The 62547-nt window shown below is 48.7% G+C and overlaps 1 protein-coding gene across 1 annotated transcript; it reads right to left on the reverse strand.

The window, feature by feature from the left end:
- Positions 1–21871: 21871 nt before the first annotated feature.
- On the reverse strand, positions 21872–51449 carry LOC144611780 (forkhead box protein A2-A-like). Its single transcript, XM_078431030.1, has 2 exons — positions 51109–51449; positions 21872–26783 (listed from the first exon to the last, which is right to left on the reverse strand). The coding sequence occupies exons 1-2, from the start codon at positions 51178–51180 to the stop codon at positions 25629–25631; spliced, it is 1227 nt and encodes a 408-aa protein (XP_078287156.1). The 5' UTR covers positions 51181–51449; the 3' UTR covers positions 21872–25628.
- Positions 51450–62547: the final 11098 nt, after the last annotated feature.

Raw genomic sequence — 62547 nt, forward strand, 5'->3', positions numbered from 1 at the left:
ACTCCAAGGTGGAGACCATGTGGGAGCTCCAAGGTGGAGACCATGTGGGAGCTCCAAGGTGGAGACCATGTGGGAGCTCCAAGGTGGAGACCATGTGGGAGCGCCAAGGTGGAGACCATGTGGGGAGCTCCGACCGGAGACCACCAACACTTCATCCGCCAACACTTCCGTCACCTACAACGGGACCCCACCACTGGCCATATCTTCCCATCCCCTCCCCTTTCTGCGTTCCGCAGAGACCGTTCCCTCCGTAACTCCCTGGTCCACTCGTCTCTTCCTACCCAAACCACCCCAACCCCGGGCACTTTCCCCTGCAACCGCACGGGATGCAACACCTGTCCCTTTACCTCCCCCCTCAACTCCATCCAAGGACCCAAACAGTCTTTCCAGGTGAGACAGAGGTTCACCTGCACCTCCTCCAACCTCATCTATTGCATCCGCTGCTCCAGATGTCAACTTATTTACATCGGCGAAACAAAGCGCAGGCTCGGCGATCGCTTCGCTCAACACCTGTGCTCGGTCCGCATTGACCAAACTGATCTCCCGGTGGCCCAGCATTTCAACTCCCCCTCCCATTCCCAGTCTGACCTTTCTGTCATGGGCCTCCTCCAGTGCCATAGTGAGGCCCACCGGAAATTGGAGGAACAGCACCTCATATTTCGCCTGGGCAGCTTGCAGCCCAGTGGTATGAACATTGACTTCTCCAACTTTAGATAGTTCCTCTGTCCCTCCCTTCCCCTCCCCCTTCCCAGATCTCCCTCTATCTTCCTGTCTCCACCTATATCCTTCCTTTGTCCCGCCCCCTACCCTGACATCAGTCTGAAGAAGGGTCTCGACCCGAAACGTCACCCATTCCTTCTCTCCTGAGATGCTGCCTGACCTGCTGAGTTACTCCAGCATTTTATGAATAAATACCTTTGATTTGTACCAGCATCTGCAGTTATTTTCTTATACTACTGGAGACCACGGTGGGATCTGCGATGTGGAGACCCATGGGGGGGGGGGGACGGACCTTGAAACAGAGACCATGTGGGAGCTCCGATACGGAGACTCCATCACAGAGACATCAGGGGTCTCCCACGGGAAGTGACAAGCTTACGGAAACGGCCGCAAGTGACAGGAGTAACTAGGGTTGCCAACTGTCCCGTATTAGCCGGGACATCCCGTATTTTGGGCTAAATTGGTTTGTCCCGTACGGGACGGCCCTTGTCCCGTATTAGTAGGGTTGCCAACTTCCTCACTCCCAAATACGGGACAAAGGGTGACGTCATCGCCCCGCGTCCCACGTGACCTCACCCAGCCAGCGGCCCACGTGCTCCCGCTCCACCAATGGCGGCCGCTGGCTGGGTGAGGTCACGTGGGGCGCGGTGCGATGACGTCACCCTTTGTCCCTTCTTTGGGAGAGAGGAAGTTGGCAACCCCAAGCTCAAGCCACATGGTGGGGGGGTGGGGGTTCGACAGGGATCGGTAAGCTTGATGGGAGGGTTAGTTTGTAAAGACTATTCAGGGAGGAGAAAGGACGGAGAGCTTTAGGACAGTATTCAAGGGCGGCCACAGGTTACAGTGCGGGACCAGAATGACAAGGCCGGAACTGGAGATGCTGAATGATCTCCGAACTTCGCAGGCCTGAACACGATCCATTTGTCGAAGGAGGGTCTCGACCCGAAAAGGTCACCCATTCCTTCTCTCCAGAGATGCTGCCTGACCCGCTGAGTTACTCCGGCATTTTGGCATCTATGATCCATTTGTTGCTATTCCCCATCTTGGAAACTGTTCCAACTTACAAGGTATCACACGAAAAGCTGGAGTAACTCAGCGGGTCGGGCAGCATCTCTGGAGAGAAGGAATGGGTGACGTTTCGGGTCGAGACCCTTCTTCATACAAGGCGCGGTGGCGCAGTGGTAGAGCTCCTGCTCACAGCGCCAGAGACCCGGGTTCAGTCCTGCCCAGGAGTGCCGTCTATCTGGAGTTTGTACGTGCTCCCCTGTGACGGTGGTTTTTCTCCGGGTGCCCCGGTTTCGTCCCACATGCCAATGACGTGCAGGTTTGTAGGTTAATTGGCTTCGGTAAAATTCTAAATTGTCCCCAGTGTATGTATGATACTGCTAGTGTGCGGGGATCGCTGGTCGGCGCAGACTCGCCGGGCCGAAGGGCCTGTTTCCGCACTGTACCTCTAAACTAAACTAAACCAGATGTGTAGGAAGGAACTTCAGATGCTGGTTTACACCTAAGGCAGACACAAAATGCTGGAGTAACTCAGCGGGACAGGCAGCATCTCTGGCGAGAAGGAATGGGTGACGTTTCGGGTCGAGACCCTTCTTCGGACTAAACTAAACGTGCCCGCACGTCTCCATTAAACTTTGACCCTCTCACCCTGAAGCCTGGTTGTTGACATTTCCACGCTGGCGATTCGGCTGCGGATTTCCTCGCTGAGGATCAGGCGTGCTTGGGCGGTGCACGTGGCTATTTTTTCCCCTCTTGGCTCCCTCAATGCCGTCTGGGCCGGGCCCGGGCAGCAGAAGGCGGCAAAACACTGCAGCTTTCTTCCAGGTGGAATGTTGGCGTGAGTCAGACACAGAAGGCATTCAGCCCGGCCTCTTGGCTCTGTCCAAGTCTGGCTGCCTCCCCACCACACCAAACCCCCAGCCTTGGAAACGGCTCTGGAAACAGCTGGAAGGGGCAGAAGGCAGGGAACATCTCCTGGCCTAGCTGGTGGTCCCCCTCCCCCCTCCCCCCTCTCCCCTCCCTGCACTCTCCTGCCCAGAGAGCAGAAATTAACTCTGCCACTCTTCTGTTACCCCCACCCCCCCCCCCCACGCTCAGAACAAAAGTAATCTGCAAGTTGAATCAGTAAATAAAGAAAGGCGAATGCAACATTAGCATTTATTTAGTTTAGAGATACAGCACGGAAACAGGCCCTTCGGCCCACCGAGACCGTACCGACCAGCGATCCCCGCGCACTAACACTATCCTAAACACACTAGGGACAATTTACATTTATACCAAGGAAATTAACTTCCAAACCTGTACGCCTTTGGAGTGTGGGAGGAAAATTATAGATGCAAGATGGTGTCAGAAAATGGCGACTCGTGGAGTTATAGTCATGCAGCATGGAAACAGGCCCTTCGGCCCAACCTGCCCATGCATCTCTGTAAGATCACCATGCATACCCCTGCACTCCAAGGGATAAAGTCCTAGCCTGCCCAGCCTTCCTCTGCAGCTCAGTCCTCAAGTCCTGGCAACATCCTCCTAAATCTTCTCTGCACTCTTCCCAGCCTAACAACATCCTTCCGAGAGCAGGGTGAGCAAAACTGGACACGATACTCCAAATGCGGCCTCACCAACATCTTGTACAACTATAACATAGCATCCCAACTTTTATAGTCAGCACTCTGACCTGACTAATCAACGCCAAGGTGCTGAAAGCCTCCTTGGCCACCCTATCGACCTCGAGCAGCCCGGCGGGGGCTTCAATGTCGGGAGTCCCGACCGCCGCGAGGTGGCAACTTCAACAGCCTGACCGCGGGAGAAGACGGCAGGGGGAAGAGAAAAGACATTCTGGCCTTCCATCACAGTGAGGAGGGGACTGGAGGAGGCTAACTGTGATGGATGTTTCTTTTTTTTGTTTGGTGTTGGTTTGTGATTGTGTGTGTTATTGCTTATTTTTATTGCTCTTATTGTTGGACTGTGGGTAACGGAATTTTGTCCAAAAGACTTGGGTTTGTTTTGGATGACAATAAAGACTATTCTGATTCTATCTGCCTGTGACAACACTTTCAAGAAACTATGTACCTGCACTCCTAGATCCCACTGCTCTACAACACACCCCAGGGCCCTGCCATTCACTGTGAAGGTCCTGCCCTGGTTTGACTTCCAGAAATGCAACACCTTCCACTTAATCTGCATTAAACTCCATTAAACATTCCTCAGGCCACTTGGCCAACTGATCAAGATCCTGGTGTGATTTCTGATAACCATTTTCGCTTATAAAACCACACCACCCACTTTAGTGTCATCTACAAACCTACTCATCATCCCTTGTACCTTCTCATCAAAATCGCTGATATAAACCACAAACAGCATTGGTCCCCTGAAGCACACCTTCAGTCACAGATCTCCAGTCCGAAAGCCAACATGCCACTGTTGAGGAAGGATATTCTTGCTATGGAGGGCGTGCAGCGTAGGTTCACTAGGTTAATTCCCGGAATGGCAGGACTGTCGTATGTTGAAAGGCTGGAGCGATTGGGCTTGTATACACTGGAATTTAGAAGGATGAGGGGGGATCTTATTGAAACATATAAGATAATTAGGGGATTGGACTCATTAGAGGCAGGAAACATGTTCCCAATGTTGGGGGAGTCCAGAACAAGGGGCCACAGTTTAAGAATAAGGGGTAGGCCATTTAGAATGGAGATGAGGAAGAACTTTTTCAGTCAGAGAGTGGTTAAGGTGTGGAATTCTCTGCCTCAGAAGGCAGTGGAGGCCAATTCGTTGGATGCTTTCAAGAGAGAGCTGGATAGAGCTCTTAAGGATAGCGGAGTGAGGGGGTATGGGGAGAAGGCAGGAACGGGGTACTGATTGAGAGTGATCAGCCATGATCGCATTGAATGGCGGTGCTGGCTCGAAGGGCTGAATGGCCTCCTCCTGCACCTATTGTCTATTGTCTATTGTCTATTGCTTGAACTGGAACGGCCAGCAATGAAGACGCTTGTAGAAAGTGCTGGACACTGCCCGGTCCTTCACGGGTACTGACCTCCCCACCATCACAGAGATCTACAGGAGTCGCTGCCTCAAAAAGGCAGCCAGCATATCATATCATCATATCATATCATATATATACAGCCGGAAACAGGCTTTTTCGGCCCACCAAGTCCGTGCCGCCCAGCGATCCCCGTACATTAACACTATCCTACACCCACTAGGGACAATTTTTTTAAAAAGATTTTTACCCAGCCAATTAACCTACATACCTGTACGTCTTTGGAGTGTGGGAGGAAACCGAAGATCTCGGAGAAAACCCACGCAGGTCACGGGGAGAACGTACAAACTCCTTACAGTGCAGCACCCGTAGTCAGGATCGAACCTGAGTCTCCGGCGCTGCATTCGCTGTAAAGCAGCAACTCTACCGCTGCGCTACCGTGCCGCCCAGCATCATCAGAGACCCACACCACCCTGGCCATTTAGATTTAGATTTAGATTTAGAGATACAGCGAGGAAACAGGCCCTTCGGCCCACCGGATCCGCGCCGCCCAGCGATCCCCGCACATTAACACTATCCTACACACACTAGGGACAATTTTTTTTACATTTGCCCAGCCAATTAACCTACATACCTGTACATCTTTGGAGTGTGGGAGGAAACCGAAGATCTCGGAGAAAACCCACGCAGGTCATGGGGAGAACGTACAAACTCCGTACAGACGCCGCCCGTAGTCGGGATCGAACCTGAGTCTCCGGTGCTGCATTCGCTGTAAGGCAGCAACTCTACCGCTGCGCCACCGTGCCGATCTGCTCTCATTCCACTCCTGCCATCGGGAAGAAGGCACAGGTGCATGACCAAATAAGAATTCCGAATAAGGGGTAGGCCATTTAGAAGGGAGATGAGGAAAAACTTTTTCAGTCAGAGAGTTGTAAATCTGTGGAATTCTCTGCCTCAGAAGGCAGTGGAGGCCAATTCTCTGAATGCATTCAAGAGAGAGCTAGATAGAGCTCTTAAGGATAGCGGAGTCAGGGGGTATGGGGAGAAGGCAGGAAAGGGGTACTGATTGAGAATGATCAGCCACGATCACATTGAATGGCGGTGCTGGCTCGAAGGGCCGAATGGCCTACTCCTGCACCTATTGTCTATTGTCTAAATGCAGCCCAACCAAAATGTGCAGGAAGGAACTGCAGATGCTGGTTTAAATCGAAGAGAGGTACAAAATGCTGGAGTAACTCAGTGGGACAGGCAGCGTCTCTGGAGAGAAGGAATAGGCGACGTTTCGGGTCGAGACCCTTCTTTTGCCCAACCAAAGATGAATGATGCCACAACATGGTTTCCTGACTCTTGTGTTCAATGCCCCGACCAATGAAGGCAAGCATACTCTGAAGGAAAACTCTGAAGGCAGAGTTAGATAGAGCTCTGGGGGCTAGTGGAATCAAGGGGTATGGGGAGAAGGCAGGCACGGGTTACTGATTGTGGACGATCAGCCATGATCACAATGAATGGCGGTGCTGGCTCGAAGGACCGAATATCCTCCTCCTGCACCTATTTTCTATGTTCTATGTTCTATGTTCATACCATCCACCATGATTCCTAGTCTTGAACTTTTCCTCTTCTCTGCAACACATCATGGGATGATTTCTGAAACTCTAAACTCTAAATTATTAAAACGATTAATAATTTAAAAATATATATATATGTTGTCTACTTTAAATAGATTTTAATAAGTGTAATATTTAAATCTTAATGTTGAAATCAATATAAATAATTTTAACATTTAAAATTATTTTATCTATTTTAAAATTGATTTAAAATCTAAATAGATTTTGATTCAAATCTAAATCTAAATGGATAGACAGCTGTTGTATTTCTAATTCACCCTCTTAATGCATTCCCTGAAACTCTTAAGTGTTAAATCTGCCTTAATGTTTTTCGATTTTCCAAGATTCGTGTTACCACATCTTTAATGATAAACACAAGTGTTTTACTTGTAGATACCAGGTAAAGTAACCTACCAGGTAAATTACCACAGACATTACTTAGTACTAGTCGGTCTTCAGTTCAGTTTAGTTTAGAGATACAGTGCGGGAACAGGCCCTTCGGCCCACCAAATCCGTGCTGTCCAGCATTGAGTATAGGAGCAAAGAGGTCCTTCTGCAGTTGTACAGGGCCCTAGTGAGACCGCACCTGGAGTACTGTGTGCAGTTTTGGTCTCCAAATTTGAGGAAGGATATTCTTGCTATTGAGGGCGCGCCGCGTAGGTTTACTAGGTTAATTCCCGGAACGGCGGGACTGTCATATGTTGAAAGACTGGAGCGACTGGGCTTGTGTACACTGGAATTTAGAAGGATGAGAGGGGATCTTATCGAAACATATAAGATTATTAAGGGGTTGGACACGTTAGAGGCAGGAAACATGTTCCCAATGTTGTGGATGTCCAGAACCAGGGGCCACAGTTTAAGAATAAGGGGTAGGCCATTTAGAACGGAGATGAGGAAAAACCTTTTCAGTCAGAGAGTTGTGAATCTGTGGAATTCTCTGCCTCAGAAGGCAGTGGAGGCCAATTCTCTGAATGCATTCAAGAGAGCTAGATAGGGCTCTTAAGGATAGCGGAGTCAGGGGGTGTGGGGAGAAGGCAGGAACGGGGTACTGATTGAGAATGATCAGCCATGATCACATTGAATGGTGGTGCTGGCTCGAAGGGCCAAATGGCCTCCTCCTGCACCTATTGTCTATTGTCTATCACAATCCTACACAGTCTGAAAGACAACATTCCACCCTCACCATCACCATCCTACACAGACTAGGGACAATTCACATTTTTTTTACCAAACCTAATTAGCCTACAGACCCGGACGTCTTTGGAATGTGGGAGGAAACCGGAGCGCCCGGAGAAAACCCACGAGGTCATGGGGAGAACGAACAAACTCCGTGCAGACAGCACCCATGGTCAGGATTGAACCTGGGCCACTGGCGCCGTGAGGCAGCAACTGTACCGCTGCGCCCAGTGGTTTCTCATAGTTTGTATTTTCTGCACTTTACTATCAATATATGTACTTACCATCCATTTAATTTGAATGTGCTTCCTTGTTTTGTTTCCTCTGGATTTTAATTTAGGTTAGTTCAGGGATGCAGCGTGGAAACAGGCCCATCGGACCCCTGGATCCACACTGACCGTTGATCACCTGTGCAGACTAGTTCTACGTTATCCCAATTTCCCAACCACTCCCTACACACAAGGGGGCAGTTTACAGAGAGCCCAATCAACCTACAAACCTGCATGTCTTTGGGATGAGGGGGGAAACCGGAGCACCCGGAGAAAACCCGCACGGAGAAAACCCGCACGAAGGTGCAAACTCCGTACAGACAGTGCCCCAGGCCAGAATCGAACCGGCGTCTCTGGCGCTGTGAGGCAGCAGCACTAACAGACAATAGACAATAGGTACAGGAGGAGGCCATTCGGCCCTTCGAGCCAGCACCGCCATTCAATGTGATCATGGCTGATCATTCTCAATCAGTACCCCGTTCCTGCCTTCTCCCAATACCCCCTGACTCCGCTATCCTTAAGAGCTCTATCTAGCTCTCTCTTGAATGCATTCAGAGAATTGGCCTCCACTGCCTTCTGAGGCAGAGAATTCCACAGATTCACAACTCTCTGACTGAAAAAGTTTTTCCTCACCTCAGTTTTAAATGGCTTACAACTTATTCTTAAACTGTGTGGCCCCTTGTTCTGGGCTCCCCCAACATTGGGAACATGTTTCCTGCCTCTAACGTGTCCAACCCCTTAATAATCTTATACGTTTCGATAAGATCTCCTCTCATCCTTCTAAATTCCAGTGTATACAAACCTAGTCGCTCCAGTCTTTCAAAATATGACAGTCCCGCCATTCCGGGAATTAACCTAGTAAACCTACGCTGCACGCCCTCAATAGCAAGAATATCCTGCTGTGCCTAACTGCTCTCTCCCTTATTCCATAGCTCCACACACACATCTCACTCTCCTACTTGAGGCTGACCTTTTATTTTATTCTCTCTTAGCAAGGATATGTCCTTTCTCTGTAACTTTATAAGATTCATGGCCCCCTGCAATATTTAATCCCAGCCATTCAACCGTGCCTCAGTAATGGCTGTGAGATCAGATCCAATCAACTCCCTGTTACTAATTCACAGGATTTGTTTGGTTTATTGGTGCAGAAAACCCCTATCAATGCTATTAAATCAGTCATAGTGCCACACAACCCTTCGGCCCAACCTGGCCCAGCCAACCATTATGCCCAAAATATACTGGTCACACTTGCCCACGTTTAGCCCATACCAAGTCACCAGCACTTCCTGATTGACTTTAAATAAATTGTTTCCCATTCAAACTGTCAATAGACAATAGACACTAGGTGCAGGAGGAGGCCATTCGGCCCTTCGAGCCAGCGCCGCCATTCAATGTGATCATGGCTGATCATTCTCAATCAGTACCCCGTTCCTGCCTTCTCCCCATACCCCCTGACTATCCTTAAGAGCTCTATCTAGCTCTCTCTTGAATGCATTCAGAGAATTGGCCTCCACTGCCTTCTGAGGCAGAGAATTCCACAGATTCACAACTCTCTGACTGAAAAAGTTTTTCCTCATCTCCGTTCTAAATGGCCTATCCCTTATTCTTAAACTGTGTGGCCCCTTGTTCTGGACTCCCCCAACATTGGGAACATGTTTCCTGCCTCTGACGTGTCCAACCCCTTAATAATCTTGTACGTTTCGATAAGATCTCCTCTCATCCTTCTAAATTCCAGTGGATACTCGTGTCCCAGGAGTTTGTGTTGTATCTCTAGACTTGCCCTTATCTGAGCCCAGTCATAATCTCTGAAAGGAAATCCTGCCTTCCTAGCTCAAAGTCTAAGTGATGGAGCACAGTCACACCTTCAAGTACCTATTTACCACAGTCATAGAATCATATAACGCAGGAACAAGGACTTCAGCAAAATGCCGACCAATCTGCCTCGCCTCACCTGCCCGCGTTTGGCCCACACCCGTCTAATGCGTTTCTTGTTCCCAGTTCCTCCCCCTACAATCAGCCTGAAAAAGGCCCACAACCCAAAATATCACCTATCCATTTTCCCCAGAGATGCTGAACCAGCCCGAACCAGCACCTGCAGTTCCTTTTTACTACGTCTATATACTAAAACTCTCGTTTGTTTGTTTGTTTGTTTGTTTGTTTGTTCCTGAACTACAGCCAAAACGGTACACGATAGCGTGACAATTTTCGGCCCACCTTACTCACCGTCGTCCCTTTGGTGCTAATGGAAGAAGTTTCATTGAAATCGGTGTTATATATTTAAAGCTATTCACATTTTAAAGTTTACATCTGTCTCCTAGGGAGGGATGGGGGGAGGGCGGGAGGGGGGGGGTGGAGGGAGGGGGAGGGAGGGAGGGGGAAGAGGAGGGGAGGAGGGAGGATAAGGGGGTTGAGGGGCATGGAATGGGGGGGAGGGGGGAGGGAGGGGGAAGGGAGGGGGAGGAGGGAGAATAAGGGGGTTGAGGGGGATGGAGTGGGGAGAGGGGGAGGGGAGGGGGGGAGGGGGGGAGGGGGAGGGGAGGGGGGAGGGAGGGAGAGGAGGGAGGGGGGGAGAGATGAGGGGGAGGGGGAGGGGGGAGGGGGTTAGGACAGGGTGCTGCACCAATGCAGGAGAGGTTTGGGCCCAATGGGTCCACTTGGTCTAGTTCCCTCTAAAGCTTTGCTAATCCATGTACCTGTTTTGTCTGGTTTAGTTCAGAGATACAGAGTGGAAACAGGCCCTTCGGCCCACCGAGTCTGACCTGACCAGCGATCACCCCGTACACTATCACTATCCTACACACGAGGGACAATTTACAATTTACTGAAGCCAATTAACCTACAAACCTGCACGACTTTGGAAACCGGAGCACCCGGAGAAAACCCACGCGGTCATGGGGAGAATGTACACACAGTACCCATAGTCAGGATCGAACTCAGGTCTCTGGCGCTGTAAGGCAGCAGCTCTATTACTGCACCACCGTGCCGCCCAAATGTTGCCCAATTTGGTTTATAGGAGAAATGTCGGATCATGTTAAATCTTGCAAATGGCTTTGAAAGTGGCAGAAAATCAGTGAGCTCGTTAGAATTCAGTTGGGAGCTCGTTAGAATTCAGCGAGGAAATTATCAGAGGGATGGAATCTAGCGTATGAGAACAAACTGTGTGGGAGCAGTTTGCAGGAGCTTCTGGAGCTGTGTGAAAGGGTAAAAAAACTGGTTGGGCCACGTGTGGGTCCCTGTGGAAAGGTGAGGGAATTTTTAATAATAGGCAATAAGGAAATAGCAGAGGAATCAAACAAATACTTTTTGTCTGACTTCATGGGAAGCTTATAACCACCTCCCGGGAACAGGGGAAGGTTGAGGGTGCAGCACAAATGATGAAATAAAGGACATGGTAGCTGGAGAGGTTTGTTAGTCTGGAAGCACATAGATCCCAAGGGCCTGGACTATCATGCATAGTAGTCATGCAGTGTGGAAACAGGCCCTTCAGCCCAACGTGCCCACACCAACCAACATGCCCCATCTACACAATAGACAATAGAAAATAGACAATAGACAATAGGTGCAGGAGGAGGCCATTCGGCCCTTCGAGCCAGTACCACCATTCAATGTGATCATGGCTGATCATTCTCAATCAGTACCCCCGTTCCTGCCTTCTCCCCATACCCCCTGACTCTGCTATCCGTAAGAGCTCTATCCAGCTCTCTCTTGAATGGATTCAGAGAATTGGCCTCCACTGCTTTCTGAGGCAGAGAATTCCACAGATTCACAACTCTCTGACTGAAAAAGTTTTTCCTCATCTCCGTTCTAAATGGCCAACCCCTTATTCTTAAACTGTGGCCCCTGGTTCTGGAACCAGACACTAGTCCCACCTCCCTGCATTTTGCCCGTGTCCCTCTAAACCTGTCCTATCCACGTACGTATCTAACTATTTCTTAAACGTTACAATAGTCTCTGCTACCTCCTCTGGCAACTTGTTCCATACACCCACCACCTTTTGTGTGAAAATGTTACCCCTCCGGTTCCTACTAAATCTTTTCCCCCCTTCACCTTGAACCTATGTCCTCTGGTTCTTGATTCCCCTACTCTGGGCAAGAGACTCTGTGCATCTACCACTCTCTGTTCCTCTCGTGATTTTCTACACCTCTGTGAGATCTCCCCTCATCCTCCTGCGCTCCAAGGAATGGAGTCCCAGCCTGCTCAACCTCTCCATGTCCAAGAGGCAGTCTCTTCCCGGCTGTTATCAGGCAACTGAACCATCCTATCACCAACTAGAGTTAGAAAATAACTGCAGATGCTGGTACAAATCGAAGGTGTTTATTTCACAAAATGCTGGAGTAACTCAGCGGGTCAGGCAGCATCTCAGGAGAGAAGGAATGGGTGACCCTTCTTCAGTCTGAAGAAGGGTCTCGACCCGAAACGTCACCCATTCCTTCTCTTCTGAGATGCTGCCTGACCTGCTGAGTTACTCCAGCATTTTGTGAAATAGATACCACCAACTAGAGAGTGGTCCTGACCTACCATCTACCTCATTGGAGACACTCAGACTATCTTTAATCAAACTTGACTGGACTTTACCTTGCACTAAACGTTATTCCCTTTAACCTGCATCTGTACACTGTGGACAGCTTGATTGTAATCATGTATAGTCTTCCCGAAAACTTGATTTGCCTGATAACAGTTGGGAAGAAATTGGCCCTGAACTTGCATCTGGAAAACTCTCGATGTAGATTTTTAAAAATAGTATCAGAGGCCAGCTAAGTAATTAGTTTCATTTGGTTTAGTTTGGTTTAGTTTAGTTTAGTTTATTGTTACGTGTATTGAGGTACAATGAAAAGCTTTTGTATACACTGGAATTTAGAAGGATGAGAGGAGATCTTATCGAAACGTATAAGATTATTAAGGGGTTGGACACGTTAGAGGCAGGAAACATGTTCCCAATGTTGGGGGAGTCCAGAACAAGGGGCCACAGTTTAAGAATAAGGGGTAGGCCATTTAGAATGGAGATGAGGAAGAACTTTTTCAGTCAGAGAGTTGTGAATCTGTGGAATTCTCTGCCTCAGAAGGCAGTGGAGGCCAATTCTCTGAATGCATTCAAGTGAGAGCTAGATAGAGCTCTTAAGGATAGCGGAGTCAGGGGGTATGGGGAGAAGGCAGGAACGGGGTACTGATTGAGAATGATCAGCCATGATCACATTGAATGGCGGTGCTGGCTCGAAGGGCCGAATGGCCTCCCCCTGCACCTATTGTGTATTGTCTATTGTCTGTTGTGTGCCAACCAGTCAGCGGAAAGACAATACACGATTTATTCTGTAGGAACAAGGAACTGCAGAAGCTGGTTTACAAAGAAGGCACTCAAAGTGCTGGAGTAACTCAGTGGGTCAGGCAGCATCTCGGAAAAACATGTCCAACCTAAAACGTCACTTATCCATGTTCTCCAGAGATGCTGCCTGACCCATTGGGTTACTCCAGCATTTTGTCTCTCTCCGATCCCCCTCTCCCTGAGTGTCCCACAGGAGCACTGAGCCTGGGCCTCCACTCAAGATGTAACCACCTTTGCCCCAGCTCATTCACCAAGCTGGTTAACAAAAACCCATCAATCTCAGATTAGCGTTTAACGATTTAGCCCAGCATCGTTCATCATTTGTGACGAGGTTTACATTTCCATCAGCCTCCAGCTTGCAGAACTGCTCACACCACTCCTGTATATATATATACAGTAAATATACATATATATCTTTCTCTCTCTCCCCCCCTCTCACCCCTCTCCTCCCTCTACCCCCCCTCACTTCCTCTCTCCCTCTCTCCCTCTCTCTCTCTCTCTCTCTCTCTCTCTCTCTCTCTCTCTCTCTCTCTCTCTCTCTCTCTCTCTCTCTCTCTCTCTCTCTCTCTCTCTCTCTCTCTCTCTCTCTCTCTCTCTCTCTCTCTCTCTCTCTCTCTCTCTTCTCTCTCTCTCTCTCTCTCTCTCTCTCTCTCTCTCTCTCTCTCTCTCTCTCTCTCTCTCTCTCTCTCTCTCTCTCTCTCTCTCTCTCTCTCTCTCCCTCTCTCTCTCTCTCTCTCTCTCTCATGTCTAGCTGCAGTACAAGTCCCATAACCTTATCGCCAACAAATCATTGCATAGACCAGAGGTTTATTGTGCTGATAACTGTCTCCTTGGTATAGAATAGGTGGATGCACAGAGTAGAGGAATCGAACACCAGAGGACGTGGGTTTAAGATGAGAGGGGCAAGATTTAATAGGAACCTGCAGGCCAACCTTTTCCCTCAAAGGATGGTGGGAAATGGAATGAGCTGCCAGAGGAGGTAGTTGCGGGAGGTACTATAACAGTATTTATAAGACACTTGGACAGGAACATGGATAGGAAAGGTTTAGAGGGATATGGATGAAACACAGGCAAACAGGACTAGCCAAGATGTGACATCATGGTCTGAATGCATTCAAGAGAGAGCTAGATAGAGCTCTTAAGGATAGCGGAGTCAGGGGTTATGGGGAGAGGGCAGGAACGGGGTACTGATTGAGAATGATCAGGCATGATCACATTGAATGGCGGTGCTGGCTCGAAGGGCCAAATGGCCTACTCCTGCACCTATTGTCTATTGTCTATGGTCGGCATGGACAAGTTGGGCCGAAGGGCCTGTTTTCGTGCTGTTTGACGTTGAACTATTTTGATGCGCCCTCATTATGGTGCACAATGATATTATTATTATTATTATTATTATTATTATTATTATTATTATTATTATTATTATTATTATTATTATTATTATTATTATTATTATTATTATTATTATTATTATTATTATTATTATTATTATTATTATTATTATTATTATTGGTGTAGGTGTTATTGTTATTGTTATAGTTATTATTGTTGTTGTTGGTGTTATTGTTATTGTTATTGTTATTATTAATATTATTATTATTTTTGGTGTTATTGTTATTATTATTATTGTTGGTGTTATTGTTATTGTTATTGTTATTGTTATTGTTATTGTTATTGTTAGTTATTGTTATTGTTATTGTTATTGTTATTGTTGTTGTTATTATTATTATTCACCCAGAGAGTTATGAATCTGTGGAATTCTCTGCCACAGAAGGCAGTGGAGGCCAATTCACTGGATGTTTCCAAGAGAGAGTTAGATTTAGCTCTTAGGGCTAACGGAATCAAGGGATACGGGGAGAAAGCAGGGACCGACCGGGGTACCGATTGTGGATGATCAGCCATGATCATATTGAATGGCGGTGCTGGCTCGAAGGGCTGAATGGCCTCCTCCTGCACCTATTTTCTATGTTTCTATGTTTCTACATCCCTCCCTCACCTACCCGCCCACTGAAAATCTCCTGGCATCTCTCCCTTTCCCAGCTCCGGCGAAGAGTGTTTGACCTGAAATGCCGACTGTTTCTCTATCCACAAACTGCCTGTTCAGTGGAGTGTATCCAGCATTTTGATTGATTTGTGAGCTTTGAAACACCTTTGAAACCTCCTCTTTTACCCCATTTGGAAAGTGCCGCACGCTGATTTGATTCTGAAATGCATTTGTTGACATCGGTTAGTGTTGCTTTGTGCATCCACCCTGCTAACACCAAGGCCTTATCTCTGTGTCATCAGCAACCTGGATTACCAGCTTTGCTACACATAGCAAGCAAAGAATGTTTTCCCTCCCATCCCCTTATCTTTACTCCCACACCTACTTCCTTCTTGTGCAATAGACTTCTTTGGGTTTTGGCCCAGTGCTGAGTTGGTGTGTTTTTGCCAATGTTTGTACATTGGCTCTGAACTTCAGAGACTTGGGGGCATTATTTTTGTCTTTCTACTATTATTGCATATATATAAATATATATATCAGTCTGAAGAAGGGTCTCGACCCGAAACGTCACCCATTCCTTCTCTCCTGAGATGCTGCCTGACCCGCTGAGTTACTCCAGCATTTTGTGTCTACTATATATATGTGTGTGTGTGTGTGTGTGTGTGTGTGTATGTTCGTATACAGTATATATAAAATAAAAAAGGTTCAGTATATATATATTTCTATTTATATACAGGTGTGTGTGTGTGTATACATAGACACACACACACACACACACACACACACACACACACACACACACACACACACACACACACATATATATATAGTGTAAGAAAATAACTGCAGATGCTGGTACAAATCGAAGGTATTTATTTCACAAAATGCTTGAGTAACAGTAGGCCAGGCAGCATCTCAGGAGAGAAGGAATGGGTGACGTTTCGGGTCGAGACCCTTCTTCAGACTGAAGAAGGGTCTCGACCCGAAAAAGTCTGAAGAAGGGTCTCGACCCGAAACGTCACCCATTCCTTCTCTCCTGAGATGCTGCCTGACCTGCTGAGTTAGTTATTCCAGCACTTTGTGAGATATATATATATATATATATATGTGTGTGTGTGTGTGTGTGTGTGTGTGTGTGTGTGTGTGTGTGTGTGTGTGTGTGTGTGTGTGTGTGTGTGTGTGTGTGTGTGTGTGTGTGTGTGTGTGTGTGTGTGTGTGTGTGTGTGTGTGTGTGTGTGTGTGTGTGTGTGTGTGTGTGTTTGTGTGCGCGTGAGTATATATTTCTATTTATATATATGTGTGTGTATATGGGGTCGGGGGGGGTAGATTACTCAAGCCAAACTGTCTGAATACATCTCTTCTTCACAAAAAAAAGGGGGTATGGGGAGAAGGCAGGAACGGGGTACTGATTGAGAATGATCAGCCATGATCACATTGAATGGCGGTGCGTACAGGCTTGAAGGGCCGTATGGCCTCCTCCTGCACCTATTGTCTATTGTCTATTGTAAAACATTCCTTGGATATAGTTTAGAAAGAGGGCATAGCTTTAAGGTGAGGGAGGCAATGTTCCAAGGAGATGTGCAGGCTAAGAGTTTTAGACAGACATGTGATGTGGTGGGTGCCTGGGATGTGCTGCCAGGGGCGGTGGTGGAGGAAGATACGATAGTGGCATTTACGAGGCTTTTAGATAGGAACATGCATATGCAGGGAATGTAGATCACGTGCAGGCAGCTGAGTTTGTCTTGGCATTCAGCACGGGCTGAAGAGTCTGTTCTTAAGCTGTACTGTTTAGTTTAGTTTAGTTCACAGATACAGCACGGAAACAGGCCCTTCGGCCCACTGAGTCCGCGCCAACCTGCGATCCCCGCACTCTAACACTATCCTACACACACTAGGGGCAACTTACACGTTTACTAAGCCAATTTACCTCCATACCTGTACATCTTTGGAGTGTGGGAGGAAACTGAAGATCTCGGTGAAAATCCACACAGGTCACGGGGAGAACGTACAAACTCCGTACAGTACAGCGCCCATAGTCGGGATTGAACCCGGGTCTCTGGCGCTGCAAGCGCTGTAAGGCAGCAACTTTACCGGTGCGCCACCGTGCAACAAACGCTGTTCTATGTTCTATTAAATTTCGAGCGTGACTACACTCATTTAGTCATAATGGAGACACATCGTTTTATTGAAGCACTTACAGCATAGGACCTGCAGTACATTACAGCTCCGAGCTGCTACAATTTGGAAGCTTCTTTTCTCTGATTATCTGAAGGTGTGGGTGACTTCCTCACGGGAGAACCTGGAGTGTGTGTGAGCAAAGCTTAGTTGGAGCAGATTAATTGCTTTTAATTGTGGATTTAATTGCTCCAATACCCCTTCCTGAGGTACAACAGAAGGCTAACACACCTGAGATAGCCAGGTTCAGCTTCTGGATGAGGTTTGTGCAGATGATTGGAGATTAAAGTCTGAAGAAGGGCCCCGACCCGAAACGTCACCTATCCATGTCCTCCTCAGATGCTGCCTGACCTTCTGAGTTACTCCAGCAATTTGTATCTTCCCTTGGAGATGAGAGATTGATCTCTTTAACGCAAAGGAGGTTTCAAGGAAGATTTAACTTGGGGCGTACAATTTACAGCTGGTCCTGTTGGAAAAACTGCTTCCAATAACGTCAGGACTGATATTTGAGGTATTTCGACAAATGGAACAGATGGAGAAAGAGAAAAGTTGATTTCCGACTTTGGAGATACAGAGTTCTGGGATTTAGACACAGTGAGGCTGAAGGACTGGCAAAATATCCTAAATCAGGATGTCTGTGAATCAGGATGTCTGTGACTCTGAAGGTGGTGGCATTTCCATGGCCTAGATGTTAGACTTCCCCATAGCAACCCGCCTCCCGGCCCGGGCAGCCGCCATTGGTGGAGCGGGAGCACGTGGCCGCTGGCTGGGTGAGGTCACGTGGCAGTGTCGTTACCAAAGATACTAGAGGAGCAAGAGAGACCACTCGACCCTAAAAACCGTAGTATGTCACGGCGGCCATTTTAGTAGACAGAAAATGGCAGAAACATTTAAAAAGAAAAATAACAAAAATCTGTGAATTGATCGATGAGATATTTTCTGCATTTTTATGGTATCATCACACATACTGTTCCCCCAAAACACTGATTACACTGCGAGAGGCAGAGCGAACGGCGGGTTTTGCCTACTAAAATGGCTCCTTTGCGTACTACACTTCAGTATAGGCGATTTCAACGGAGTGGTCCATCTTGTTCCTCTAGTATCTTTGGTCATTACCCTTTGTACCTTATTTAGCCGCTGGCTGGGTGAGGTCACATGGGGCGGTGACGTCAACCTTTGTCCCTTATTTGGGAGTGAGGGAGTTGGCAACCCTACTAATAGGGGACAAGGGCGGTCCCGTACGGGACAAACTAATCTAGCCCAAAATACGGGATGTCCCGGGACAGTTGGCGACCCTCAGCGGACCACCCATGATTGGAGTTCAGGAACACGAGTGCGTTGAACTAACGTGTATGGGGAAGGGCAAGGACGTGTTCTGCTGGTTATACAAACCTGGATTTCACAAGGGCCACAGTCAATGAGTCAATGGACGGCTCTATCGCATTTGTGACTCACGCGGAGTGATCCTGACATTTAAACCTCTTGCATTTTTACCATTTGCCTGATATCCTGGATACAGTTTAATCATCAACCCGTAGATTTGATCAACAAACAAATCATGTTTCAATCATTCAAGAGGAAGTTAGCAGTGTGTCTGCCGCAGTGGACTAATGAGGGAGAATTAATCTTGCCGTCCAACTCTCGCTAGCAACCAGCTCTCTTTACGGCAACACCACTATGACCGTTTACAGGCACAAAGTGCTGGAGTAACTCAGCGGGTCAGACAGCATCTCGGGAGAAAAGGAATAGGTGACACTTTGGATCAAGACCCATCTTCTGAAACGTCACCTATCCATGTTCTCCAGAGATGCTGCCTGACCCGCTGAGTTACTCCAGCACTCTGTGAAACGTCGCCTATCCATGTTCCCCAGAGATGCTGCCTGACCCGCTGAGTTACTCCAGCACTCTGTGAATCGTCGCCTATCCATGTTCTCCAGAGATGCTGCCTGACCCGCTGAGTTACTCCAGCACTCTGTGAATCGTCGCCTATCCATGTTCTCCAGAGATGCTGCCTGACCCGCTGAGTTACTCCAGTACTCTGTGAAACGTCACCTACCCATGTTCCCCAGAGATGCTGCCTGACCCGCTGAGTTACTCCAGCACTCTGTGAAACGTCGCCTATCCATGTTCTCCAGAGATGCTGCCTGACCCGCTGAGTTACTCCAGCACTCTGTGAAACGTCGCCTATCCATGTTCTCCACAGATGCTGCCTGACCCGCTGAGTTACTCCGGCATTCTGTGTCCTTTTTTTCCTCTGTCTCTTTCTCTCCCTTTTACTCTCACCCACATCTCCATCTGATTCTCCCCATCCTGAAAGTTCTATCTGACTAATTTTCCATCCAAACATCTACCTCCCAATCTCTATCACCATCTCTCTCTCTCTCTCTCTCCCTCTCTCCCTCCCTCTCCCCCACCAGCCTCCGCATCCAACACATCATTCTCCGACATTTTGGTCACCTCCAACGTGATCCCACCACCAGTCACATCTTCCCATCGCCACCTTCCCGTAGAGACCGCTCCCTCCACAATTCCCTGGTTCACTCATTCCTTCCAACCCAAACCACCCCCTCCCCAGGTACTTTCCCCTGCAACCGCAGAAGATGCAACACCTGTCCATACTCCTCCTACCGCCATGCAGGGACCTCGAACGTCCTTCTAGGTTCACGTGCGTCTCCCCTGACATATATTGCACCTGATGTGGCCTCCTGTAACATCGGCGAGACCAAGCGACCGTTTCACTGAACACTTGCGCTCGGTCGCCAAAGTCTGCTGGTTCTCCCAGTTACTAACCATTTTAATTCCCCTTCCCATTCCCACACTGACCTTTCTGTTCTGGGCCTCCTCCATTGCCAGAGTATGGCCAGCTCCTAGACTGTGGAACAGCATACCTCTCCCCATCAGAACTGCCCCCTCCATCCACTCCTTTAAGTCCAGGCTCAAAACCTATTTCTACTCCCTAGCGTTTGAGGCCCTCTGAGGGGGCGCTGTGAACTGTTTATGTATGTGCTGTTATGTTTGTGTGCCATTGTATGTTCGTTCTTAGTACCTGAACTGATGTACAGCTCTTTGGTCAACGTGGGTTGTTTTTAAATGCGCTATACAAATAAAATTGACTTGACTTGACACACGTAATTTACAACCCAATGGTATAGTTTAGGTTAGTTTAGTTTAGTTTAGTTTAGAGATACAGCGCGGAAACAGGCCCTTTGGCCCACCGGGTCCGCGCCGACCAGCGATCCCCGCACACTAACACTATCCTACACCCACTAGGGACAATTTTTACATTTACCAAGCCAATTAACCTACAAACCTGCACGTTTTTGGAGTGTGGGAGGAAACCGAAGATCGCAGAGAAAAATCACGGGGAGAACGTGCGAACTCCACACCCGTAGTTGGGATGGAACCCGGGTCTCCGGCGCTGCATTCGCTGTAAGGCAGCAACTCTACCGCTGCTCCACTGTGACCAGCCCACACGTAACCTCTCACTAAAACCCCTCTTTCTCCCTCACCCCCCACACGTTTTTCCACCCTTCCCTTCCCCTGTGCCCACCCTATTTCTCCCCTCCCTTCAAACCCCCTCCTCTTCCTCCTCAAGTCGAATTCTCTGCCTCAGAAGGCAGTGGAGGCCAATTTCCTGAATGCTTTCAAGAGAGAGCTAGATAGAGCTCTTAAGGATAGCAGAGTCAGGGGGTATGGGGAGAAGGCAGGAACAGGGTACTGATTGAGAATGATCAGCCATGATCCTGTCTCACACCTTCAGCTTTTATCTCCGGCCTTTGTTCCAACCACCTGCCTATCGAAACTCCCCTCGCCTGTATCCACCTGCCACACCTCGTCCTGCCTCTCCCCTCTTCCAGCTCTCTACTCTTACCCTTACAATCAGTCTGAAGAAGGGTCCCGACCTGATACGTCACCTATCCATGTCCTCCAGAGATGCTGCCTGACCCATTGAGTTACTCCAGCACTTTGTGTCCTTTTGTTGACTGGATTCCATAAGACCATACAACACAGGAGCTGAATTAGGCCATTCAGCCCATCGAGACTATTCCACCATTCAATCCTGGCTGATCTATCTTTCCCTCTCCACCCCATTCTCTTTCCTTCTCCCCGTAACCTTTGACACCCTAGGGGGTTTTAGCTAAAGAGAATTGGATTATTTTTTTCTGGAGCGTCAGAGGCTGAGAGGAGTCCTGATATAACTTTTTCCCAGGGTGAAAATGGTAAAGACTAGAGGGCATATCTTGAAAGTTTTTGCTAAAAGTTACAGCTTCTTGTGTCTATCTTATGTTTAGTTTAGATAGACACAAAAAGCTGGAGTAATTTAGCGGGACAGGCAGCATCCCTGGAGAGAAGGAATGGGTGACGTTTTGGGTCAAGACCCTTCGTCAGACTTATGTTTAGTTTAGTTTAGTGATACAGCGTGGAAAGAGGCCCCTTGGGCCCATCGAGTCCACGCCAACCAGCGATCCCTGCACACTAGAACTATCCTACGCTCCAGGGACAATTTACAATCTTTAGCAAAGCCAATTAACCCTCAAACGTACGTCTTTGGAATTTCGTGTTCTGTGTTGTGAAGTGAAAACAAACGACCGAGACAGTGGTACTGAAAATAATTTCATTTTTTTAATATAATTGTCATCACAAATTTAACAAAGAGTCGGACGTATTGCGCGTTCTGACTGAGAGAGCTCCTGACTGATGCACATATTCATCCCCACCAGGGAAGGACCGGGGGATTAAGCAACCTGGACCCTCTTAAAGCATGGCCACCGCGCGGGGGACAATGGGCACGAGGCAAAATCTGCTGCCACTCTCTCTCTGCGCTGGCACCGCCTTCACCTGCACAGATGCCAGCTCACCAAACAGCAATCAGAGCTGGTAAAGGCCGCCCGGTTACTGTGCTGGTAACTGCAGTATCTGCCCGGAGTACCGGGGCTGTGGCCCGTGGTGCATGGGACATTGAGGACTGTTACTAGGATTGGTTACCGGCCTGTGCCACCAGGCCTGGTTATTGGCCTGTGACACTGGGCCCGGTTATAGGCCTCTGGCACAAGGTCCTGTTACATGCTTGAGGCACTAGGCCTGGCTACAGGCCTGCGGCATTAGGTCCGGTTACCGGCTGCTGACACAAGGCCTGGTTAGAGGCTTGTGGCACTAGGCCCAGTTTGTGGTACTTGGTCTAGTTACAGTGCCAGTGGCCTTAGGTCCAGTTACAGGCCTGTGATGCCGGGCCCTGTTACAGGCCGATGACACCAGGCCGGTTAGAAGCCTGTGTCACTAGGCCCAGTTTTAGGCTTGTGGTACAAGGCCCTGTTTTAGGCTTGTGGTGCTAGGTCTACTCACAGTGCCAGTGGCACTAGGCTAGGGTTGCCAACTGCCCCGTATTAGCCGGGGCATCCCGCATCTTGGGCTGAATTAGTTTGTCCCGTACGGGACTGCCCTTGTCCCGTATTAGTAGGGTTGCCAACTTCCTCACTCCCAAATCACCGCGTAGCCCGAGAGGCCACCATTGGTGGAGCAGGAGCACATGGCCGCTGGCTGGGTGAGGTCACGTGGGGCGCGTGGGGGTGATGTCACCCTTTGTCCCGTATTTGGGAGTGAGGAAGTTGGCAACCTTACACTAGGCTTGGTTACAACCTGTGGTACCAGGCCCAGTTATAGGCCTGTGCCATTAGGCCTGTGACACTGGGCCCGGTTACAGGCTTGTGGCAATAGGCCCAGTTACAGTGCCTGTGGTATTCGGCCCAGTTTGGATGCCCCCAGAGCAAGGCCGATCACATTTGCCTTCATATTTAGGCTCATGTGCCATTAGCCCCAGTTAAAGTGCATGCGGTGTCGAGTCCGTTCAGAGGGAGGTTGCTCGGGAGGTTATCACTGAGGTCTCCTTCCCTTCTCTCTCAATGTGTAATTAAATAAGACGTTCAACAAGCTATTCTAAAGATACATAAAAAATACAAAGAAAAAACATTGCTAAAAGCACATTAAATACAGCAACTAATCTCCAGAACCCAACTTCATTCTGTAACGATTTACAATATTCTTAATAAAATTAAATTTAATCTGTTTTACACATTTAGGCCAAAGGACAATATCTACATTCACCTCATAAACCAATTACCAAAAGGTAAAAAATCCTGACTATTATGCTTCAAACTGCAGAGAAGATCCCAACATGGTGGCCCTGCTCCTTCTCAGTCTCTCTCAGTTGAAATGCATTTTAAAAATATATATTATTGGGCCCCCCATGACCACCCTCCATTTCCCATCCAACCTCCGCCCGTCCTGGAGTCCATCATCCAGCGATGCAGACTGTTGCCAGGATACAGTTCCTGAGGAGCTCCCTGTTGCTGGGATACGGATCCCATGATGGCTGCCGTTGCCAGGATACAGTTTCTAAGGTGCTGCCTGTTGCCAGGACACAGTTCCAGGGATGGTGACTGTTGCTAGGATGCAGTTCCTAAGAGAGCAACTGTCGCCAGGATACAGTTCCAGAGATGCCGACTGTTGCCGGGATACGGATCCCAAGATGGCTGCCATTGCTACGACACGGTTCTTAAGGTGCTGACTGTTGCCAGGATACAGTTCCAGGGATGCCGACTGTTGCCGGGATATGGATCCCAAGATGGCTGCCATTGCTACGACACTATTCTTAAGGTGCTGACTGTTGCCAGGATACAGTTCCAGGGATGCCGACTGTTGCCGGGATACGGATCCCAAGATGGCTGCCATTGCTACGACACGGTTCTTAAGGTACTGACTGTTGCCAGGATATAGTTCCAGGGATGCCGACTGTTGCCAGGATACAGATCCCAAGATGGCTGCCATTGCTCGGATACAGTTTCTAAGGTACTGGCTTACTGACTGTTGACAGGATACAGTTCCAAAGCTGCCAACAGTTATTAGGGTAGAGTTGACTGTTCCTTGAGTTCCGGGACTGCTGTGGTACAGATCCAGGGATTCAGTCTGATACTGAGGTTCAGTTGTAAGATATCGCCAGGGTTCATTTCCAGGACACGGTTCCGGGTACATTAGATATTTAAAAAATACAATTCCAGGAATGCACACTGTTATTGGGATGCAACTCCACAGATTCTGAGTGATTCTGGGCTACTGTTCCAGGGACATTGTTCTGGGAACATTGGGAATGTTATCCTTGGCTTGTGGATGAAGATTGCACTATATGCAATGATAAGGATAAACAAAGTGCACCCAAACCTACATCCACAAGCACCTTAATAGGAATTGCGTGTCAAGCTGAATCTCACCCAAGGGCCCTAAACAGTAAAAATGCTCCTGAAAATCAAAATTTAAAAAAAACCCTGTGATCTATCAGCAAGAAACCCCTCAGGTGCCTTCATAAGTTCATGTCATCAGAGCAGAATGAGGCTATTCGGCCCATCGAGTCTACTCCATCATTCAATCATGGCTGATCTATCTTTCCCTCTCAACCCCACTCTCCTGCCTTCTCCCCACAACCTTTGACACCTGTACTAATCGAAAATTTGTCAGCCTCCGCCTTAAAAAGACCAAAGACTTCTTGGTCTCCACAGACGTCTTTGGACTTTAGAGATCCAGCATGGCAATAGATCCTTCGGCCCACCGAGTCCGTGCCGACCAGCGATCACCACATAAACTAGGACTCTCCTACAATCTGGGGACCATTTTGCAACTTTGACCTACTTTGGAGCTTTGACCAACTTTGGAGCGTGGGAGGAAACCGGAGCATCCGGAGGAAATCCATGCCGTCGCAGGGAGAAGGTGCAAATCACACATGCAGCATCTGTGGCTAGAATCGAACCTGGGTCTCTGGCGCTGTGAGGTAGCGGCTCTACCAGCTGTGCCATGTGTAAACTCGATGCGCCAATGAACCTGTGTCAATGCTGCAAGACTCCATGACCTCCATTCAACCCTTCAGACCTTACTCAAGCATGTAAGACTGTAAGGGGGCTGGAGACGAGGTAGATGTTGGGATGCCTTCATTGTTGGGAGAGTCCTGGACATGAGGATGCTTGACATTGAATGTTGGCCCAACAATAATTGGACGCATAAAACCGAGGGGGTTCGAAATTTTCCTCGAAGGCCCGAGAATCTCTGGGGTGGTGGAGGTTGAGTCATTAGACATATTTAAGGCGGAGATAGATAAATATTTGCAAAAGTGAGGATTTGAGAGTTATGGAAAATTGGGGGGTGCAGAAGAGGCTAAGGGAAGGGCAGCCACGATGATGTTCAGGTATAGGCTTGAGGGGCCGAGTGGCCTACTGCTGCTCCTGGTTCCTTCTCAAGATAAGATGGGGGGCTGGCTGAATAATGGTGGCATCGGTTGAGTCCCTGGTGAACACGGAGAGATTGAGATGTTATGGATGGTCTGCAGTTCCCGTTGCCTCTGATGTGGGAACGGTGGTTAGGAGGTGTTGAGAACAGACCTGTTGTACATCACCTGGTAGTAGGAACCTGAATCGTTGATAGGCCCCGGCATTTCGTAGCTGGCTTTGCCCAACAGGGAGTTGTACGTGTTACTGTAGTGTAGTGGTTGGTCGTAGAGTTTGAGGTCCATCTTGTGGGACTGCTCGGATGATATCAGGTTGGTGATGGAGAAGGGGTGGTTGAAGCTGTAGTGAGGGTCCATCTTCAGCTCGCTCTGGAGGTCGGGCAGGTGCTGGATGGAGGACGGCAGGAGCGGGTGGCCCATGGCGTGGGGGGAGGGGGCGGCCGCGGAGTTTGGGTTGTCCAGCCGCTGGCACCTCAGCTCGGTCAGCGTCCTCTGCTCGTCCGAGGCGGGCGAGGTGTCCGAGCGGCCGGACTCCGCGTCCTCGGAGCCGGGGCTGGCGGCCTTGCCCTCCGGGACGTTCTCCAGCCCCTTGGCGCCGGGCTCGAGGGCCGAGCGGGAGGCCAGCTTCTCCTTCTGGCACTTGAAGCGCTTCTGGCGGCGCAGGTAGCAGCCGTTCTCGAACATGTTGCCCGAGTCCGGGTGCAGCGCCCAGTAGGAGCCCTTGCCCGGCTTGTCCGGGGAGCGGGGCACTTTGACGAAGCAGTCGTTGAAGGAGAGGGAGTGGCGGATGGAGTTCTGCCACCGCTGCTGGTTCTCCCGGTAGTAGGGGAAGAGGTCCATGATCCACTGGTAGATCTCGTTGAGGGTCAGCATCTTGCTGGGGGCCTGCTGGATCGCCATGGTGATCAGGGAGATGTAGGAGTAAGGGGGCTTGGCGTGGCTGAAGTTCCGCCGATAGGGTTTCGGCTCCTTCCCTCGGCTCAGCCCCGCAGAGTACGTCAAGGAGCCCAGGGGCTGGTTCATGGGCTGGTAGGAGATGGAGTTGATGGGTGGCGTCTGCCCACCGTGCGGCCCGATGCCGGGACTGATGGAGCACTGCACAGACGACAGCCCGTTGGTGATCTGGCTGATGGAGGGAGGCAGCACCGAGATGGGCGGGCTGAGGTTGGTGTAGGACATGTTGAGGGAGGCGGGAGACTGGTTGCCGATCGACCCCATGGAGTTCATGCTCATGTACCCGTTCATGGAGCCTAGGCTGGGATTCATGTTGGTCACAGCAGGGTAGATCTGTGGGAAGAACAGAAACGGCGGGTAAGCACCATCGAAACGTGAGACCATGGGGGGACTTAAATCTCTGCTGCACAACCTCAGGAGCTCCCGAATCGAGGGAGGCGATGTGAAAATGTGTCGTCTTCCCCCACCCCCACCCCCACCCCCGAAAACAATTTGCACTCAACGAGCTTCCAACAAGCGCAAGAAATTAGGAGCCTCAAGAGTTGGCTCCTCAACCCCTCCCCAGACTTCCAAGACTGCATTCGATGGGCCAAAGGGCCAGTTTCAGAGCTGTACATCTATAATAACGTGAAAAGAAATAATAATAAACAACGGTTGTTTAGATAGGCAGCATGGAAACAGGCCCCTCGGCCCACCGAGTCCACACCGACCTACAATCACCTGTACACTAGTTCTATCCTACACACTAGGATCAATTTACAGAAGCCAATTAACCTACAAACCTGTACGTCTTTGGAGTGTGGGAGACAATAGGTGCAGGAGGAGGCCATTCGGCCCTTCGAGCCAGCACCGCCATTCAATGTGATCATGGCTGATCATTCTCAATCAGTACCCCGTTCCTGCCTTCTCCCCATACCCCCTGACTCCGCTATCCTTAAGAGCTCTATCTAGCTCTCTCTTGAATGCATTCAGAGAATTGGCCTCCACTGCCTTCTGAGGCAGAGAATTCCACAGATTCACAACTCTCTGACTGAAAAAGTTTTTCCTCATCTCCGTTCTAAATGGCCTACTCCTTATTCTTAAACTGTGGCCCCTTGTTCTGGACTCCCCCAACATTGGGAACATGTTTCCTGCTTCTAATGTGTCCAGCCCCTTAATAATCTTATACGTTTCGATAAGATCCCCTCTCATCCTTCTAAATGCCAGTGTATACAAGCCTAGTCGCTCCAGTCTTTCAACATATGACAGCCCCGCCATTCCGGGAATGAACCTAGTAAAGCTACGCTGCACGCCCTCAATAGCAAGAATATCCTTCCTCAAATTTGGAGACCAAAACTGCACACAGTACTCCAGGTGCGGTCTCACTAGGGCCCGCTAGGGAGGAAACCAGAGCACCCGGAGAAAACCCACGCGATCACAGGGAGAGTGTATAAACTCAGTACAAACAGCGCCCATAATCAGGATCGAACTCGGCTGAGTTAATCCAACTTCTGTGTTTATCTTTGGTTTAAACCAGCATCTGCCGTTCCTTCCTACACCACATCAGGTAGCCTCTGGTACAAATAACTGCAGATACCACTCTCTGAGACGTGGATATCATTACTCCAGAGTCTAAACCAATACCTTTGAGAGTGGCACAGTGGCACAGAGGTAGAGTTGCCGCTTCACAGCGCCAGAGACCCGAGTTCCATCCTGACTACGCGTGCTGTCTGTGTGGAGTTTGCATGTTCTCCCTGTGATCATGTGGGTTTCCTCACATCCCAAAGACACGCAGGTTTGTAGGCTCATTGACCTCTGTAAATTGCCCCCTAGTGTGCAGGGAGTGGATGAGAAAGTGGGATAACATAGAACTAGTGTGTGAATGGGTGAACGATGGTCGGCGTGGGCTCGGTGGGCCGAAGGGCCTGTTTCCATGCTGTATCTCTAAACTAAACAGTGTAGGTTAATTGGCTGGGTAAATGTTTAAAAAAAATTGTCCCTAGTGGGTGTAGGATAGTGTTAATGTATGGGGATCGCTGGGCGGCACGGACTTGGAGGGCCGAAAAGGCCTGTTTCCGGCTGTATATATATGATATGATGATATGACTCATTGTGGAATTTCAGTGATGTTAATGCATAGAATACAATACGCCCCTCTCCCTCTACAATCAGTCTGAAGAAAGGTCCTGACCCGAAACGTCACCTATCCATGTTCTTCAGAGATGCTGCCCGACCTGCTGAGTTACTCCAGCAATTTGTGTGTCACTTAATGCAGGGACGCTGGTTTCCTGGTGAGATCAGACTCCATGTGTGGGCTTTGGGTCGGTTGGCTGCCTACTCTACTAGAATGTTTGGGTATGGGTTGGGCAGGGCCAGGCTGACCCAGTGCCTACACCAGGTCAGGATGCCCTGATCAGTATTCCCACCCGTGTCCTCTGTTCTCGATCCGTGTCTCTGCACCAGACCACATGTGTTCTTTAAAAGCCTCCCGATCAGATCAGGTGTGGAAAAAATACAAGCGTGCCGATGGGATTTATTTCATATCTGAGCTTATCTCTAGTTGTGCACACCATCAGAGCAGTTTATATTCACACACGCACACACACGTGCACTCACACTTGCAAACACACACACGCACACACACGAACATGTGCGCGCATGCACACACAGACACACACACACACATACGGACACAAACACAGGTGTGCATATGCACACAGACAGACGTGCACACACACACTCACACACACACAGACACAGACACACACACACACACACGCACACAAGCACACGCACACACACACACCTCTTCAACTTCCCAAACTAAGCAAACATGTTGACAGACTGATTACAACCTACACTGGAAAAAAAATATTCTCAAAGACGTGTTAGAATTATGAGAGAGGGTAGAAATCAGAACCGTTCTCCCAGGGCTGAAATGTCAAAGACAAGAGAGCATCGCCCTGTACCTCAGTGCATGTGACAATAATATACTAAACTATACTTTAGATAGTCACACGGACATGCAGAAAATGGAGGGATATAGGATCACGTGCAGGCAGATGAGATTAGTTTAACGGCCGAAGTTTTGTGGGCCGAAGGGCCTGTTCCCGTGCCGTGCCGTGCTGTTCCGTGTTCTACGACACGGCCGTCTGAGAGAGACGGGGTCGTCTGTCGGCCATTCTGGGGAAGTTTGTCAGGAAGAATCAGACAGAAACAGGCCCTTCAGTCCATCATGTGCATCCTGGCCCGTCTATGTGGGTTCATTCACCCTCTGCTCCACTCCCGACACGCCAGGGGGCAATTTACGGAAGCCAATTAACCCCCACAAACCCACGCGTCTTTGGGAAGCGAGAGGAAACTGGAGCACTCGGAGAAAACACAGAGTCACTCCTGCGTTTTGTGCGTATTTCCAAATGCAAGGAACGCAAACAGTCATCAACATTCACAACTAGGGTTGCCAACTGTCCCGTATTAGCCGAGACGTCCCCTATTTTGGGCTGAATTGGTTTGTCCCGTACGGGACCGCCCTTGTCCCGTGTTAGTAGGGTCGCCAACTTCCTCGCTCCCAAATAAGGGTGACGTCACCGCCCCGCGCCCCACGTGACCTCACCCAGCCAGCGGCCCACGCGCTCCCGCTCCACCAATGGCGGCCGCCATTGGTGGAGCGGGAGCACGTGGGCCGCTGGCTGGGTGAGGTCACGTGGGGCGGTGACGTCACCCTTTGTCCCGTATGTGGGAGCGAGGAAGTTGGCGAACCCCATTCGCGGTGAACCTGAAGAGAGACCGTGCCACCCTCATAAACAGACGGTCTAACCGCCCCGGTGATAATCATTTACCCGGCGGGGCAACCGACGAAACACAGATTGTCGCACGTCGGCACCGAGCCGTGAACACGACCAGTGCCACAAAGGGTCCAGATTGTGCCTTTGGCGCTCGTTCCCCCTGGACTGGCAGCTCTGTTGAACTCAGCAGACGGTAGCTGCGGGGGTCAGCTGTACGGGGTAGCGTTCATGAATGAACTCCGGGCCTGCAGGCGAGCGACAGAGTGCCAGCACATGGGCAAGGAGGACGTGCCTGGCTGGCCATGCCAGCTTTGGTTTCACGGCGATACAGCAGTTCCATTCATTCCGAAAGAGCAGCAGCGTGAAGCTTCTAGTCTTTCCGCTGACTGGATGGCGGGGCAACAAAAAAGCCTTTCACTGAGCTGAGCTAAACTAAACTAAACTAAACCAAACTAAACTTTAGAAGGATGAGAGGGGATCTTATCGAAACGTATAAGATTATTAAGGGGCTGGACACGTTAGAGGCAGGAAACATGTTCCCAATGTCGGGGGAGTCCAGAACCAGGGGCCACACAGTTTAAGAATAAGGGGTAAGCCATTTAGAACAGAGATGAGGAAAAAACGTTTTCAGTCAGAGAGTTGTGAATCTGTGGAATTCTCTGCCTCAGAGGGCAGTGGAGGCCAATTCTCTGAATACATTCAAGAGAGAGCTGGATAGAGCTCTTAAGGATAGCGGAGTCAGGGGGTATGGGGAGAAGGCAGGAACGGGGTACTGATTGAGAATGATCAGCCATGATCACATTGAATGGCGGTGCTGGCTCGAAGGGCCGAATGGCCTCCTCCTGCACCTATTGTCTATTGTCTATTGTCTAAACTGAAGGTAGACACAAAATGCTGGAGTAACTCAGTGGGACAGGCAGCATCTCTGGAGAGAAGGAATGGCTGATGTCTAAAGAAGAGTCTCGACCCAAAACATCACCCATTCCTTCTCTCCAGAGATGCTGCCTGACCCGCTGCGTTACTCCGGCATTTTGTGCCTGCCTTCGATTTAAACCAGCATCTGCAGTTCTTTCTTACACATACTAAGCTAAACTGAACTACACTAAACTGAATTGAACTGAACTAAACTCTTGTACAGGTACATGGACAGGGAAGGTTTAGAGGGATTATGGACCAAGTGCAGGGAAATGGGATTAGCCTGGATGGGCATTTGGTTGGCATGGACACATTGGGCTAAGGGTCTACTTCCATCCTGCATCACTCTATCTTAGTTTTTACTTTAGTTTAGTTTAGAGATACAGCGCGGAAACAGGCCTTTGCGGCCCACCGGGTCCGCGCCGCCCAGCGATCCCCGCACACTAACACTCTCCTACACCCACTAGGGACAATTTTTACATTTACCAAGCCAATTAACCTACAAACCTGTACGTCTTTGGAGTGTGGGAGGAAACCGAAAATCGCGGAGAAAACCCACGCAGGTCACGGGGAGAACGTACAAACTCCGTACAGACGGCACCCATGGTCGGGATCGAACCTGAGTCTCCGGCGCTGCATTCGCTGTAAGGCAGCAACTCTACCGCTGCGCCACCGCCCATAGTTTAGTTTAGTTTATTTGTGCTTGTACTGAGGTACAGTGAAAACCTTTTGTTTGTGTGCATCCAGCCAGAGAAACGACTATACCTGAATGCAATCAAGCTGTCCACAGTTTCTTTACTTCTCTGCTGTTTGGTTTTAACGTTGTGTCAGTGGTTTGGTGTTTCAAATTGTTTTTGAAGAAAATCATTTAAATTTAATGAATAGTTTTTGTTTAGTTTAGTTTTGGAGTTGCAGCGTGGAAACAGGCCCTTCGGCCCATCGAGTCCACACCGACCAGCGATCCTCCCGAACACTAGTTCTATCTAACACAATTTATGGAAGACAATTAACCTACAAATCTGCATGTGTTTGGAATGTGGGAAGAAACCGGAGCACCCGGAGAAAAACCGTGCGGTCAGGGGAAGAACGTGCAAACTCCCTACAAACAGCACCCGAGGTCAGGATCGAACCCGGGTCTCTGGCGCTGTAAGGCAGCAACTCTACAAGCTGCCACGGATGGTTCATCAGATTTTCAGTGCTTCAGTAGGTTTTGAGGTAAAGACGAAGTGCTGGAGGAACTCAGCAGGTCAGGCAGCATCTGTGGAGGATCTTTAGTGGGTTTTGTTCTGCATCCCCACATATAAAATCATAAAAGGACTGGACAAGCTAATGTTGGGGGAGTCCAGAACCAGGAGCCACACACAGTCCAAGAATAAAGGGGAGGCCATGTACAAATGAGGTGAGAAGAAACGTTTTCACCCAGAGAGTTGTGAATTTGTGGAATTCTCTGCCACAGAGGGAAGTGGAGGCCAATTCACTGGATGAATTTATAAGAGAGTTAGAATAGAGCTCTAGGGGCTAGCGGAATCAAGGGATATGGAGAGAAGGCAGGCACGGGTTACTGATTGTGGATGGTCAGCCATGATCACAATGAATGGCGGTGCTGGCTCGAAGGGCCAAATGGCCTCCTCCTGCACCTATTTTCCATGTTTCTACCCTACCCCATAATGGGACAGTATTTAAATGCAGACAATTTTCAGAGGCAGGGAGAGAATCAATGAACTGTCTCCAATGACCAGGCACGTGATTGAAAAACTAACTCACTGACAGGCCCACACGCATTTAGATGTGGATAAAAGCCTGGATAGAGTGAATGTAGAGAGGATGTTTCCACTGGTGGGAGAGTATAGGACCAGAGGTCACAGCCTCAGAATAAAAGGATGTACTTCTAGATAGGAGATGAGGAAGAATTTCTTTAGTCAGATTGTGCTGAATCTGCGAAATTCATTGGCACAGTAGGCCGTAAAGGACGTCAATGGGCATTGTGGAGATCGATAGATTCTTGATTAGTACGGGTGTCAGGGGTTATGGGGAGAAGGCAGGAGAATGGGGTTGAGAGGGAAAGATAGATCAGCCATGATTGAATGGCGGAGTAGTCCTGATGGGCCGAATGGCCTAATTCTACAACTTGTGAACTCAGAGAAAAGCACAATGCAATGTAAATATTCACACGGACACAGTGACATCCTGATCTAAAAACATGAACTATAACTCAGTGAATAGCTCCAGATAATAATGAAAATAACTGTATACTGAGGGCACACAGATTTCACTGTTCCCACATAGTAACTCACAGAATAACATGCCAATAGGAATAATATCACAACAATCTATTCGAGATGACGTTGGTTCTGATGGAGTGACACTAATGGAATGGCATTGGCATACACACAAAGAAACACTAACTGGAATATGTGCTCATTTACGGTACACGTAGTAATGACTTCAGCACTCTGGTGATGTATTAATTATATTGACAGTGCTCTCACACACACACATACACACACACACCGCACACATACACACACAGTGACATACACACACACACATACATACACACACACACACACACACACACACATAAACTCACACACGCACGCGCACACACACACACACACACAGTGACATTTACATAAACACACACACAGTGACATTTACATAAACTCACACTCACACACACACACAGTGACATACACGTAAACTGACATACACACACACAGTGACATACATGTAAACTGACATACACACACACAGTGATATACACATAAACACACACACACACACACACACAGTGACATACACGTAAACTGACATACATGTAAACTGACACACACATTGAAGCTGGCACACAGCATCCCATGCACACACACACAGCCAGCATCACACTGACAAAAATGATATGAACGCACAGAATGATGTTCTTTTGGTCGTGATATTAGGACACACACACACACACTTACGTACTGAGAGGGATGGATCAATACAGTTAGGATGTAACTGTATCCACAAGGATAGTAATAATCCTAACAGCATGGACAACAAGATGTTAATTGAAATAATATTAGCAAACACAAGGTGACACATTATAGGGATAATATTAGCACATGCATGGTAATAATACAGCACAAAGAGTGGCCTAGGTAGACACAAAATGCTGGAGTAACTCAGCGGGTCAGACACCATCTCGGGAGAGAAGGAATGGGTGACGTTTCAGGTGAGAAGGAATTCCTTCTCTCCACAGATGCTGCCTGACCCGCTGAGTTACTCCAGCATTTTGTGTCCACCTTCGATTTTAACCAGCATCTGCAGTTTTTTCCCCTACAAACAGTGGCATACTAATAGTAATGGTAAAAGTGATAAATATGAATAACATTGGAACTCACCGTGACGTGCTAATATGAATGATATTAGCACACAGGGTGTTAACGTGTTAATGTTATCAGTACACATAAAGTGATTCACGAAAGGTGATGATATTGGAACATAATAACAATTTAAAAGCATTGGCAACAGTGCATGCAGGGGGACAGCAATGGGAATGATATTAGCTCAGAGTGACATTCTAGTAGTATTGGTGTTGGCACTCGAAGTATTGACACACTGCTGGTAATGAGACTTTAACGCACGCAATGTCACAGTTGTTGGCATGCTTGGTGAGGCATTAGGACTAATCTGAATCACATGCACACACAAACATGCACAAAAGAAAAATAACAAAAATCTGTGAATTGTTAGATGAGATATATTCTGCATTTTAATGGTATCATCACACGTACTGTTCCCCCAAAACACTGCCAGAGGCATAACGAACGGCGGGTTTTGCTTACTAAAATGGCGGACGTTACGCTCCTTTGCGTAACACACTTCAGTATAGGCGATTTCAACGGAGTGGTTCATCTTGTTCCTCTAGTTTCTTTGGTTGTAAGTGACGCCGGAATGTGGTGGAATGAATTTGGCAGAGGGACTAAAGAAAAATGTTTGTTGTGTTTTAATGCAAGGAGTCCAGGAAGTAAAGGTGATGAATGGTGGGCCTGGCACCTGGGAGTGAAATATTGGAGCTGCCAAATTTGGTTTGAGGATGGGCAGGGCAGGTTGCTTGGCATTCTTGGTCAAAGAGGCTCAGAAAAGGCAGACCGGGGAGTATTGGTTAAGTCCAAATACAAGGGACACAGCACAAAGTCAGGCAGTGATACATTGTGGAAACAGGCCCTTCGGCCCAACATGCCCACACCGGCCAACATGTCCCAACTACACTCGTCCCTGCGCTTGGTCCACATCCCTCCAAACCTGTCCTATCCACGTACCTGTCTAACTGTTTCTTAAACGTTGGGATAGTCCCAGCCTCGACTACCTCCTCTGGCAACTATCACAGAATGCTGGAGTAACTCAGCAGGTCAGGCAGCATCTCTGGAGAGAAGGAATGGGTGATGTTTCTGGTCGAGACCCTGTCTGAAGTCTGAAGAAGGGTCTCGACCCAAAACTTCACCCATTCCTTCTCTCAAGACTGGCAACTCTGTGCTCTGTCTCAGCGTACTGTCTGAAGAAGGGTCATGCTGTAGTAACTCAGGCTGAAGAAGGGTCTCGACCCGAAACGTCACCCATTCCTTCTCTCCCGAGATGCTGCCTGACCCGCTGAGTTACTCCAGCATTTTGGGTCTGCCTTCGATTTAAAACCAGCGTCTGCAGTTTTTTTCCCCTACTGATTATTGATCAGTTGGGTTGTTGGCATCTGTTAAGGTTTTCCACTGAACGAGGTGGTGCCAGCTTCACCAGGGGCAGCACGGTGGCGCGGCGGGTAGAGCTGCTGCCTCAGACCACCGGAGACCCAGGTTCGATCCTGACCTCGGGAGCTGGCTTTGTGGAGTTTGCATGTTCTTCCAGCGGTCGCCTGAGTTCCCGTGGGGTGCTCCGGTTTCCTCCCCATATCCCCAAAGATGAGCGGGTTTATATGTTAAACGGCCCTCTGTAAATGGCCCTGGTGTGCAGGGAGTGGATGAGAAAGTGGGATAACATGGAACTGGTGTTTGAACGGGTGATGGATGGTCGGCGTGGACTCGGTGGGCCTGTTTCCATGCAAAAGAAAGTCCCCAAAGGCCACATTACAAGATCGTAGTTCCACGATATATACCATGAGGAGATTTCGCAGTGAAGCAGACGGAATGTGTAGGAAGGAACTGCAGATGCTGGTTTAAGCCGAAGTTGGACACAAAAAGCCGGAGTAACTCAGTATGTCTACTTTGAAGAAGTTCTCCTCCTTTCTCTTTAGGGCGGCGCGGTGGCGCAGCGGTAGAGTTGCCGCCTTACAGCAAATGCAGCACCGGAGACCCGGGTTCGATCTCGACTACGGGTGCCGTCTGTACGGAGTTTGTACGTTCTCCCCGTGACCTGCGTGGGCTTTCTCCGAGATCTTCGGTTTCCTCCCACACTCCAAAGACGTACAGGTTTGTAGGTTAATTGGCTGGGTAAATGTAAAAATTGTCCCTAGTGTGTAGGATAGTGTTAGTGTGTGGGGATCGCTGGTCGGCGCGGACCCGGTGGGCCGAAGGGCCTGTTTCCGCGCTGTATCTCTAAACTAAACTAAACTAAACTCTCCGACAAGTCCTCTCTCGCTGCAAAGTCCTCTCTTGCTGTTACATCATCGTCTAAATTTCTCATTTCCCTTTTCCCTAACTAATCTGAAGAAGGTTCTCGACCCGAAACATCACCCATTCCTTCTTTCCACAGATGCTGCCTGTCCCTGCTGAGTTACTCCGGCTTTTTGTGTCTATCTTTGGCTTAAACCAGCATCTGCCGTTCCTTCCTACACATTTCGTCTGCTCCGGTCTGCGAAATCTCCTCCGGTAACTCAGCGGGACAGGCAGCATCTCTGGAGAGAAGGAATGGGGAGAAGGCCGGAGAATGGGGTTAGGAGGGAGAGATAGATCAGCCGCGATTGAATGGCGGAGTAGACTTGATGGGCCGAATGGCCTAATTCTACTCCTATCACATATGACCTAAGACCTTATGAATGGATGACGTGTCGGGTCAAGACCCTTCTTCAGACACTGATCTAACCATCCACACTGCAGCAATGATGCAAGGGGGCGGAATAATGCACTGACTACAACACACAGACAGTACACCACACTAACATAAACATGCCGTGTGTAAAACAAGCACTCTAACACAGCACATCGGCCACACAGATATAAATATACCGATGTGGTTAGGAAACGCAGGAAGGGACAATGATAATTGAACAGTGACTCAATATGAATAGACACAATGACTAGGGTTGCCAACTGTCCCGTATTAGCCAGGACGTCCCGTATTTTGGGCTAAATTGGTTTGTCCCATGACCCGTATTAGGCCCGGGGGGGCGCTGTAGGCCCGGGGGGACACTGTAGGCCCGGGGGGGCGCTGTAGGCCCAGGGGGGCACTGTAGGCCCGGGGGGGGCACTGTAGGCCCGGGGGGGCGCTGTAGGCCCGGGGGCCACTGTAGGCCCCGACGCTGTAGGCCCCGACAGTTTAGGTCCCGACACTCTAGGTTTCCGACATTTTAGCTCTGGACAGTCTAGGCCCGCAGGCCCGGGCGCCGCCTGACGGAGGTTGCTTAGCAACCCGCCTCCCGGCCCGGGCGGCCGCCATTGGTGGAGTGGGAGCACGTAGCCATAGGCTGGGCGGGGGGCGGTGACGTCACCTTGTCCCTTATTTGGGGGTGAGATAGTTGGCAACCCCTAAACAATGACACACTTCAGTAGTAACACACCAAACGCAACAAGGCGCTGGTATAGCTTTGTAACGCCATTGTAAATACACTGACGCCCTGATATCAGCTACCTGTTGTAAGACAAATGTCACAATGATCTACTGCCAGCACAAAACTCCGTAACACGAACATTTTCAGCACCACACATGCTGAATCATAATGATGTGCTGAATCAAGACAACTAATCTAACGCTATTCGGATGTTTATACCACGCAGATATTCTGTTTATACGTTTATACGACACTGGAGCAGAATTAGGCCATTCAACCCATCGAGCCTACTCCGCCATTCAATCATGGCTGATCTATCTTTTCCTCTCAACCCCATTCTCTTGCCTTCTCCCCATAACCCCTGACACCCGTACAAATCAAGAATCTATCAACCTCCATTTAACCCATCTACCTAACCCATTCCTTCTCTCCTGAGATGCTGCCTGACCTGCTGAAATAAGAATCTATCAGTCTCCATTTTAAAAATACCCAATGATTTGGCCTCCACATTCGCCTGTGGCAATGAATTCCACAGATTAACCGCCCTCTGGCTAAAGAAATTCCTCCTCATGTCCTTTCCAATGGTACATCTTTTTGTTCTGAGGCTGTGCCATCTGGTGCTAGACTCTCCCACTAGTAGAAGCATCCTCTCCACATCCACTTTATCCATGCCTATTATTCTGTAAGTTTCAATGAAATTCTCCTTCATCCTGCTAAACTCCAGTGAGTCGAGACCCAGTCCTGTCAAATGAACATCATACATTCACCAAACCATCCCTGAGATAACACAATCATATTAATATACTGCACAGTGAATGATGATAATTATTCACCCATTATTCATTCACCTGACTATTCCTGGAATTGGAGAGGATGTTTCCACTAGTGGGAGAGTCTAGGACTAGAGCCACAGAATTAAAGAACGTTCTTTTAGGAAGGAGATGAGGAGAAATGTCTTTAGTCAGAGGGTGGTGAACCTGTGGGATTCTTTGCCACAGACGGCTGTGGAGGCCAAGTCAGTGGATATTTTTAAGGCAGAGATAGATAGAGTCTTGATTAGTACGGGTGTCAGGGGTTATGGGGAGAAGGCAGGAGAATGGGGTTAGGAGGGAGAGATAGATCAGCCATGATTGAATGGTGGAGTCGACTTGATGGGCCGAATGGCCTAATTCTGCTCCTATCACTTGTGACCTGACGACTTTGTGATTGTATTTATGTATAGTATTATCTGATCTGACTGGATAGCACGTAAAACAAACACTTTTCACGGTAGCTCTGTACACGTGACAACAATAAACCTAAAGATCAACCAAAGAAACACTTCATATGCGCAGGAAGGAACTGCAGATGCTGGTTTGTACCGAAGAGAGATACAAAACGCTGGAGCAACTCAACGGGACAGGCAGCGTCTCTGGAGAGAAGGAACGGGTGACGTTTCAGGTCGAGACCCTTCTTCATATCATTAGACAATAGACAATAGGTGCAGGAGGAGGCCATTCGGCCCTTCGAGCCAGCACCGCCATTCACTGTGATCGTGGCTGATCATTCTCAATCAGTACCCCGTTCCTGCCTTCTCCCCATACCCCCTGACTCCGCTATCCTTAAGAGCTCTATCCAGCTCTCTCTAGAATGCATTCAGAGAATTGGCCTCCACTGCCTTCTGAGGCAGAGAATTCCACAGATTCACAACTCTCTGACTGAAAAAGTTTTTCCTCATCTCAGTTCTAAATGGCCTACCCCTTATTCTTAAACTGTGTGGCCCCTTGTTCTGGACTCCCCCAACATTGGGAACATGTTTCCTGCCTCTAACGTGTCCAACCCCTTAATAATCTTATACGTTTCGATAAGATCTCCTCTCATCCTTCTCAATTCCAGCGTATACAAGCCCAGTCGCTCCAGTCTTTCAACATATGAAAGTCCCGCCATTCCGGGAATTAACCTACGCTGCACGCCCTCAATAGCAAGTGGCACTGTAGTTAATGGGAGCCAGGTGCAATGATGACCTTGGGTGCTGTCTGTACAGGGTTTGCATAGTATCAGTTGACCAGGTGTAATTCTGCCCGTTTCCCCTCAACATCTCAAACGTCTGCTCGTCGGCTAACTAGCTGTGGTAATGAATGAGTGAATGAATGAATACTTTATTGTCACATGTGACAAGTCTCAGTGAAATTCTTTGCTTGCGTACCCAAGGCGTGCAAATAGTCGCCAGTTAAAGGGCGCTGACAAAGTTACAAAGTATGACACAGTCTCCAGGCCAGGTCCCCCTTCCCCCCCCCCCCCCCCCCCCCCCCCCCCACGCTGAGTCCCCATTGTCTATTGTTCTTCCCCCTCCGTCACAGTTAATGGGTCCAGACCAGGTCCTCCATTGCACTCGGTAACTAACCCCTAGTGGGGGTTAACCTGTTCAATGTCACCCCTGCGTATATTCTGGTCACGGCCAATAGTGGGGGGAAAAAAACTTGGCAGTGAACAGGTTAAATGCAAAACAATAACCTAAAGACAACTGATGGGCATTTTGCAAAGGGCGGCACGGTGGCGCAGCGGTAGAGTTGCTGCCTCACAGCTCCAGAGACCCGGGTTCGATCCCGACCGGGCGTTTGTCTGTACGGAGTTTGTACGTTCTCCCCGTGACCTGCGTGGGATTTCTCCGGGTGCTCCGGTTTCCTCCCACGCTCCAAAGACGTGCAGATTTGCAGGTTAATCGACTTCGGTAAAATTGTAAATCGTCCCCAGCGTGTGTCGGAGAGTGTTAGCGTGCTGGGATCGAGGCTGGTCGGCGTGGACTCGGTGGGCAGGATTCAGGATGTCATTAGGCTGGGATGACGCAGAAAATATTCGCAAGGATGTTGTTGGGTCTGGAGGATTTGAGCTTTATGGAGAGACTGGGCAAAAAGAAGTTGCAAAGAGGCTGAGGGCTGGCATTATAGAGGTACGTACGCGAGATCACGAGGGCATAGATAAGGTGAGTGTCACAGTAATTTTCCCCAGGATCGAATAATCTAGAAGTAGACGGCATAGATTTAAGATTTAATAACCTGCGTCAGCGGCAGAGTTGCTGCCTTACAGCGAATGCAGCGCCGGAGACCCGGGTTCCATCCCGACTACGGGTGCTGTCTGTACGGAGTTTGTACGTTCTCCCCGTGACCTGCGTGGGATTTCCCCGAGATCTTCGGTTTCCTCCCACACTCCAAAGATGTACAGGTTTGTAGGTTAATTGGCTTGGTATAAATGTAAAAATTGTCCCTTGTGGGTGTAGGATAGTGTTAATGTGCGGGGATCGCTGGTCGGTGCGGACCCAGTGGGCTGTTTCCATGCTGTATCTCTAAACTAAACTAAATTAGAGGGGAAAGATTTAAAAGAGGCTGGAGGAGCAACGTTTTTCACACAGAGGGTGCTAGACATACGGAGTGAACTGCCAGAGGTGGGTACAATGACAGTGTTTAAAAGACAATTGATCAGGTTTGTGGATAGAAAAGGTTGAGAGGGATATGGGCAAAATGCAGTCAAATAGGACCAGATCTTCCAAAATGGCGCCCAACCCAGGCGACTATTCACAAGCCAGCCTCAGAAGCAGATCTGGGCAAGAAACTGTGTGTCGACCCGATCTATCCCTCCTGGAGCAGTCCTGAACTACTATCTACCTCATCAGAGACCCTCAAACTATCTGTGATCGGACTTTACTGGCTTTATCTTTATTGTGTATCTGTACACTGTGGACGGCTCGATTGTAATCATGTATCGTCTATCCGTTGGCTGGTTAGCACGCAACAAAAAGCTCTTCTCTGTACCTCGGTACACGGGATAATAAACTAACCTAAACCTAAGCTCAAATGATCACATACAGTAACACATTGTTAATACATACAGCGAAAGAACACATTCAAACAGAGCAACACACTCACATTAATACACACTGAAGGTATTTATTCACAAAATGCTGGAGTAACTCAGCAGGTCAGGCAGCATCTCAGGAGAGAAGGAATGGGTGACGTTTCGGGTCGAGACACTTCTTCAGAAGAAGGGTCTGAAGAAGGGTCTCAACCCAAAAAGTCACCCATTCCTTCTCTCCTGAGATGCTGCCTGTCCCGCTGAGTTACTCCAGCATTCAGTGTCTATCTTCGACGCAGTGAAACACGAACACAACCACAGATAGACGCATGTTAATGTAAACGCACACACAGCAACTGGAGAATAAATCGATCAAAACACCCAAATATTAACTTGTACACACTGACACTCCACTACAGAGAAGCACGCCCATGACAGGTGATGGTGGAGTGATTGTGTTCAGGACTTACACGAGCCCTGAATACCAACAGTGCCAGTGCCTCAGTGATTCAGGGCTGGAGGGGATTTCAGAGTTAGGACGGGTCTGTAGCAGCGTCAAAAACAATGGCAAGTGGTTTAGAACCAAGGTGTGGCTTAACTGAGGGAGGGAGCATGGTCCCAACACCTTGGGTTGTTGGAGAATGTGGGGGGGGCAGAAGAGACAGAGTTGATGGGAGTCAGTCTGTGTGTGAGTCAGTGTGTGTCAGTGTGTGTCAGTGTGTGTGTGTGTGTGTGTGTGTGTGTGTGTGTGTGTGTGTGTGTGTGTGTGTGTGTGTGTGTGTGAGTCAGTGTGGGGGTGTGAGTCAGTGTGTGTGTGTGTGTGTGTGAGTCAGGGTGTGTGTGTGTGTGTCAGTGTGTGTGTGTGAGTCAGTCTGTGTGTCAGAGTGTGTGTGTGAGTCAGTGTGTGTGTGTGTCAGTGTGTGTGTGTGTGTGTGTGTGTGAGTCAGTCTGTGTGTTAGTTAGTATGTGTGTGAGTCAGTCTGTGAGGGTGTGAGGCAGTGTGTGTATGTGTGTGTCAGTGTGTGTGTGCGTGTGTGTGTGAGAGAGTCAGTCTGTGTGTCAGTTAGTGTGTGTGTGTGTGTGAGAGAGTCAGCCTGTGTGTCAGTTAGTGTGTGTGTGTGTGTCAATGTGTGTGTGTGAGTCAGTCTGTGTGTCAGTTAGTGTGTGTGTGAGTCAGGGTGTGTGTGTGTGTGAGTCAGGGTGTGTATGTGTGTGTCAGTGTGTGTGTGTGTCAGTGTGTGTGTGTGTCCGTCAGTGTGTGCCAGGGAGTCTGTGTGTGAATCAGTCTGTGTGTGTGTGTGAATCAGTCTGTGTGTGTGTGTGTGTGTGTGTGTGTGTGTGTGTGCGTGCGCGCGTGTACATGTGTGTGATCCAAGGATCATAGGTGTGAAGAGAAAGGGTGGACGGGTGAACACACCGTGTGTGTTAGACCTCAGACAGAAGACTTGGATGGCATTGAGCCTGGAGCAGTGGAATGAACAGCGTTGGCCAAGAAGCAGTGGGCGAGGGGAGAGGAGGGATTAGAGAATGCCCACGAGCATTGACTGAGGCAGGCACACAGCTACCGTACCAGAACCAGGTGGTCCCAGTGATGTGTAGGAAGCAACTGCAGCTGCTGGTCTAAACGTAAGATAGACACAAAGTGCTGGAGTGACTCTCTGGCCTCCAGGCAGCATCTCTAGAGGGAAGGAATGGATGACGTTCCGGGTCCAGACCCTTCTTCAGACATTTCAGATATCTACCAGGGATGGGGTGGTGTAAAGGTGAACACAGAATCGACCCCAAACGTCACCCATTCCTTCTCTCCTGAGATGCTGCCTGTCCCGCTGAGTTACGCCAGCATTTTGTGAATAAATACCTTCGATTTGTACCAGCATCTGCAGTTATTTTCTTACACGTAAATGGACGTGCACACGAACACACTGAAATAAACACTGCCCTCTGCATCTGCAGCCAACATACATGCCGACTGACTGAAGTAACCACACACAGCAACGCAGTGTAACTGTGGGTAGCTACAGGTTGGCGTGAATACACAGAGAACACATTGATATACACACTAACTGACACACTGGCATAAACACACACAGTGGCACGCGGACATTAGTGGTGACACTTTGATATAAATCCGTGCACTGACACTACTGTGTGTAATTTGAAACAGGCACTTGGTACTGGACGTGTGTACTGACACACTCATAGAATCACAAACAATGACACACTAATATGATAGTGAGTTTGAAAACCTTCCTTCAAATATGCACACGGATATATCGATAGGACAGACGAAGACAGAAATATTAAATAAAGACAGAACTGAAACACACACACACACACCCTGATTCACTAACACACTGACTCACACACACACACACACACACACACTGACTCACTAACACACTGACTCACACACACACACACACTGACTCACTAACACACTGACTCACTAACACACACACTGACTCACACACACACCCTGACTCACTAACGCACACTGACTCACTAACACACACACTGACTCACACACACTCACACACACACACACTGACTCACACACACCCTAACTCACTAACACACTGACACACACACGGACTCACACACACTGACTCACACACACTGACTCACTAACACACACTGACTCACACACACACTGACTCACTAACACACTGACTCACACACACACTGACGGACTCGCACACACTTACTCACTAACACACTGACACACACACACACACACAGACTGACTCACACACACGGACTCACACACACTGACTCACACAGACTCACACACGTATATTATGTGCAGTGTTTACAAAAGTGTGTAACACAGACTGACATGTTGCTACAGACTGATATATCAACACTGACATAGACACAGCCTGATATAAACACTACATTTCAAAAGGGTTAACACATGGATACAAAGACAGACACAGAGTATTATAGACACAGAGACTGATATAGACATACGTATCTGTGTGGTTATAGAAATTCACGCTAACAGACAGTAAAAGGCGCCCAGTAATGTACAAGGCAGGCACACCTGATGCACTGTTTATGAACATGTGGACTGTACACACTGTTATAGACACACCGATTATACACAAACTCACATGGTCACACACATTGATGGTGTTACACACATGCACAGTGAATTTGCTTGGTGACGCACAAGGATCTCCCAATTTCCCAGTCTGTAGAAGGGTCTCGACCCGAAACGTCACCCATTCCCCCTCTCAAGACTGGCAACTGGGGCAGTGTACTACCGCCATACACTTGTACTGAAGATAGACTCAAAGTGCTGGAGTAACTCAGACTGAAGGAAGGGTCTCGAACCGAGACGTCACCCATTCCTTCTCTCCAGAGATGCTGCCTGACCCGCTGAGTTACTCCAGCATTTTGTGTCTTCACACCTTCAGTGCAAACCAGCATCTGCAGTTCCTTCCTACACATGTACCCAATCTAACTCGTTGCAGGGCTTCCACCTGTGTACCAGATTGATCCCTGGGATGGCAGGACTTTCACATGAAGAAAGACTGGATAGACTCGGCTTGTACTCGCTGGAATTTAGAAGATTGAGGGGGGATCTGATAGAAACTTACAAAATTCTTAAGGGGGTTGGACAGGCTAGATGCAGGAAGATTGTTCCCGATGTTGGGGAAGTCCAGAACAAGGGGTCACAGTTTAAGGATAAGGGGGAAGTCTTTTAGGACCGAGATGAGAATGTTTTTTTTCACACAGAGAGTGGTGAATCTGTGGAATTCTCTGCCACAGAAGGTAGTTGAGGCCAGTTCATTGGCTATATTTAAGAGGGAGTTAGATGTGGCCCTTGTGGCTAAAGGGATCAGGGGGTATGGAGAGAAGGCAGGTATGGGATACTGAGTTGGATGATCAGCCATGATCATATTGAATGGCGGTGCTGGCTCGAAGGGCCGAATGGCCTACTCCTGCACCTATTTTCTATGTCTATGTTACTCCGCACTTTCTCTGTTACTGTGACACTGACGTCTGCACGCTGTTTCCTTTCACTCTTTGCACTATTAGTGTACGTTTGACTGCACTCGTGTACGGTCCAATATCCCTGAATAGCACACAACCTTGTCCACTGCACCTCAGTACTGGGGACGAAATTATACTATCTCCGATACCACTGGCACATCAGTTAAAGTGTACATCCACTACGCATTATTGCAGATGCACGCTTACTGTATACACTGATGAGCCAGAACATTGTGACCACCTGCCCAATCTGCTGTTGGTCCTCCGTGTGCCGCCAAAACAGCGCCGACCCACCGAGGCATGGACTCTACAAGACCCCTGAAGGTGTCCTGTGGTATCTGGCACCAAAACATTGGCTGCAGATCCTTTAACAGCACCCCTCAAGCCTTGCCGTTTCAGAGATGCTCTGACCCAGTCGTCTGGCCATAACAATTTGGCCCTTGTCAAAGTCGCTCAGGTCTTTACTCCTGCCCATTTCTCCTGCATCCAACACGTCAACTTCGAGAACTGACTGTTCACTTGCTGCCGAATATATCCCACCCCTTGACAGGTGCCATTGTAACAGGATAATCAATGTTATTCACTTCGCCCGTCCGTGGTCATAATGTTTTGGCTCATCGGTACAGACACAGATATAAATACAGGTTAGTGATGCACTCAAATCCCACCTCTGCTTTTCTTTGGCGTGTTAGAGGGGAGTCCTGATAGAAGTACGTATGTAAAATTATGTAAGGCGTAGATAGGGTAGACAGGCAGAACCTTTTTCCCCAAGGTGGAAATGCCAAAGATGAGAGGGCATAGCTTTAAGGTGAGAGGGCCAACTTTAAAGATGTGCGGGGATAGATCCTGGGACACGCTGCCAGGACTGGCAGTGGAGGTAGATACGATAGTGCCACTGAAGAGGCTTTTACATGTAGGTGGATATGCAAGAAATTAATCACGTGAAGGCAGAGGAGATTAGTCTAACTTGGCATCATGCTCGACACAGACAATGCGGGCCGAAGGGCCTGTTCCTGTCCTTGTTCTGTGTCCACTCTGTAAAACAGACCTACACCAACACTTTATGTAGGAAGGAACTGCAGATGCTGGTTTACACCAAGGATAGACACAAAATGCTGGAGTAACTCAGCGGGTCAGGCAGCATCTCTGGGGAAGAGGAATGGGTGACGTTAGGGGTTGGAACCCTGACTTCTTCATTCTGAAGAAGGGTCTCGACCCGAAGCATCACCCATTCCTTCTCTCCAGAGATGCTGCCTGTCCCGCTGAGTTACTCCAGCATTTTGCGTCTAAAAACATTGATTGATTGAAAGTTACAGCACAGAAACAGGCCCTTCGGCCCACGGCGACCTTCGATCGCCCGTTCACACTAGTTCTATGTTATCCCACTTTCTCACCCACTTCCTGCACACCAGGGGCGATTTACAGAGGGTCGATCAACCTACAAAGTCACACGTACTTTGGGATGTGGGAGCAAACCGGAGCACCCGGAGGAAACCCACGCGGTCACAGGGGGGGGGGGGCGTGCAAACTCCACACAGTCAGCACCCGGGGTCAGGATTGAACCCGCTTCTCTGGCGCTGAGGCAGCAGCTCTACCCGCTGTGCCACTGTGCCGCCCCGAGCTGTGGCTGTGGCTGTGATGGCACATTGATGTATCGATATAAACACGGACACACTAATATTGTCACAGTCAGAAACAGACATACAACAGACTGACTTCAGTGTTATAGTCACACACACAAACTGACACACTGTTATAGTCACACACACAGACTGACACACTTGTAGACACACACACACAGACTGACACACTTGTAGACACACACACACACAGACTGACACACTGTTATAGTCACACACACAAACTGACATACTATTATAGATACACACACAGACTGACACACTTGTAGACACACACACAGACTGACACACTGTTATAGATACACACAGACTGACACACTTGTAGACACACACACACAGACTGACACACTGTAGACACACACACACAGACTGACACACTTGTAGACACACACAGACTGACACACTTGTAGGCACACACACACACACACAGACTGACACACTGTTATAGTCACACACACACACAGGCTGACACACTATTGCAGACACACACACACACACAGACTGACACACTTGTAGGCACACACACAAACTGACACACTGTTATAGATACACACACAAACTGACACACTATTGCAGACACACAAACACAGACTGACACACTGTTATAGACACATACACACACACACACTGACATTGTTATAGACACACACACACAGACTGACATTGTTGCAGCCACACACAAGACATGGTCCATCAACAATTTACATCCTACTAACAACTAGAGAGCTGTCCTGGCCTCCCATCTACCTCAGATTATCTTTGATCAGTCTTTACCTTGCATTAAACGTTATTCCCTTTATCATGTATCCATATTCTGTGGGCAGCGCGATTGTAATCATGTCTATTGTCTATTGTCTATTGTCTTTCCACTAACTGGTTAGTAACAACAACAGCTTTTCACTGTACCTCGGTACACGTGACAATAAACTAAAGAAAACGAAACACTGCTGCACATACATGTGCAAAGTGACACACACACACGTACAAACTGACACACACACGTACAGACACACACACGTACAAACTGACACACACACGTACAAACTGACACACACACGTACAAACTGACACACACATGTACAAACTGACACACACACGTACAGACACACACACTCAGTCTGAAGAAGGGTCTCGACCCGAAACGTCGCCCATTCCTTCTCTCCTGAGATGCTGCCTGACCCGCTGAGTTACTCCAGCACTCTGTGAATAAATACCTTTGATTTGTACCAGCATCTGCAATTATTTTCTTACACTTGTACAAACTGACACACTCGTACAAACTGACACACTCGTACAAACTGACACACTTGTACAAACTGACACACTCGTACAAACTGACACACTCGTACAAACTGACACACTGCTGCAGACACACACATAGTTTGTCACAAAGAAGGTGAGGAATTGAGGAGGAATTTCTTTCGTCAGAGGGTGGTGAATCTGTGGGATTCTTTGCCACAGACGGCTGTGGAGGCCAAGTCAACGGATATTTTTATGGTGGAGATTGACAGATTCTTGATGAATATGGGTGTCAGGTGTTATGGGGAGAAGGCAGGAGAATGGGGTTGAGAGGGAGAGATAGATCAGCCATGATTGAATGGCAGAGTAGACTTGATGGGCCGAATGGCCTAATTCTGCTCCTAGAACTTATGAACCTATGTTACAGTATTGCAGACACATGCAGACTGACACACTGTTGCAGACACATACAGACTGACACACTGTTGTAGACACACACAGACCGATACACTTGTTAACACACACAGACAGACACAATATTGTACACACACACAGACTGACACACTGGTGTACACACGCACACAGACGGACACAATATTGCACACGCACACGCACGCGCACACGCGCGCACACACACACACACACACACACACACACACACACACACACACGACGCAGGAGGAGGCCATTCGGCCCTTCGAGCCAGCACCACCATTCAATGTGATCATGGCTGATCATTCTCAATCAGTACCCCGTTCCTGCCTTCTCCCCATACCCCCTGACTCCGCTATCCTTAAGAGCTCTATCCAGCTCTCTCTTGAATGCATTCAGAGAATTGGCCTCCACTGCCTTCTGAGGCAGAGAATTCCACAGATTTACGACTCTCTGGGTGAAAAAGTTTTTCCTCATCTCCGTTCTAAATGTCCTACCCCTTATTCTTAAACTGTGGCCCCTGGTTCTGGACTCCCCCAACATTGGGAACATGTTTCCTGCCTCTAACGTGTCCAACCCAATAATCTTATACGTTTCGATAAGATCCCCTCTCATCCTTCTAAATTCCAGTGTATACAAGCCCAGTCGCTCCAGTCTTTCAACATACGACAGTCCCGCCATTCCGGGAATTAACCTAGTAAACCTACGCTGCACGCCCTCAATAGCAAGAATATCCTTCCTCAAATTTGGAGACCAAAACTGCACACAATACTCCAGGTGCGGTCTCACTAGGGCCCTGTACAACTGCGCGCACACACACACACACACGAACACATTATTGCGCATACACACACAGACTGACACAGTATTGCACACTCACACACACACAGACACAGTATCGCACACACACAAAGACTGACACATTATTGCACACTCACACACACACACACACACAAACACATTATTGCGCGCACACACACAGACTGACACAGTATTGCACACACAGACTGACACAGTATTGCACACACACAAAGACTGACACATTATTGCACACTCACACACACACTAACACATTATTGCGCACACACACATAGACTGACACAGTATTGCACACACACAAAGACTGATACATCATTGCACACACGCACACGCACACACACACACACACACACAATACTGACACATTATTGCACACACACAAAGACTGACACATTATTGCACACTCACATACACACACACACACAAACACATTATTGCGCACACACACACAGTCTGACACAGTATTGCACACACACAAAGACTGACACATTATTGCACACACACAAAGACTGATACATCATTACACACACGCACACACACAAAGACTGACACATTATTGCACACTCACACAAACACATTATTGCGCGCACACACACAGCCTGACACAGTATTGCACGCACACAAAGACTGATACATCATTGCACACTCATACACACACACACACACATTATTGCACGCATACACACACTGACACAGTATTGCACACACACACAAAGACTGATACATTACTGCACACTCACACACACATTATTGCGCGCACACACACACACACACAGACTAACACGCTGATATAAACAGTCATTCGACACAAGGGCAAACTGAACGCGTTCAACTATCCAATGGAGCAATCGCCGCACAACTAAAACTTTTGTTTCAAACCAGCGGCATTTCCCAGAAAGTGAAGCAATGAAATCCGAACGGGTGAATCATGTGGAGCGGCGGTGAACCTGGCGCTTGGAGGAAGTTTGTTCCAACTTTGCTCCTGTCTGCAGTCGTGTGTCGACCCGGGCACCGGGTGACCCGGCAAGGTACAAATGTCCCAGTGCAAAGCTCCCACAGCCACACCAAGCCAGGGTCTCTTTAGGGGAGAGAGAATGATTATCCCCCGCATTTACAGACCACCACCAACAACAACAAAAACACCTCCCGTCCTCGTTGGAACCTGCGCCCTGGAAAGACTTTGAAAGTGGAACAAGAGCATTTAGCAACAAAACGAACATTATAAAACACACACACAACGAGCCGGTGATTGCAAAAGATGATCTGGCAGAGTTTATACTGACCTCGCCCGGGTCCGAATACAAACTGGTCCATTCTGGGATTTCATGTGATTCCATCTTCACAGAGCCCAACATACCCCCTCCTTGAAACAAAAAGACTAATCGATCAACGCCTGGGGCTCCAAATTGTATTCCACGTTGTCTTTAAGTTGGGGTTTTTTTTGGGGGGGTGGGGAGAGATTTGAAGTCCAGGGGGTTTCAGCTGCGGTGGGAAGGGGTCTGGGGTTGGTCTGGGGGGTCTGGGGAGAATCCGTGTCCAAAGGCTCCAGTTGCCAGCAACTCTCCAGGTCAATGTTGCTCCAGTCCCCAGAGTTAGGTCTGCAAAGTGTTGCCCAGTCCTGGTGCAAACAGCTGTACCTGTCTCTGTCTCTGCCCCTCTCTCCCAATCTCCCTCTCTTTCACACCCTCCCTCTCCCTCCCTCTCCCTCCCTCTCTCTCTCTCTCTCACTGTGGGAGACAAGCGTGCGAGTGTTGGAGGGCGGTGGAGGGAAGTTATTCATTAACTGCTGTCTTTGAGGTAGGTAGGTAGGTGTGTGTGTGTTTGTGTGTGTGTGTTGTAGCCACCGGTTGGAAAGGAGAAGGTGTTCGCTGCGCCCCCCAGCGCCCGACGCGGCGAGGTGCAAGTGCACAGAACACACTTGCCTGTGTGGCTACCTGGCAGCTTTTACACCATGTATAAGAAAATAACTGCAGATGCTGGTACAAATCGATTTATTCACAAAATGCTGGAGTAACTCAGCAGGTCGGGCAGTATCTCGGGAGAGAAGGAATGGGGTCACCCATTCCTTCTCTCCCGAGATGCTGCCCGACCTGCTGAGTTACTCCAGCATTTTGTGAATAAGCTTTTACACCATGTCTAGCACAGTGCATTCAGCCACTTAAAACATGCACCGAAGCCCCCCTCCCCTGCCACTGCCTGCCCTCCTCCCCAACTCTCCCACCGCTAGGCGCAAAAAAACGAATCGATCAATCGATCAATCGATCAATCATCCATTTATTCACAAAATGCTGGAGTAACTCAGCAGGTGGGGCAGCATCTCAGGAGAGAAGGAATGGGTGACGTTTCGGGTCTGACTGAAGAAGGTTCTCGACCCGAGACGTCACCCATTCCCTCAGGAGGGAGCCCCTTCTTCAATCGAAGGTACTTATTCACAAAGTGCTGGAGTAACTCAGCAGGTCAGGCAGCATCTCAGGAGAGAAGGAATGGGCGATGTTTCGGGTCGAGACCCTTCTTCAGTCTGAAGAAGGGTCTCGACCCGAAACGTCGCCCATTCCTTCTCTCCTGAGATGCTGCCTGACCTGCTGAGTTACTCCAGCATTTTGTGAATAAATACCTTCGATTTGTACCAGCATCTGCAGTTATTTTCTTATACGATCAATCATCCATGATTGAATGGCATAGTAGACTTGATGGGCCGAATGGCCTAATTCTGCTCCTAGAACTTATGAACTATGTTACAGTATTGCAGACACACACAGACTGACACACTGTTGCACACGCACACACAGACAGACACTGTTGTACACGCACACAGACTGACACACTGTTGTAGACACACACAGACTGACACACTGTTGCACACGCATACAGATTGACACACTGTCGTAGACACACACAGACCGATACACTTGTTAACACACACACAGACTGACACTATTGCACACGCACACAGACTGACACACTGTTGTAGACACACACAGATCGATACACTTGTTAACACACACACACACACACACACAGACTGACACAATGTGTATTACACAGAAAGCCCCTTGATTATCTGTGTATTACGCATTCATTATCTCCCCCATCACCGCCACCACTCCACCTGGGGTCCCTTTCAACTCCATTATCGTTACATTGCAGCCGGTAATTCCCCCCCCCCCACCACCACTCGCCCCCCATCACCCACCCCCGTCGGTCATCACAGACAGCGTGCAACGTGTGTGTGTGCAAGGGAGAGTCAGCAGGTAGTGAATGGACTGTAAATTGCAAGTGTGTGTCTTCTGGGTGTGCAAAGGAATGGGTTGTTTGTGTCATCTACAAGTGTGAGCCAAGCGGGTGTGCAAAGGGGTGGGCTATCGGTGTGAGCTGTGAGTGTGTGTGTTGTAAGTGTGCAACGTGCAAATGAGTGCACTATAGATCTATGTTGCGAGTGTGTGTCTTGGGTGTGCAAACTGTCTGTGTGGTCTGCGAGGGTGTGCCCATGAGTGTGCAAATGAACGGGGTGTTTGTGCGAGCTCTGAATGTGTGCCTTGTGAGTGTGCAAATGTGTGAGCTGCGAGTGTGTGCCGTGAGTGAATGTGTGTGGTGGAGCATTGCTAGTGATTACAATCATCGTGCAAAGTGGACGTGCAAAGTGTGAGAAACGGGGCGCTGGGAAACTGCAGCGGAGACACAAGGAACCGCAGGTGCTGGAATCGTGAGCAAAACGCGAAGTGCTGGAGTAACTCGGCAGGTCAGGCAGCACCTGTGGAGGGAAATGGACAGACGGTGTTTCGGATCTGAAGAAGGGTCCGAACTGGAAACGTTACCTGTTCATTTGCCCCCACAGAAGATGCCTAACCCGCTGAGTTCCTCCAGCACTTAGTGGAAATAATAATAATAATAATAATACATTTTATTTATATAGCGCTTTTCATATACTCAAAGACGCTTTACAGAGATTTTGAGAACATAGGGAAATTAATAAATAGATAAATAAGTAAATAAATAAATGAACAGAGAAAGGAGACAGTAGGTGAGGTGACCTTCAGTGGTTGAAGGCAGTACTGAACAGGTGAGACTTCAGCGATGTTTTGAATGTGGTGAGTGTGGGGGAGTCTCTAACGGTTTGGGGTAGTGAGTTCCATAGGGTGGGAGCAGCGATGGAGAAAGCCCTGTCCCCCCAGGATCTGAGTTTAGTCCGGATGTGGGGGGATAGGAGATTGGCAGCGGCAGAGCGGAGGGTGCAGGTGGGAGTGTGCCTGTGGAGGAGGTCGGTCAGGTAGGATGGGGCCAGGTTATGGAGGGCTTTGTAGGTTATGAGGAGGATTTTGTACTGGATTCTCTGGGGGATGGGGAGCCAGTGGAGTTTATAAAGGACGGGGGTGATATGGTCACGGATCGAGGTGTGTGTGAGTAGACGGGCAGCGGAGTTTTGAATGTATTGAAGTTTATTGATGATTTTTGAGGGTGCGCCATAGAGGAGGCTGTTGCAGTAGTCCAGACGGGAGGTGATGAAGGCGTGGATGAGGGTTTCTGCAGCTGTGGAGGAGAGGGATGGACGGAGACGGGCAATGTTTTTGAGGTGGAAGAAGGCTGTCTTTGTGATGTGTTTGATGTGTTTGTCGAAGGAGAGGGTTTGATCAAGGATGATTCCAAGATTCCGGATGTGAGGTGAGGTGGATACTGGGAGACCATCAATGTTGAGGATGAAGTTTTGGGTGGATTTGGTGAGCATTTTTGGACCAATGATGATGATTTCAGATTTGTTGCAATTGAGTTTGAGGAAGTTTGATTGAAGCCAAGATTTTATTTCAGTAATGCAGTTTGTCAGTGTAGAGTGTGTGGTGGAGGAGATTGACTTGGTGGAGATGAGGAGCTGGATATCATCGGCGAAGCAGTGGAAGTTGAGACCATGACGGCGGATTAATTGACCAAGGGGGAACAGGTAGAGGATGAAGAGGAGGGGGCCAAGGACTGAGCCTTGGGGGACACCTTGGGGGAGGGGAGCGGTGGGGGATTTACAGTTGTTAATGGAGATGAACTGGTGTCTGTCAGAGAGGTAAGATTTAAACCAGGATAGGGCTGTGCCGGTGATGTTAAGGGAGGTTTCAAGTCGGGTGAGGAGAATGGAGTGATTTATGGTGTCAAAGGCGGCGCTGAGGTCAAGTAGGATGAGGATGTTGAGGTTGCCAGCGTCGGAGGAGAGGAGAATGTCGTTTGTGATTTTGAGGAGCGCAGTTTCAGTTCAGTGGTTTGAGCGGAATCCAGATTTGAAAGTTTCATACAGGTTATTGGTAGAGAGGTGGTATTTTAGTTGAAATGCACCGGGATTTGTGAACGGCGTGTGCGAAGTTTGCACATTTCACCATTAACTGATTGTGTGTGATGTGTGTAGAATCGGCGTGGGGTTATAAACCAAACTGTCGGCAGGGACAACAGACAGTAGGTGCAGGAGGAGGCCATTCGGCCCTTCGAGCCAGCACCGCCATTCAATGTGATCATGGCTGATCATTCTCAATCAGTACCCCGTTCCTGCCTTCTCCCCATACCCCCTGACTCCGCTATCCTTAAGAGCTCTATCTAGCTCTCTCTTGAATGCATTCAGAGAATTGGCCTCCACTGCCTTCTGAGGCGGAGAATTCCACAGATTTACAACTCTCTGGGTGAAAAAGTTTTTCCTCATCTCAGTTCAAAATGGCCGACCCCTTATTCTTAAACTGTGGCCCCTTGTTCTGGACTCCCCCAACATTGGGAACATGTTTCCTGCCTCTAACGTGTCCAACCCCTTAATAATCTTGTACGTTTCGATAAGATCCCCTCTCATCCTTCTAAATTCCAGTCTATACAAGCCTAGTCGCTGGTTCTGGACTACACTTTCACAATGAGTCACTGCATCCAACAACACAACGGCCCTGTTGGAAATGTAAATGATAGGCAGAAAAAATGGCAGAACTTCTCAGCAGGTCGGGCAGCATCTATGGGTGGAAGAATCCAGTGAATCCAGTGAATCATACAAGGGAATGCAGATAGAAACATAGTAAATAGGTGCAGGAGGAGGCCATTCAGCCCTTCGAGCCAGCACCGCCATTCATTGTGATCATGGCTGATCATCCACAATCAGTAACCCGTGCCTGCCTTCTCCCCATATCCCTTGATTCCACTAGCCCCTAGAGCTCTATCTAACTCTCTCTTAAATCCATCCAGTGATTCGGCCTCTACTGCCCTCTGTGGCAGAGAATTCCACAAATTCTCAACTCTCTGGGTGAAGAAATTCCTTTTTACCTCAGTTTTAAATGGCCTCCCCTTTATTCTAAGACTGTGTGGCCCCTGGTTCTGGACTCCCCCAACATTGGGAACATTTTTCCTGCATCTAGCTTGTCCAGTCCTTTTTATAATTTTATATGTTTCTATAAGATCCATATGTTTCCATGAGATCCATATGTTTCTATCAGATGATGGAATCCGGAGTAAACAAGAAACCACCTGCTTGACGAACTCAGCGGGTCGAGCAGCATCTGTGGAGACAGATGGGGGGGGATAAGTTCAGAACAATCGTCTGAAACACTGACTCTGCAACTTGGAAACTTCTCGGTCGACTTCAACTCCTTGAACCCAGAGGCCAATCCTCACCTCTTCCTCCAGCTAAGTTATGTTTAGTTTCCTGTCACATGTTCAGGGACAGTTTCTTCCCAGCTATTGTCAGGCAACTGAACCAACCCACCACAAGCTGAGAGCAAGTCCTGCACTACCATCTACCTCAGTGGTGACCCTCGGACTATCTTTGATCGGACTTTACTGGCTTTACCTTGCAATAAAAATGTATTCCTTTATCGTGAATCTTTTCACTGTGAACGGCCAGATTGTAATCGTGTATTATATTTCCGCTAACTGGTTAGCACGCAACCAGAGGGTGGTGAATCGGTGGAATTCTCTGCCACAGAAGGTAGTTGAGGCCAGTTCATTGGCTATATTTAAGAGGGAGTTAGATGTGGCCCTTGTGGCTAAAGGGATCAGGGGGTATGGAGAGAAGGCAGGTACGGGATACTGAGTTGGATGATCAGCCATGATCATATTGAATGGCGGTGCAGGCTCGAAGGGCCGAATGGCCTACTCCTGCACCTATTTTCTATGTTTTCTATGTTTTCTATGCAACCAAAGCTTTTCATTGTACCTCGGTACACGTGACCATAAACTCAACTGACCTGAACATTTTTTCCTGCATCTAGCTTGTCCAGTCCTTTTTATAATTTTATATGTTTCCATAAGATGATGGAATCCGGAGTAAACAAGAATCCACCTGCTTGGCGTACAGTGAAAGGCCTTTTTGTTGCGTGCTATCCAGTCAGTGGAAAGACTGCACATTGGTTACGGTCGAACCATCCGCAGTTTACAGACACAGGATCAAGGGAATAACGTTTAATGCAAGATAAAGTCCACTTAAAGATAGTCCGAGGGACTCCAATGAGGTAGATGGCACCTCTCTCGGGGAAAGGATCGTTCTCGTCATCGGCTTCCTGAATTTGAGATATGAGAACGACGTGGACGATTTCGTTCACGAGTCAGGCAGCGGGGGTTAGTTGGAGTTAAGGCCAGACTCCCAATAATGTGTGTTATCCACTGATAAATTGTTGGGAATCGAGAACCAGAGGGCACAATAGACAATAGACAATAGGTGCAGGAGGAGGCCATTCGGCCCTTCGAGCCAGCACCGCCATTCAATGTGATCATGGCTGATCATTCTCAATCAGTACCCCGTTCCTGCCTTCTCCCCCATACCCCCTGACTCCGCTATCCTTAAGAGCTCTATCCAGCTCTCTCTTGAATGCAGTCAGAGAATTGGCCTCCACTGCCTTCTGAGGCAGAGAATTCCACAGATTCACAACTCTCTGACTGAAAACGTTTTTCCTCATCTCAGTTCTAAATGGCCTACCCCTTATTCTTAAACTGTGGCCCCTTGTTCTGGACTCCCCCAACATTGGAAACATATTTCCTTCCTCTAAACTGTCCAACCCCTTAATAATCTTATACGTTTCGATAAGATCTCCTCTCGTCCTTTAAGGTGATGAAGGTGAAAGGGGAATGATTTAATAGGAATCTGCGGGGTAACTGTTTCACACAAAGGGTGGTGGGTGGAAGAAACGAGCTGCCAGAGGAGGAAGTTGAGGCTGGGACTATCCCAACGTTTAAGAAGCAATTAGACAGGTACATGGATGGGGCAGGTTTAGAGGGATATGGGCCAAATGCAGGCAGGTGGGACTAGTTTAGACGGGACATGTTGATCGGTGTGGGCAAGTCTGTTTCCACACTGTATGACTCCATGACTCTATGACACAAACAGAGGGAGAAAAGTTCTCATCTTGGTAGAGTTTTTGATTGATGAAAAGAATGATTGATTGAAAGATACAGCTTGGAAACAGGTTCTTCGGCCCACGGACTCCACGCCGACCATCGATCGCCCATTCACACTCGCAACACAGGGGGACACGAGGAACTGCAGATGCTGGACTCTTGAGTAAAGCACAAAGTGCTGGAGTAACTCAGGCTGAAAATGGGTTCTGAACTGAAACATCACCTGTTCCTTTTCTAGAGATGTTACTTGACTCGTTGAGTTACTCCGGCGGTGTAAACCAGCGCCTGCAGTTCCTTCCTACAAGTCTCTTACAGTTTACAGTTTAGTTCATTGTCACGCGTACCGAGGTACAGTGAGAAGCTTTTTGTTGCGCGCTATCCAGCCAGCGGAAAGTCAATACATGATTACAATCGAGCCGTCCACAGTGTAGAAACATAGAAAATAGGTGCAGGAGTAGGCCATTCAGCCCTTCGAGCCTGTACGCACCGCCATTCAATATGATCATGGCTGATCATCCAGCTCAGTAACCTGTACCTGCCTTCTCTCCATACCCCCTGATCCCTTTAGCCACAAGGGCCACATCTAACTCCCTCTTAAATATAGCCAATGAACTGGCCTCAACTACCCTCTGTGGCAGAGAATTCCACAGACTCACCACTCTCTGTGTGAAGAAATGTTTTCTCGTGTGTACAGATGCATGATGCATTTAGTGCAAGGTAAAGCCAGCAAAGTCCGAACAAGGATAGTCCGAGGGTGACCAATGAGACAGATAGTAGTGCAGAAAGGAACTGCAGATGCTGGTTTAAATGCTGGGGTAACTCAGAGGGTCAGGCAGCATCTGTGGAGAGAAGGAATGGGTGACGTTTCGGGTCTTCAGACTCTATCCAGTGATGCTGCCTGTCCCGCTGAGTTACTCCAGCATCTTGTGTTTATCTTCGGCAGATAGTAGTTCGGGTTGTGGTAGAATGATTCAGTTGCCTGATAACAGCATGAAGTGGCTGTTTACAGACATGTGGCCTGTGTGTGTGTGTGTGTGTGTGTGTGTATGTGTGTGCGTGTGTGTGTGAGTGTATGTATATGTGAGTGTGTGTGTGTGTGTGTGTGTGCGTGTGTGTGTGTGTGTGCGTGTGTGTGTGTGTATATATGTGTGTGTGCGTGTGTGCGTGTGTGCGTGTGTGTGCGTGTGTGTGTGTGTGTGTGAGTGTGTGTGTGTGTGTATATATGTGTGTGTGCGTGTGTGCGCGTGCGTGTGTGCGTGTGCGTGCTTGTGTGTGTACTGTGTGTGTGTGTGTGTGTGTGTGCGCGTGTGCGTTTGTGTGTGTGCGCACGCCCTATGTAGCAGCATCGTTAGAGATATTGGCATCACAGGGGGCCGGGCACCTCGCCCTTTGTTTGCAGCCTCGGTATTAATTGCTTTGTGAAGTGATTGACTGCTGGTGTTATGGTCTGTGCTCCAGCCCTGGGTCCAGGCAGCTGCTGGGAGTTCCTTTCTCAGTCAGCGGCGCAGTGGTGCGGACCCTGTGAATGCCATTTGCTGCGTTACGATTATAAATCTTTCCTTCATAATGGGTCTGGAGCTTCTCGCTTGCCCGAGCGGGCTTGGGGCTGGGGCCATTTAGACAATAGGTGCAAAAGGAGGCCATTCGACCCTTCGAGCCAGCACCGCCATTCAATGTGATCATGGCTGATCATTCTCAATCAGTACCCCGTTCCTGCCTTCTCCCAATACCCCCTGACTCCGCTATCCTTAAGAGCTCTATCTAGCTCTCTCTTGAATGCATTCAGAGAATTGGCCTCCACTGCCTTCTGAGGCAAAGAATTCCACAGATTCCCAACTCTCTGACTGAAAATGTTTTTCCGCATCTCCGTTCTAAATGGCCTACCCCTTATTCTAAATCTGTGGCCCCTGGTTCTGGACTCCCCCAACATTGGGAACACGTTTCCTGCCTCTAACGTGTCCAATCCCTTAATAATCTTATACGTTTCGATAAGATCCCCTCTCATCCTTCTAAATTCCAGTGTATACAAGCCCAGTCGCTCCAGTCTTTCAACATATGACAGTCCCGCCATTCCGGGAATTAACCTAGTGAACCTATGCTGCACGCCCTCAATAGCAAGAATATCCTTCCTCAAATTTGGAGACCAAAACTGCTCACAGTACTCCAGGTGCGGAGTTACTGCAGTTATTACTGCAGGAAGGTTAAACTCAACCAGAGGACTCTCTGTCAGATCAGGAACCATAGGAGTAGAATTAGGCCATTCGGCCCATCGGGTCTACTCCGCCATTCAATCATGGCGGGAGAGATCGATCAGCCATGATTGAATGGAGGAGAAATTAAATGGGATAGCATTGATCTAGTGTGCATCTGTGATTGATGGTCAGTGTGGGTTCGGTGGGCCGAATGGTCTGGTTCCATGCTGTATCTGTAAACTAGACAAAACTAAAAATAAGACTTTCCTCCCTCCCTCGCCTGTATCCACCTATCACTCGCCAGGCTTAGTCCCACCTCTACATCTCTCTTCCTGTTTATATCCCCCCCCCCCTACTCCTGTCAATCTGAAGAAGGGTCCTGACCCGAGATGCCATCTGTCCATTTCCCTCCACAGATGCTGCCTGGCCCGCCGAGTTCCTCCAGCACTTTGTTTTGGTCACGTTTCCAGCATCTGAAGTTCCTTGTGTTTCCAACTTAGTCCGGCCAAGCTTTCCGTGTACACACCATCCCACGTGTGAAAACATCTTGCCCTTAATATCTTTCCCCTCTCATCTTAAACTTTGGCCCTCTAGATTTGGACTCCTCTTCCTAGAATCTATTGTTGGTTCATTACTTGCTGATCCCAAATTACTGTTCCGAAGGTAGACACAAAATGCTGGAGTAACTCAGCGGGTCAGGCAGCATCTCTGGAGAGAAGGAATGGGTGACATTTCGACCCCTAGGGTCTCGACCCGAAACGTCACCCATTCCTTCTCGCCAGAGATGCTGCCTGACCCACTGAGTTACTCCAGCATTTTGGGTCTCGACCCGAAACGTCACCCATTCCTCTCTCCAGAGATGCTGCCTGACCCGCTGAGTTACTCCAGCATTCTGTGTCTACCATCGATTTTACCAGCATCTGCAGGGGTTTTTTCTCTACACACATAACTGCTCCAAAGGTGGATATTTGCGTGTGGTATATCTGATCTGTGTGGATAAAATGCAAAGCAAAGCTTTTCACTGTACCTCAGTATGTGACAATAATAAAACCTAAACCGTCACCCATTCCTTCTCTCCAGAGATACTGTCTGTCCAACTGAGTTAACCGGCTGGGTTTTGGGGAGAAGGCAGAATGGGATTGAGAGATAGCTCAGCCATGGTGATGGGCAGAATGGCCTAATTCTGCTCCTATCACTTATGACCTTATGATCTCACTCCAGCACTGTGTGGCTATCCAAGCTTAGATGAGGCTGATAGAATGTGTAGGATAGGAACTATAGATACATAGATTTGCTGGTTTAAACCGAAGATAGTCACAAGAAGCTGGAGTAACAATAGACAATAGGTGCAGGAGGAGGCCATACGGCCCTTCGAGCCAGCACTGCCATTCAATGTGATCATGGCTGATCATTGTCAATCAGTACCCCGGTTCCTGCCTTCTCCCCATACCCCCTGACTCCGCTATCCTTAAGAGCTCTATCTAGCTCTCTCTTGAATGCGTTCAGAGAATTGGCCTCCACTGCCTTCTGAGGCAGATTTACAACTCTCTGAGTGAAAAGGTTTCTCCTCATCTCCGTTCTAAATAGCCTACCCCTTATTCTTAAACTGTGTGGCACCTGGTTCTGACCAGCGTCTCTGGAGGACATGGGTGGGTGACGTTCCGGGCGGGGACAGATTCTTCTTCAGACTGAGATGAGGCGGCGGGGAGAAATTGGTCGGCAGATTCCGTGCTGTGAGACTCCATGAGTGTACGCCGAGGGGGCGCTTACAATGGACAGTTCTGTCCACTGCTCCTTCCCCGGCCCAAGTCTCCCTCTGCTGTGCAGGTCACCAGTCGGTGGCTTGGCGAGTCGCCAGGGACCAATGGGCACGGGCAAACACACGTTAAACCTGGAACCCAGCGCTTAATCCTTCAGTGGAAGGGGGGAGAGTGAGTGTGAGTGAGTGTGAGTGAGAGTGAGTGAGTGAGTGAGTGAGTGAGTGAGTGAGTGAGTGAGTGAGTGAGTGAGTGAGTGAGTGAGTGAGTGAGTGAGTGAGTGAGTGAGTGAGTGTGAGTGAGTGAGTGTGAGTGAGTGTGAGAGTGTGAGAGTGTGAGTGAGTGAGTGAGTGAGTGAGTGAGTGAGTGAGTGAGTGAGTGAGTGAGTGAGTGAGTGAGTGAGTGAGTGAGTGAGTGAGTGAGTGAGTGAGTGAGT

This window comes from Rhinoraja longicauda, chromosome 41 (genome assembly GCF_053455715.1).
Source record: "Rhinoraja longicauda isolate Sanriku21f chromosome 41, sRhiLon1.1, whole genome shotgun sequence".
Taxonomy (NCBI): domain Eukaryota; kingdom Metazoa; phylum Chordata; class Chondrichthyes; order Rajiformes; family Arhynchobatidae; genus Rhinoraja; species Rhinoraja longicauda.

What these genes read in the sequence shown, in the direction of transcription:
- LOC144611780 (XM_078431030.1), bottom strand. Translation starts at nt 51,180, where the DNA reads ATGTTGGGCTCTGTGAAGATGGAATCACATGAAATCCCAGAATGGACC. An exon ending in TGTATTCGGACCCGGGCGAG is followed by an intron (nt 26,784 to 51,108) that starts GTCAGTATAAAC and finishes TTCTTCCCACAG; the next exon opens with ATCTACCCTGCTGTGACCAA.